General features: G+C 38.7%; 1 protein-coding gene across 1 annotated transcript; it reads left to right on the top strand.

The window, feature by feature from the left end:
* Nucleotides 1–14,728: 14,728 nt before the first annotated feature.
* Nucleotides 14,729–47,066, top strand: CPZ (carboxypeptidase Z; the record flags this gene model as incomplete). The annotated part of the gene is made up of 11 exons (XM_084285678.1): nt 14,729–14,816; nt 26,022–26,045; nt 27,306–27,680; nt 28,453–28,665; nt 30,748–30,944; nt 31,979–32,140; nt 37,188–37,346; nt 40,412–40,547; nt 41,612–41,751; nt 44,765–44,864; nt 46,720–47,066. 11 exons carry the CDS (start codon nt 14,729–14,731, stop codon nt 47,064–47,066), a joined length of 1,941 nt encoding a protein of 646 aa, XP_084141804.1.
* Nucleotides 47,067–72,089: the final 25,023 nt, after the last annotated feature.

Raw genomic sequence — 72,089 nt, forward strand, 5'->3', positions numbered from 1 at the left:
CGTGCTGTGCATGTCCCTTGGCAGCCCTGGATCTGTCCTATTTATTTTGAACATTAAAATTAAATCTCTTAATTGATTGATTAATTGTATTGGTGCCTCAAGTGAGTGATATGGGTCAGCACTTTGAATCTGAGATTGTTATTATTATTATTCTTTATTACTAGGCATCATGATTGTAACATAGCCTTTAGGAAGTGGTACATATATTTGATATGCCAGTATTCTATCAAGCATAACCAAAGTCCACATATCTGAATTACTACTATTTAGCACTTCAATGGTATGTGATGATAACAATAATTGCAGCAACAGTAACAAAGGCATATATGGAGTTTAGTTAAATAGTACTGTAGTTCCATCACTGAGCTAGTCCTATTCAAACAAGCTTTTATTGAGGGAAAAGAACAGCAACAACAACAACAAAAAGACCAGTTAGGCAGTAGAAGTAACAGACTCCACTGTGTTTAAGATACATTACTTCAGAAGCTATCTGGTTTCAAAACAGGCTAAAATATGTTAATTCTTTTTAAGGAATATACAATGTGTAAAATATTTCATGCATTGGCTATATTTGGTGGATTGTAATGATATTGTATTCTTTTATATTGATCAATTAATCTGATGATTTTAACAGATACCAAGAGATGTCTGAGAGATATTATAACAAACTTGCTGCCAAATGCCCAGAAACACAAAGCTGCTTTGTTATTATATGTATTTTTATTTATTTATAAATTTAAACAGGCTTTGGAAAAAAAAAAAAAAAAGTAGGAATTATTTTTGAACAATGTTCTTTTGATTACATAAAACATGTTTCAAAATATTCTATGGCATTCGATAAGCTACTATTTTCTAATCTAGTATATAAAGGGAAAATTAAAGTAATTCTAAGATATATTTAAGAAAAGAGAAGACGTTAAAGAACAATTATTTTTTATGTAACAATGAATTTGACCCTATTAAGCACTAAGAAGACTCCTTCTGGTCAAACTAAGTATATAAGCATGTGATTAGGTACAAATATAATTTCCTTTGAAGTTAATTGTTCTGTTCCCATGCTGAAAATTAAGTAGATGCTTAACTGTTTTGTAAAATCAGTGTTTCAGTAGTCAGCACATGGAAAGAGGGTTGTTCCCACTATCCTCAACATGGAAAAAGGAGAGCACCTTATTGCAATCCCATTGAAGTCAAGGAAAGGTGATGCTGTGTAACAATTACTATGTTCTCTTATCTTCTGCTTTTAATCTCCGAGGCCTTTCTGAAGCTATTTATTTTTTATTTATTATTTAGCCTTGTGAGTACCTTAGGCCTCTGTGCTTTGCATCTATAGTTCTGCCTGTGTTTAAACTGAATGTATTATAATGGTTTTGTCTTCTTAGTAAAGTATTTGTACTCTCTCCAATCTCGTGTAAATACAATATTTCAGAAAAAAAAAATGTATATGGAATCTTTCCAGTTCTACTATCTTCCTGTCTGCCTCCACATGCCTCCCCACTCTGTCTTGCTGCAAGAAAAGCCTGATGCTCTTGTCTTTCACGCTAGCTTCAGCATAAGGACCAAACATCTTTGCAGGGGGCAAGGGGAATGCTAATTTTTCACTGAGAGTCAACTTTGATAATCTACAGCTCTGTGTGGAAACAGGAGTTTGATGATACCCACAATTTTTTATCTGATCTTTAGTTTCCCAAAGAAAATGTTGCTCACTTTAAGAATGTTACATATAGTTAAATATATTAAACCATCACTTCCAACACACACAAATTAAACAAAAAAAAAAATCTTTTTTAATATCAACAAAATAGTAGATGAGAGAAAATATAATGATAATCTTCTAAAGCTATTACATCAATAAACCTCTAAAGCATAACCAAAGCCACATTTTAAAGGTATAAACCAGAACATAGTTAAACTGTAACATCTGCTGTTAAATTAATTAATGAAGCTGATTCATGCCAGTTGAGGGTGTTGCCATGCACGCACTTCATAATACAACTCAATCTTGCAAAGCATTGAACATTTCTGGAGGTGCTTAGGTCTAGACAAAAAAAAAAAAAAAAAAAAAAAAAATCTCAAGCCTGCTGCATGTTACAGAATGCCTTTTAGATTTAATTTCCATGAAAAATTAGGAAGCTGAAGTCTACAGTATGCTCCAAAAGAAGAGTAAAGACACCAGAAACTGAGGGAGGGTGAGGAGAGCTGTAATTCTTCTTTTTCTAATTTCCACTCTCAATCTTGATTTGCAGTGAAGTTTAAGTGCATTGTTTTGCTGTAACAGAAGGTATCTTCTGCTAATTATGCAGAGCTAGCTCTGTAGGTAATCTTTTCTTTCTCCCTTCTTCTCACCATCCCCTCCTCACCCCATACCAGAGAAGTGCTTGTTCTACTTTCCTTACTGAGTAGGAAGTGTTCACTAAGAGGTCATGGTTTCATTCACCCAGTTTACTGATGCAGGAAAAACTCATATTAACTTGGTTCTTCATTCATTATGCCCTGGGTTATTCTGGGGTAGAAGAAGGGAGAGGGAAAATACACTCTGCCATCATCTTTCGAAATGCTGCAAAAAAGATCAGTGTATTTACTGCTCTAACAGAGATGAAAACATGCATCTTATGCAGTGGGAGCATTTACCAGAGGGGTCAATGTTGTGGATTCTCTTACCAATATTTTAGCTAAAATAATCATTACATACACAATCCTGACGGTTGGATCAGAAGTTGTTCCAGAAAACCTGAAATGTGATATCCAAAACGGCATCTTGCCACTGACACACTTGCTAACATGAAGGTAGTGCTCCAGGAAAGTGGATCTGGATTTATCACCCAACAGCCTGGAGTGGGTTTTGCTAGAAAAGACAGGAGACTGGAAAATACCTGGCAGGTCTGCTGTTGAGTTGGAAATCATGATACTTGGTTCTGTAGCAGAGCCGTCATGCTTGCACTGACATCCTTGGTGTGAAGGAGTTGTGACCCAGCAATGGTTTGTTGTTAAAGAGTATGCAAGAGAAATATTGTTTCCTCACTGTAATAGTAGTAGGGCCCAAAATGTTTCTAGGCTGTGATTATTCAGCTTCTGATTGCAATCTATGTCAGCAAAAATAGTCCTCTTCCTTACTTCAAACTTTCATTTTGGCTGTAGACTGGAACTCAGAACTGTACCTTCCCTGAGTGACATCTTCATCCTAACGCAGTCAGAATAAAAACTCTACAGAACAATTTAATTAGTCTATGTAACTGAAGAGGCTTTCAACTTCAATTTGCTTTTCTTAACACACCTTCACCGAAGTATTTCCAAGCCTGAAGATTTGGAAATTTTCTGACAAGATTCAGGATAGAGTTTTGAATCTGCCATTATAGAAAAAGGAAACCTTTTTACCTCATTTCCTAAGTGAGTGCTCTAACATTTATCAAAAAGAGTGGCCTCTTCCAAAGAAAATAGGATTTATTTTTATTATTATTACAATTGCTTAGCACCTATAACTGCAGGTAAACTCTGAGACTGTCAACCAGGCTGAGTTCCTGAGGCAAAAAACACGATGCAGTATTTAGACTATGAATTCCCAAAAGGTTTAAGTATGACCTCTATCCCAGCCTGCTCAGTCTTTGCAAGATGGAAGTACTTGAATTCAAGTGTAAAATCAAAACTAGTACTCTTGGGTTGTGTGATCCTGAAAACTTATATGTCTCTCAGCTTAGATGGCAATGAAGACCCCAGGTCTTTAAATTTTCACTCCACAAATTCCTTATCCTCATTGCAGATCAGACGTGTTCTTCATCTGGATAAATTTACACCTAATATACATTTGAAAATAATCTACACTGCTCAATAATTAATGAATACATGTTTACCCTATTTTAACATTAGTAATGGTGGTACCTAACTTAAATTTCAGAGCTATTTGCAATGTTAGGCTTATTTAGGTCATTAAGCATGTGGAAATCAGAGCTCTTTAACACAACTTCTAATGGACCAGCGAGTGATTTAATTTTATTTATTTTTCTTGCAATTTTGGATTAGAATTCAAACTCTGAGAAATTTAGCTCTATTGAAAATTGTTGATGTTCAAACTCATCTAGATAAAGCACTTAAAAATACTGAAAAGAACAGTTCTACATGAGCTGGAAGGCTTGACTAGATCACATGGAAGGCATATTTTATGTTGTTTTTATTTTATTTTATTTTATTTTATTTTATTTTATTTTATTTTATTTTATTTTATTTTATTTTATTTTATTTTATTTTATTTTTCTCCAGAAGTAATTATGTGCAGTTGTGCATGCAAAATTGAACAAGTAACTGTGTGTCTGTCTCAAAAGCACATTGCATATTTCAGGATTGTGAATTGCAAATGGCTTTTTCTGTCTGGTTCAGGAGGACACCTGGTTTGTAGGAGGTGTTAATTACACAAGTAAATTAGAGATTCTGCTTTTTATTTTTGGAAAGCAGGTCCAATTAATATTTAATGGCTCAGTTGGAGACACAGCAGAGCTGACCTTAAGAAAGGTTGTAAATATATGAATACCTTTTGGTGCCAGAAACTTTGAAGAGCAAAATGTCACCTGGCACGATGTATGCAAACAGCTCCTGCTTGGAGCTGGAGCTGCTTTTCCCTGTGATTTACTGATGTCATGCAGGCCAAACAACTGGTCCCATTTATGTGTATCCTTGTTTCTTTTCTCTCTACAAGCCAGCTTGCCTTGCCAGGACATGTAGGTGCATGAAAGTGTGAAAGGTCTCTAAGGATGCATGATGGAAACTAGGTGCTTTCTGCTCTATTCTATGAGTGAGCAATGAATGAAACATGAGTCGCTCCCAGCCAGGTTTCTTGTACACTCTTCATGCAAATGAAACATATTGCAAAGCATGTATGTTAAATGTCGCAGGGCCCATATGGTAAAGGGTATTTCTGAGTGATAAGAACTATGGATCTTTCCAGTCCATTCACTCAATGCCATTTTTTTTAACCAGGTGCCTTCAGAAATACTATGAAGAATATCTGAAGTATCTTCTTCACCTCTAAGTCCAATCTACTATCACATATTGCAAGCTGCTGAGCAGCCCACTATGGACACTATGGTTTCTTTCAAATGATAAAATAAAGTTATTAAACAGGCTCAAAATGCAGATAGCATTGCTATAGGGTAATCAGCACTCCACGACTCTGATAGTTGCATGCACCTGTCTGGCTTTTTTTCCTAAGCTTTCTCATAGCTCCCTGGGTATCCTCTCTGATGAATACCTGGGCTTGTTGTTGAGAAGCCAGTCACTCCAGCCAACTAAATTTGACACTCATAAGCTCCCTTTTTAAAAAAAAAAAAAAAAAAAAAATATTTATTTTTATTTATTTTTTATTTTCTAAGAACCAGAAGAGCACTGTGACAGTGGTGCTAAAAAGTGATTCAAACTCAGAAGTTTCTTTCCTTCTTTCTTAAAAATCTTGTTTATTTCTTGAAAAATATTTATCACAAAGAACAAGGAATAAACTCTCTAACTGCACACTTTGCTCATAAGTGTTTTTTGTAAGTATTTATAAATTCCCTTCTGCTTAGTTACTTTCATCTCTGGGTTTAAAGAACAGATTTGTGTCTGAACAGACACAAGAACAGCAGCATTTTCTTTTTCTATCTCTGCTGGCCTGTGTTCCCTTTGCAAATGCTGAATGCTTGCTCAATCCCCACACTTCCTCCCCGTTTAACACATTTGAAAGTCTCTCTCTTCCCTCTGTTTTCTCGTGACACCTGAAATGCAGACCACTTCTTTTCTTGATGTGTTCTCATGGACATGGATGTTGTTCTCACTGTTCTCACTTCTTTTTATTATTATTATTATTATTTTTATTTTCCCTGTGGTTTTAGTTTTCTGTGATCTTTTTTTTTTTTAATTAGTTTTCCACTCACAGCCTTTTTTGTTTTAATTTTGTGCATCTGAGGAGGATTGCAACATGCAAATTGATTAAACTAGAAAGAAAGCTGTGGGGGAAAAAAAAGGCAATCAAAGAAATCATACCAAAAGTCTTACCAAATCTATTTTGTCCTTTGGGTTTACAGTCTACAAATTGCTGTAGTCAGTAGCACACAACTGCTGTCATATCTAGCTGCATTTTCATTTTCACATAAAGTTACCAGATATCCATTTATGTCTGAATCAAGAAGCAAAAGGTGTTCAGCATGAATTCCTCAGAGAAATAATTTTATTTTTGGAGCTTCAAGAAAATTTTGAACCTACTGTCCCAATAAACCTTGTGAAGGGAAGGTTGGATTGAAATGCAACCTACCCAATGTGAGGACACACCCTGGTTTCCTCTGGGCTTGTTCTGCAATGGTTAACTATCCGTTATTACACTGGCAGATTAATAGCCTCACTTCTAATGCTGATGCTCTCAGGTTCAGCCCTTAGTCAGTCACCTTTTGGCTTTCAATTGTACAAGATATGAACCTGCAAAAAACAGAGAAATGGATCCCAGAACCTTTTGCTTTGTAACTTCACATACTGTTGTTGCATTGTTTTGATGAATCTTCAGGGTAGCTGTTGCTTGGCAACTTGAAACTAAACAGGTCCGACTTAAATATAGTATGTAAATGGCTTTCTCTTAGCTAGCAAGGTTTCTTGACATCTTGACATCTTGCTCTTAGAGAAAAGCTGGAATTTGGACTTGCCTCCTGGTGAAAAGTAGTTTCTTTCAAGGAGACAGAAGTAGCTACTGAGAGCTGTGCTTAGCACAGTAATCTGTAGAAAAATCAAAAAACTTCCTTCAGGTATTTATCTGGATATCTGTACTCCAAAAGTGTCCTGTTTATTAGTGATTTAAAGGAGGGCCCAGACTAATCAAAGTTTTGATGAGTAAAATTAACTTTTTTGATGAATCAGTGGTTCTCTTTTGTTCTCTTATCACAGTAAAACACTACAGGATAACTTATTGAAATTACAAATTGAGGAACATCAGAAAAATACAGATTCTCAGCTGTCATAGAGAGCTCACTGTCAGAGTAATTCAGGGAGCTGATAGTATGGCTAGGACCACGGATGATGGCTTTTGAGCTGATATTGGTCATGTTCTGAATCCTTGTAGGCTGAAAAAACAGACAATGAACCTCTCCCATGGTGTTTAGTGTTCAGCCTGCAGAAGATAAGGCTCTGGGGAGACTTTATAGTGGACTTCCTGTACCTAAAGGGGGCCTACAGGAAAGCTGGGGAGGGACTCTGTCAGGGAGTGTAGAGATAGGATAAGGAGGAATGGTTTAAAACTAAAAAAAGGGTCATTTTAGATTAAATATAAAGAGTTTTTTTACACTGAGGGTGGTGAGGCCCTGGCACAGGCTGCGCAGACAGAATCACTGAATCACAGAATTGTAGGGGTTGGAAGGGACCTCGAGAGATCATCGAGTCCAACCCCCACTTGTGAGTGACTTGAGAGCTTGTGGATGCCCCATCCCTGGAGGTGTTCAAGGCCAAGTTGGATGGGGCTTTGGGCAACCTGGTCTAGTGGGAGGTGTCCATGCCTATGGCAGGGAGATTGCAACTGGATGGTCTTTAAAGTCCCTTCCAACCCAAACCATTCTATGATTCTATATGTAGATGACACAGCATTTCTCATATCTATATAAATCTTAGCAGTTGTGGATCGGGTCTTTAACCAGAGCAGCATCATGATATCAGTACCACTAGGTGAAATTACACTGACAGAGGTTTTAATCCAAAATATTAGCCTTTTTGAAAGGCTGCAAGGAGGATTTCACTAACTGATGGTGCCATTCCCAGACTATAGACTATGACTGGTATTGTTCCCACAGTGTATCCCACTGGCTGGTGCTGCCCACACTATAGATTTTATTCTACTCTTCACTGTCCTGTTCTTGTTCTCTTGATAACTATGGCTTGGCCTGTCCTAGACAACTTATTTTTCAGAAGTGTTTTACATACTGGAAATACTCGTAGATGACTCCTGAATATCCAATTAGTCACTTTTTTGGCCAAGAGAAACCTATGTTCATATTTCTTATGATGAGTCAGTGCTTAAGACTGACTATTTGTTACCCCTCTCCAAATTCCTTCCAATTTGTTAATGTTTTTAATGTCATTGGATGCACAATAATGTGACACAAGGTTGATGGAAAGCAGTGATGTGCTGGAGTCTAGTTGAATCCTGGAATGAGTCACATGAGGCAGACCTGAGCCAGTGAACCCCAGAGATACAGTAACAGACTACATCAGAAATAGATATCCATTTCCAGGAACCAATGAGTTTCTTACAAAAACCTTAGGGAACTAAGTTGCTGCATATAGGTCTGGCTAAAAAGCTTGTGGTTTAAGCCCAGTAGATGTTGATGAACAGCTGGGAGAACAGCTTTGAGGTCTGTTTGTTTTCTGTGAGCAGGCAGTCTATTTGGGATTTATCTGTGGGGCTGAGTGGCATGATACTGAATGTGTTGGCTGCATGAGATGCTGCATGATCCCAGGAATGGCCTCCAACCTGGTTGCTCCACCTATTTTGCTATTTCTATCCAGCACCTTTAGTCTGAAGTCACCCACAAAAGACTATATGAACATGGCAAGTGGAGGTTAGAGGCAATCTCCTGCAAAAAGTGGAACTTACAATAGCAACTTTGCCCAGTGGCTCTCTGTAGTTTCCACTAATGATTTGTTATTTCTTGAATGTGGAAAATCAAAACTGGACTAAAGTTCTGGATCTGTTAAAAAGACTCTGTAGTTAGGGGAATTTTTTCCTTGGGGGTGGGGTGGGTGGGGTGGGGGGGCTGGTTTTGTTTGTTTGCTTTTTGCTTATTTGTTTTTACTTTTTATTTGACTCAGGAGCTTATTTCAAAATGTGAAGTTGAAATCCTCAACATTTTCAGGCCAGACCTGAAGTGACTACTGGTCCCTGCTGCTTGAGTTTAACACCCATTTACCTGGAGAATGTCAGCCTTGGAGGATGATATTTCTTTGGAAAGTGCTGAGGATCTGTCTTCAAGGAAACAGGGTCTGTTAAGCCTTTCTCCTGTTGGGTATCTGCAAAGAGAAGTAAGTATTCAAAGTCACTTTTTCAAAATCCTTCCCAGCACCTCTGAAAATGTGCAAAGCAAACCCTAGAGGACTTTTTTTTTGAATGTTTTGGCATTAATGTTCTGTGAGACAGGGAAGAGAGACAAAGTGAAACGAGTCTCAAAATAGGACTGTCAAGTTCTTTTCTGGTAGAGCTGATATTAATTTTTAATACTCCATCTGCGATCAGAAGAAAAGAAAGACCTTTAGCTCTCAGCACAGATCTTTTTTGAGCACACTTCTTTTTTTCTTGTAGACATTACATATTCAGTTATGTGATTCATTGACTTATTTTTATTATTTTTCTTGCTTTATGAGAGTCAGTCACCTCTGAGCTTCATCTTGAACTAAGACCACAAAAAGCAACCCTATAACAGTAATCCTTCTTTGCTACTTTGCATGTGGGAGTAATAAAAGGGAGCCTTTGAGAGGATAACAAGATCCTCATGTTAGTTCTATCTTTTTAATGACTATGTTTAAATAATGTTGTGCCCTGATGGTAGGGTTTGGTGATTGGTGCATGCTATTTCGCACACGTTTTCCTGCATATAGCATCATGTTTATTACTTTAGTTCCTTTGTGGTCTTGTTCTACCATCTGGCACCAGGTTTCCTTCCAGTTTTTGTATCACTTGCACCTTTGATCATGGCTGAGTTTTAACTAGATATCATTTTTACCTGTCATCAAAAAAAAAGAAAAAAAAGAAAAAAAAAACTTCCTTAGTGGTTCCATTTCTTACTGATTAGCCCAAGCAAGCACAAAGATCACATGAATGGTGTACTAAAATACAGGCACATATCCAGATGAATCTTTCTAAAATGGCAAGGCCTTCTCCTGCTTTAATTACATTCCTCTGCTTTAAGATAGGGTCAGTTCTTTGGATCACCTGGAAGAAGTACAAGGAACAAATTTTGTGGGTTACTGACTTAGTCAAACTGTGACAAGTCAGACAGAAGATGAAAACAAGCTTTAGTTATCACTGGCTGTACTTGTATTGAATTTAAACAAGTTGCATTTTTCTCAAGAGCGGTATTTTATTTTTCCTTTTACAATTATTATACTTAACTAGGAAGTAAAGAAATATCTGTTGGTTTGATATTAATAGGGCAAAACCCACCCAGTCAATGCTTACTTTTTTCCAGCATGTAAAAAAATCTTGGGGAAAGCAATTGGCAAAATATGCTAAATATAACAGGGAAGGGAAGGGAAGGGAAGGGAAGGGAAGGGAAGGGAAGGGAAGGGAAGGGAAGGGAAGGGAAGGGAAGGGAAGGGAAGGGAAGGGAAGGGAAGGGAAGGGAAGGGAAGGGAAGGGAAGGGAAGGGAAGGGAAGGGAAGGGAAGGGAAGGGAAGGGAAGGGAAGGGAAAGTTCAATTTTAGAGCCATTAAAGGAAGTTTAGCTTTTGGATCATGTCTAGGCTGGTTCACTTTGGGGTGGTCTACTGGAGTTCTACTCCTTCCCTAGTGTGCTGGTACAACTGTGGATGTGGTTGATAATGATCAAAAATAACTGCTGCAGGCTACAGGGAATTTGCGGAATATTTGAGACATGGAGAAAGTTTCAGTCCATGAACCATTCTTGGTTAAACTCTTAGAGTGCAATGTAGGAAAAGAAGAAAATTCTTGTGTGGTCTTTTTCTCCTCTCTCTACTTTTAGTCTCTCCAACAAATTTCTGACTCTGGATGTTTGTGTGGTAGTTTCTAAAGTTGGTTTCATCTTGTGGGTCATAAGGGGAACAAATTGAAAGTTGAGATGAAAGGCATGGCTGAAAAAATTCTGTGAGAAAGTTAAAAGCTCCCCAAGTACAATGTAGATGGTCCCAGAAGACACAAAGAAAATCCCCAAATATATATTCTGCTTAATAAATGCAGAGCAGAATATCCTATATATCATTAGAGTAAAATAGTCACTTCTCCTAGCTAAAAGTTAACTCGCATCTGCGTAAAATATGTTTAAAGAACAAACATTACTCCTTCTTTTAACTTAGCTCTAGAAGCTGAAATAGAAGTCCTGGTGGACCTTTCTCAGATCTCTGCTAGAGCATTAAGCACAGTCAGGACATGGGGGAATAAGGTCTGAGCAGAAAACAGGTAGTCCCCAATAAGATCTGGTAAAAATATTTAAATTAACACTTAACGATATTGTAATGATTCAAATAAAAATGATTAAACCCAGATGATGCTGTTACATCTGCCTGTAACTCTGGGATTTCTTTGTTTATTATTATTATTATTATTATTATTATTATTAAAGATTGTTTTATCATCAGGATGAATATATCATAAGCCATAACCCAATGTCAGCTCCCTGGAAAGCCTACAAGGTTGATAAAACACAGAAGTGATATGACAGAGATGGGTAAGTACATTCACATATTCTCAACCATCTTTTCCCTACCTGTTTTTAATATTTTTAGGTTTCGACTGTATACCTACTCTATACATGTTAGTAGTGCCATTTGATATACTCAGTGTTGACACAAAACAAACATATGAGAAGGACGAGTGTTCTATACACAGCCCTAATTGATAGGGTTTAATTAGTGTATTTTCATTAATGAGGCTGAAAAATAACTAAACAAGGTAGAAATGCTGACTGGCTGGAAATACTGAATGGATAGGGGGAGCAGTAGCTGAACTACCATCCACCTCAGAAAGATGCAAGTCTAAAGGAGGACCCAGAGGATGTGACTGTACCCACTGGAATGGACAAAACTTCACAGATAGACATTATAAAGATTGGGATCAAATTCCTTGAAAAGGAACAGATTAGGAATAGTTATCTGTTCTTTTCCCCTTGAAAAGAACAGATAACATTGTAACAGTAAACAAAATAACATTTTTTGGTTTTCTGTTCTCTATTTACCGTATTCAAACATGGAAAAAAAAAATATAATGGTGACAAACTGATAAATTTACCTGTGTTGCTAGCTACGTCAATGTCATGCTTAGGCCCCATCTACCCTGCTTAATGCCATATATTTTTTTTTATCTTGGTACCAAACGGAATTACTGTTTTAATATAAAACGTCCATAAAAGCTGCAAAACAAAGAAATTCAAAACTTTTTTATGTCAGCAGCTGAGGGTTTTGTTTAGTTGGTGCAGTGGAGTTTGTTCATGATGTGATACACCAGGATGCAGGTGCCAGGTCCAGATTTTTGGGAGACATGGCTGTTGTTACCCAGATACATTCTGATGTCCACGGGTCTTTCTGTGCCAGGCTCATGACTGCTGCCGCTGTTCCCAATTGCAGGCTCAGCCAGCAGCAAAGCTGAGCACATCTCCCACAGCGGCTTGCATACATACATGCATGCTGCCAGACAAAGCCCTGCAGCAACAGTGTTCAGAAATTTAAGTGCAGAGAGCCCAGTCTTCTTCCCCCTCTGGTTCACTAGTGAAAACACAGGTGCTTGAATCCCCTGGCTTGCCACCAACATTCACAGATCCCTCACTTATCAGCACAAGCTCTCAGTCCATGCCACAGGTCACTCATCCAGCCACTGATTCAGATCTTGAGTCTTTCCAGATGTGGGTCTTCTCCTTCTTGCCTGCTAATCCAGACTGACATTTGCTAACAAACTATTCATACACATACGTGGACAGATGTTTATATTCACTTCGGAAATATAAACACATACAGGTCTCTCCAGTTGCTGAAGCCCAGACCTTGCAGACTATACCTTGGTCTCTCTGTTTGCAGGCACTTTGACCTTTCAGCACTCATGTCTAGGATAGGAAGGAAGACTGCACAAGAAAAAGAGTAGCTAAGGCAGGATTTAATATGATAGTAGACAAGACTGCAATGACATACAGGGCTCAGTCACCTAAGTGCACAGGCTGGCAGCCTGCTTTCATGAAGCTGCCCCATTTATTCCCTTCCTCTTTGTCTTGTTGCACTGATACACTCTGGTTCTTCCCCTGCACTGCTTTTGACCCTTCACCTAAGCATGCCATAATAATTTTTACATGGCCTCTGAAGTTCCTTCAGGCATCCCATAATACTAATGACAGCCCAGGTGCACAACAAGGGCTCACATGCATCCTGAGCACATCAAGCATGAACGTGGCAGATTGGTATTCTGAGCAGCTTGACTGCAGGGTGCTGGGGAGCTGGACAGGAGGTGGAACACATCCTGCCCTTGGAGACCCTTCAGACCCTTCAGGACTGTGCTTGTGACAGCCCAGGTGCACTGCTGTATGGTCAGGGTAGCCAAATTCTATTCTCCTCCTTAGAAGTTGGTTCTTTGAGCCCTGATGGGCTTTGGTGCTGTTTGCTCCCAGGGCAGGCTCTGCAGTCTCCAGATGCAGTAGGAAATACTGGAGATAAGAAAAGTCACCCTCCCCTGCAGAACTCATCAGCAGAGGACTTCCTTTACCTCTGAGCTCCCAAATCCTTCTTTCAGCATAACCCCCCAAACATGATGAGGCATCAATTACTTTTAGAGGCATACAGCATTCTCCTGCCCTGTCAGCCTGTTTTGTGTCTTCCCCTGCAGGGTGGTTCATTTGATTACATTATCATACAGCACTGTAACTCCCTACCGATCCCTCTGATAGCGATCACCGGGAGTTGGTGTACTCTAACTGCAAGGTGAGGATTTCTGCTCTTGTGTGTAAGCATGTATCCTTCCTCAGGGGAACATTCACTGCCTGGAAAGACAGGATACTTTAGTTTATTTTAGTCCACATTTTTGAAGAGAAAATCCTTGGAAATCCGGGGGGGGGGGGGGGGGGGGGGGGCAAAGTTTTTTTTCCATGTGTAGGTAAAAAAAAAAAAGGAGGGAATTCACATCCTACCTATGGCAAGCTTTGCCACTATACCTGTAAACATTCTTCTGTTTAAAAAATAAATAACAAAAAAAAAGAAATAATTTAAAATACATTTAATATAGAACAACTATCCAGTTAAAGTACATATTGTTTAGTTTTTACATTCCTCAGATTTTTGTGATTTTTTTCTTTCATTTTATTTTAATAGGAATAGACAGAAAAGATTTATAACCCTCCAAATTTACTCATGTAAACTGAATCTTATCTTAAGCAACTGGCAAGACCAGGAGGAGCCTGTGGAGGAGGATCCCACTTCCTGGGTTCCCACTCTTGCTGTGCTGGAGGACATGCAGCCTGGATTCCCTATGCTGTCATGCTGCATTTTAAACTCACAGTTTAAGCTGCTTATGAAACACTGTTCTTTGGGAAGAAAGTTGCTTTTGTTTGTCTCTTTTTCTCTCTCTCTGTGCCTCTTCCCTGTGTTTTCTTCAGGCAGTCACTCTTGGCTGCAGTGTCACAGGCTTTAATGCAGCTCCCCTCTCCCTTGGGAGAACCACTGCCCAAAGACCAGTGTGTGGGACCCTGAGCCAAAGCAGCACATCCCCGCAAGGACTCCCCTTTGCTCACACCGCTAATGAAATTACAAACCAGGCTGCAACAGGGAGGCTGTGGGGAGGCAGAGGGGAGGGAGAGCTCATTCCTCCTCCCTCTCTGCCTCAAAGCCTTTTGCTTTCCAAGCTCAAATGCTAGCTGAAATCTGACGCCTGGACTGCATATGCTGTGAGACGTGGGCATGCCCTCGTGGTGCACTGATTTCCTCCGCGGCTTGGAGAGCCAGAGCCGTGCTGAGGCTCCAAGTGGAGGAGCCACTCCATCAGGCAGTGAGTGCCACATCACTGTGCTGCCTGCATGAGGGGTTCCAGCATGGTCCTGAGGCTCCTGCTCTTCCTCACCGGGCTGCTTAGGGCCACCGAGCCAGCGCCCCGCTGCGAAACCGGCCAGGAGACCCTAGGTAAGGATAACCACCCCAAAAGCTCCCTTTCCCTTCTCTTTCCTTCTTCTGCTGATGAACAGAGAAAAAAGCTCAGGTTTCAAGACAAGAGAGGCAGGAGATGTCACCCTCACCTAGAGATGGGGGGATCAGCTCTTTGGGAATCTGCACCCCCCTCCCCAGTGATGAAATTGGGGTTGTGCCTTGGAAGCACGGATGGGAAAGAAAGCAGCAGTGTGGCTCTGAAACAGAAAAGCAAGCTTGAAAAGTAAGGGAATGTAAAGTTTTCCCATCATTGTCTTAAGGCCATGTGCAGATATGTCTTTCTGTCAACTTACAGAGTCTCCTGTCAGTAGGGTCCCTCTTTTTGTCTGGGGAATGCCGTGGGTTCTCCCCATCTCTGGCCTTGCCTTCTAGGAATGTGGCAGTCAGATTACAGGAAGGTGAACTTTCGACCTCATGTGTGTTTTTCTGCTTAAAAAAAAATTCCTTATATTCAGATTTAGGTCACTTTTTTTTTCAAGTCCAAAGTATGAGAAGATTTATTAGGATGTGACAGCTGGAGGGTGTGTTGTAGCTTGCTATAAGCAACATGGAATTTGTATGAATCGATTGGCTGGAAGGACAGATCTGCCCATTAGAGTAGAGGTGAGATAGGAACATGCTGCTAAATGAATTGAAAGCTCTTCAGCTTTCAATTCAGGAACCACTTGACTAATAAAGAAAAAAAAATTGAATAACTTTTAGAAATATGTGATGGCTTTTTTAACAAGTTGGCTTAATTCAGATTTCTTTTATGTGGGGACAGTGGGGAGGTGAGTGAGGAGTAATTCCTGTGTAGTGACAAGGTCAGTTCCAGGAAAACTATAAGGGAGAGGAAAACTGTTTTCAGCGGGTTCAAATTCAAAATGATTCAGAAAAAGACTCAGTTTACAGGAATACAGGAAAGTCAGTGCAAGTGACCTTTTTGTTACCCAAGGAAGTTCAGCTATGCTTCAGTTCTTAAATATAAGCCACAGACTGCCACTAACACTGAACTGCTACGCGATGCAACCCATGTGCCATGTATTGCATATAATTTGAGAGTGCTGTTCCCATGAACATCAAAGTGAGGTCTACCGCAGCCTGAAGGGATTTTATTTCTGGATAAAGCTGCACAAAGAGAAGCGCTGTTGACTATTTACAGCCAATTACAGGAAGAGGCTGTGTGGTTTGCAGCATGCCCTTTCTCAGAGCGCTCTGATTCTGCTCCAGCTCCAGCTGATCAAAGTTGTGCTCTGGGGTATTATTAATCCTGGTGACTGCAAAAGCAGGGAGCATCAAGGGGTAACTCCGTGGCAGGTTGTTTTCTGTGTGTCTGCAACTGTGCTGTCTGTAGGGGAGGGTGTTAGGAGAGGCAGGAGATGGAAACACAGCTTGCACGTGAAAGGGCTGGACTGCTGAATACAACTCTAGAGGATGGCTAATGGCAGGGAAAGTGAGCTGACAGCATCATTACAGGGTGTGCAATGTGAGGAAGGGGGACACTTCGTGATAAGGATTGTTGGACCAGGAATGAAGTAGCAACCTGGACACCCAGAGACCTGCCAGCTTTCCTCTTCCTTTTTCAAAGGGAAGGTAATGTCATGTATGGCCACATGAAAACAGATGGGGCTGCAGTGCTGAACCCATTTTCAATACTCAGCAGCAGTAGGTTATGTCTTCAGCTGCAGTGCTGTGAGTGTCTCCCTTCTTTAGGGATCCCTCATGTCAGGTGTGGATCTTGATGGACCTCAGTTGCCAGAGTCACAATGCCCTGCAGCATCAGTAAAGCCCTGAGCTGCTTGTGCAGGAGTGGGGGCAGAGGGAAGCAGTGCTACTGCCTGGCTCACAGCAAGCCTGAAGCTGCTTTTGCAGGCTTCTCAATGATATTTGCTCTGCTGTGTGCTGTGACTTTTTTTTTTTTTTCTTTTTTTCCTTTTTAAAATAAGAAATCAATCCCAAACTAGGCTAACAATACCAAGATCCACTCAAGATGCTTTGTGCCCTCCTGCTTAGTAAAATAACAAGATGACTGTTGTCATCCAGCCCTACAACAGGACACTCACTAATGTGTGTCACAGGCACCATAGAGTGTGTGGAGAGCCTTTTAAGTAACAGCTGGGGACCACGGCACTGAGAGAGGAGAGATCCCATCTCAGCTCTGCGTTGTGTCCCTGGGGAGGCAGCACTTCCAGACTCCAGTGAGTTTTACTGGCCTTTTAGCCTGTAGTTCGGGCAAGAAAAGCACAGCCTGGCATGTTGACCTAAAGGTAGCCAGCCTTTGGTAGGGGGAGCTAACTGCACAGGTTCCCGCTTTATCTGAGCGTCACGCACCTCTCTGAACAGTGACATATTCCGGCAGGGATGAGTTAAATGCAGCAGGGAGAGAAAACAAAACAAAACAAAACAAAACAAAACAAAGCAGAAGCGGGCTGAGGTCACATGCCTCGAAACCCAAAAAGCAGCTGACTTAGCTCGGCAGAGTGGTGGGAACACCCGCGAGCTGGCCCCGGGGTGCCACCGTGTGGGCTTTGGGCAGGCAGAGCGGCTCTGGAGGCAAACAGGATGCCTGAGCAGCTGCCTTGAAGTAAAATCCATCCCCTGCTCCGTAATTCTTTTTTTTTTTTTTTTGGGGGGGGGGGGGGGGATAGATGGGACAGCTCATTGGAAGTCACTTATGAGGCTGTCACCAGCGCTGCTGAGGTGGAAGAGCAGCTTGGCACCAGAGTACCACCTCCTCTCCCACCCCCTGGTGTTTCCCACTGCTCTGCTCTTGCCCCCCTCCCAAGGTCTCTGAGTTTAACCAATGGGGATGGGAGGAAGCTCCCTAAGCTTCAGCAGCGAGTAAGATCTTCTGCAAAGCCAAACTGACTGAAAAAGCAGCTTCACATGCAGGCACTATGCTTTTCTCCTCCCAGTGTTCCAATCTTCATAGTGTACCCTGCTTCGCTGCAAAGTGACAAAGAGAAACGCCATTGCCTTTCACGAGCTTCAGGCTGGCCCCAGCCTCATGGGACCTGCGCGTTTTAGTTCAGCTGCTGTGCCCCTCCCCCCCCCCATTTATTTATTTATTTAACTTTTTTTCTTTTTTTTTTTTTTCCTCCCTTACTGAAACAATGCCTGTGTCCTCACACAGGCAGAGCTTCTCCAGCTGCTCATGTGCTGCTCCTTGACCCCGGGGCTAGTGGTACCACCTGGGTCCCTTACCCCACTATGCCTGGCATGGGCAGAAATGGTTCAGAAGCGTAGCCATGACACCCGTGTGGGGAAGCCCAAGCTGTGAGAGCCTTGCCTACTTAGACATATTGAGAAAGATGTGTCCAAGTCTTGTCAAAACAAAAAAATGCAGTACTACATCATGCATGCTCACAAGACAAGAAATTCCAGCTCTTGTAAACCCAGATTTTATCATCAAGTCATGCGAGCTGCTTGGATTCCCACCAGTGGCTCTAGTATTTTTTACACTAATATTTCAGCAACACTGATCTTTGGCTACATTTAACACAGGAAATGGGATCAGAAACCACTGCTTACATGGGGAAAGTAAGCTTATATTGAAAAATAATATGTGGGCATACATTTTTACTGCTGAAATAGTTTATGAGTTATTTTAATCTGAAGATGAAGTTTTCTGCAGAATACTTTCTTAGATGTTTCTAAAGTATGGGTGTGTAAACACGCAGAAATCAAAACCTCAGGAAAAAAAATCTAGTGCTGTGAGACACAACTAGGCTGTTAGAAAGACTCCATAGCACTAATCATTAATCCTCTTTAGCATTTCTTGACATCATCTTTCCTGTCACACAGCTAGTTTGGGATTATCCAGGGCTAACAACTACCATGCTCCCTTTTGGGCTGCTCAGGCCATTTGAGAGCCATCCCCTCATCGAAACAGGGCCTAATATTGGATAAATGTTGCGGATGTCACTGTGCAAGGAGGTGCTAAGCATGCAGATGTGCCAGGAAGTCAACTATCTTTCTGTGAATATGGTGTTTGAGGCTGGTGGGCCGTGTACTTGTCTGTCTATAAGGCTTCTGCCCCTTCTCATGACTGCTAAATCTCATTTGGACAGTGACCATCACACTTGGACACAGCAGTCACATGTCAGTGGAGTTTAATGATTTAGGGTTGGTCTGTCCATTGCAATTTCAATCCCTGAAATTTCAATCCCTTTGTTTATCCTGTTGTAACTCCATTGATTTAGTTGGCACTATTTCAGTTTTACAGGGTTATCAGAGGACACAACAATTTGGGAGACAATACGAAGCTAAGCCATGGCTTTAAAATTCAAGCTTTATTAAGATTTTAGTTGCCTGTTGAAGTAACTAGCAATCTTTTGTAACATTAAAAATACCACATTCAACCAAAACTCATCTAGTTGCAGCAAAACCAAGCTGGATGTCAATTACAATCTCACACGCCTAACCTAATGAAAAGATAGGGCCGTGCTAGGGAGCTGTAGAGACTGCCTAAAGAAGGTGGAATGATATTTTGGCAAATGTTTTGGAAAGATTGTGGAATCAAAGATAAAAACCTCAATTTATTGGATGCAAGCCTCTGTCCTGTGGCATTCAACAGAGTTGAATTTACTTAAAGGTAACCTCTAAGGTAAGCTTTTGGTCAAAGCACTTAGAGAGTGGGAACTGAACTCTAGGCTATATACAATCACAAAGTAAAGCTATGAAAGTATCACAGCTCCCCATTAACAACCTCATAGGTGGTTTCACCTTTCTCCCATCACCCTGCCAAAACCCTGATCCTCTGGCAGATTATTGTAAATATTTCCTGAGTTCTTCGGCCTGCTCACTGTAATAGTTGTTTTAACACTTGCATTCCCCATATCTGAGCTGATTTCTCTTTCTTTTACTAGCCAGACACCAAGAGATGATTCCTATACATGGCCAGCTCATCTTGGTTTACAGTAAATACATATTCAATAGCAGTACCATCATGTGTGCAGCCCAGCAAGGCTTCAGCCAATTTGGTAGCTTCTGGGTGTTTTTGGTATTGTTTTTTTCTTCTTGTGTTTTTGTTTCTCAACTGGTAGGTTTTCCCTCACAACTGGGAAAGCATCTCAGCTGAGGGGAAGAAAAAACAAATAAACAACAGCAACAAAAAAAACACCCACCACATTTAGTGGGTTTTGTTTGGGGGGTTTTGATTCCCTGGAGCAGCACTTACCAGACAGACACAGCTGAGCTAGCACTGGAAATCCCATTACTAAAGACACCAAGACAGTCTGTTGGGACAGGCAGTAGTGCTCTTCCTCAGTTTGTTTAAGGTTCCTATATCTACAGCTCTATTTGAGTTTCATCTGGATAACCAGAAACAGCAGAGAATTGCAGGCCACTGTTGAGGCTGGCTTAGAGCTGTTGCCAAGTGGCAGGTCTCTGAGCAGCTTCACAGATTTGGGGTTGAGGTCTGAAGATTACATGAGATCCCATCACCTGTGGGAAACCTTCAGCCACAGCCCTGTGATAGAGACAAGCCTGGAAGAGCTGGCTGTAGCATCATCAATGTGGGAACACCTTCACCTCAATAAAAATAGGTGCTTAACTGAATGCCAAGATGCAGGTGGATTAGAAAGAAGGGTGATTAATAATGAGCATCGGCTTGTCTTTTCCTGCGGTGATTTTGCTCTGCAAAGTGAAGGCAGATTAGGCATTAATCTCTTCCAGGTGCTTTCAGGCCTCTTCGTGTGAGGGAACAGGGTTGAAAAGAGGCTTGTATTACCACCCACATGTTGGGATCTTGCAAACCACTTACTGTCCATTTGCAGAAGCATCACTCTCCTGGGGCAGTTACAGTAATTACCAGAGTAGAAGATTAATATCAGGAATATAGTCCTCTTCTCACAAAGGCTCTGATGTATCCAGAAAAATAAGTTAATCACATGGTCTGCTTTATTATTCTATCTCCTCCAATTTTGCTGGAAATCCTTTTTTGTGGCTGGGGATCTTGTCCACTTCTGCCCTTGCATATGTGCCTTAGCCAGGAGTGAGCTCTGGAGGCCATCTGTATTTTGCTGTTTGCAGGTGCTGTTGCAAACTTTTACAAAATGATGCAGCCCCTCGGTGTTCACACCTTGCAGCTGGTAGTAAGTTTGGCCTCTTTAGTGTTACAGCATAGAGGGACTCCATGAACCATGTAGAACCACAGAGACAGCAATACTAACATGATTAGAAATTGAAACATTTTGTTTGGAAAAGCAGGGGCTTTGACTATAAACAGGCTAAAATGAATACATATGTCTTCCACTTTAAAATAACGTTAGAAAGCCAGCAACGTGGTAGGGGGTTACTGGTCTGTACAAGATAAATCATCTAATCTTGTTCAATCTGTCAGTCATAACAATGCAATTGTGTAAGCCTTACTGAATGATTTAGATACTTTGAATTTAAGATTGACCCTTGGGCTTATTCCATATCCTTAAGCACATGAGTCTCCTATTGGCATTGCTCTTGAAAAGGCAAACAGCCAAGACATGGCACTGGAAGTAGCAGCTGAGCTCTATTGTCTGGGTTAGGGTTAATCACAGCAGCTTTCTGCTTTCCGTGCTGAATCATCAAGGGGAAAAAATGTAAGCTTGGCAGTAAAATACGTATGTGCTGCATTGTAGATTTTCAGGCTTGCTTTTGCAAATTAAAACCAGAAGCGTATATTATAGAGAAGGCTCAGAAAGCTTGAAATGGCTTTTCTCCTCTTCAGTAAGTGACTTTGTCCATAATCTTAAATAGAAGCTGTGCTACTGAAAGGGTTTTTGTACCTCTGGTGGAAAAGCTAAAGTAGAAAAGTAAACATAAAAAATTGAAAAGGCTGTTCTAGGTCAGGAAGAAAAAGGTCTCTCTGTAGCAACCTGCCCACAAATGGGACTATGAGAGGAGGTAGCACTGTCTTCCTCTGAGCCCAGAGAAGCCTATGCTCAAAAAATGGAAGAGCTTTAGGCTCTTTCAAGCACACAAGAAACAGCAGCTGAAGCCTGCCAAGTTAATCCAGAGGCCTGAGAAATTCTTTGTATATCATTGCTTGTTGTTCTTCTTATGAAAAAGAGAAAGGGGGAGGCTGAACTCTCCTAGCTGTCTTTGCTGAAGCAAGCTGTGACAAGTAGGGATGGGGATTTGTCATTTCTATGCCCAGGGACCTAGAGCCCATGGATGCAGGGCTCCAGGAGGAGAGTATGCAGCTGCAGCTCTGGGGCTGGCCTCTGAGAAATACTCGGGGAGGCTCTGGCCCAGTTACGTGCATCCACGCTTATTTATATAAGTACAGGCACTGTAGAATTATCTTTGGCCCTCACAGAGCCACACCCTCCCAAACATATGCAAGCATTGGCATTAGAAAACATAGGAAATGTCCAAACACCACATCAGCACACATACACATTTAAGGCTTGCTTTGTGCCAGACCTTTTCTTTCTTGCTTGTATGTATATTAACTCCTGATAACCTGGAAGCTCAAGCTGTTTCACTCATGGGTGTTTACATGACAGAGATGTGGCTGATGTTTAGATTATATGGCAGCCTGTGTGGGGTTGTGGTAGAGAGAAGGCTGGGCAGAGCTGGCTTCTGAGATGGCAGAAGTTGCATAGACATCTTTGGCAGAGGCAGACAGTGAGAAAATGGCATGGTATGCTGAAAATACGTGGGGCTTAATCTAAGTTTAGGACCTAGGAAGAAGGTGTCAGTTTTACTGCTAGTCAGTCAGTGAGGCTCAGTAGCTCCAAGTTTGTGAGAAACATCTCAGGCCAAAAAGTAGCTGAAAACACAGAATCTAAACATAGGTTTATCCTAAAAAGCTTTATCCTTTATTGAAAGGTTGCCCCTGCTTATCACATCCTGAGATGAACAACTTCAGTTGCCACAGGAAAAGTATCTGTTTATGTGGATTTGTTTTTCTCACCTGCAAAATAAATCTATCATCTTAAAGCAGTGTCTTTCCTAATGGGTAATAGCCATATTACTTTATAGATTGCCTCTCCTAATAAATATGATAAAAACTACAAAGTATAGAAACTAAGCAGCAGAAAATCTGGAACAAGAGCTGTCTGTCTCTCCTGTATTAACTTATTTTCCTGCTCACAAAGTGATCCAGACCTCTCGTGAACCCAGCTACAGGATATGACTTAGCAAAGTTTCACGTCTCCCATCAGCTATCCATTGCTTCCCAGCACTTTTCCTTCTGGCCAGCTGGGCAGAAAGAAGCATCTGCTAAAAGCAGTCAGACTGCTGCTGGAGAGCCAGAGCAGGGGGAAGCAGCAGCACCATGCCCAGACCCTGCCTGCTGCATTTTCCCTTTGGTTCACTCTGCTTGTTCCAGCTTGTTGCCAGAATACCTTTCTGCTCCAGCTGAATAAGCAGAATACTGGGACACCATTGAAAATAGGTTTGTGCAACGTGTCAAACTAACTGATGAGTATAGCACTCCTGCACAACAAGTGGTATGGAAAACTGTGGATGCCTCAGTTTCATTATTTGATCATTGTATGTCAGTGAGACAAACAAAAAGGATATTTGTAGTGGGTCACAGACATGGCAAAAGGGAAATGGCTCTTATCTGTGAGAAAACATGAGGGCATGTAGAAAGACCATTCATACTCCCCAAATGAACCCATGAAGAACTGCACTCACAGCACACAACCTTCCAGTCTAACATAAGGGTAGCAACAATACAGTCTTTTTCTTAGCTCTCCGGGTTAAACCACGACAACCCTTCAATGTAATGAAGGGTGTTAATTGCTAATGACTCTGGCTATAACCAGAGGTAGCATAACTCTTCTTACTGGGACCTGGCTGAACTCCAGCTGATCCCATCCACACCAAATTTTTTCCTTTGTGGAACATTTGGCTGACTCCAGACTTGTGTCCAAGGCCCTGTGAGTAGCTTTAGGTGTGATGGCATTAGGATATAAACTAACCAGATTCCAGGAGGAAGTGACATTCAATTTTATAAGCATTGAGAATAGCTGGAGCTCACACTAAGTGATCACTCCTTTCTCCTTCCCAACTAACACTGCACAAAATTATCTCCTTTGATTATCCCCAGGTGTAACACTACATACAAGATCTGGATGAGCTGAGGCTGTTTTACAAATGCCTTGACCTTAGTAGGTAACTCACTGAAGGATCATTCCAAAGTAAGGGAAACATACTCAAATTCTATGACAGAAGGCACTGTTAAAGAACCAGGTATTGTTTATTGCTATTAGCATAATGAAACAGTCTAGGAAATGACTTTTTTTGGCTATAACTTTTTTTTTTCCAGATTGCTGATTATCAGAACTTGCTGGTGTTGGAGATAGGTTGCTTCTGATAGGTCTGATCCTTCATTTCTTTTATGAGATAATGTGGATCAATGACAATTCATAATATAGAACTAGACTCATTTCCAATTAAATGTCTGCCTCCAAGATAAAATTCCAGGTTTTAATTTTATTCTCATTATAATGATTCTATTTTGGCTAAAGAATGATCAACTGATTAGCAACACATAATGCAGATTATTACATTTAAACAAATATGCTGGGAGGAGAAGTTTAAACTTTCTTTAGTAGGAAAAAAAGAAAATATTTTTTAAAAATAAAAAATGTCTTGTGAGGACAAATGTTCAATTCACTGAGCAAAGAGCTAGATGCCTGTACTCTCAGTGAGAGTTAGAAGAAAGAGCAACGTAGCCAGATTCCCCAATACATCACAAGGCCCTTCAATGTTTAAAAAGCTTAAACATAATGGCTTAGCTCCTATGAGGCACTGATGAAAACAACTTTAGTAACAGTATTTTCTTTTGTTGCCAGAATCAGAGAAGGGTAATATAGAATTGTTGGCTACATGAGCAAAAAAAGACTCTCCTGGGTCATCAAATCAAGTTCCTTAAAGTCAGAAGAGCTTGGTTTATGTGACCTAGTAAATAGAAGGCTAAAGGGATCTAACTGCTCTCCATAAACACGTGGAGACAGCATGCACCAGGGATTGCAGAGAGCTATTTAGGCTGAAGGACAATGCTGGCACAACAACACATGGATATGAACTGGCCATGAATACTTTTAGGCAGGAAATTAAAAGGCAATTTCTAGCAATTAGATGAGTGAGCTTTTGGAAAAACTTTCCTGTGAGAGTAGTTGGGAAGGCAAATAATTAGTTTCAAGATGTTATTAAATGGATTATAAAATGCAGTTGCTAGAGAGAGAATGAAGTAGTATGGGGAAGAAATATGTCCCCTCACATCCAACAGAGGCTTTATTTCTTTACGAGAAATTTACACACACAACATTATGTGGGACCAATGGGTTTTTTAGGCAAAAATATGTGAAGCATCTTGATATGTACAAGTGGACTCCTGTGGTCTTTTGGACTAAACCATGTTCTTGAATTTCCATGAGTGAAATTTGCTAGGCACATAACTTATAGTTTTTAAATATGTCTAGAAATGTCAGGGTTGCACAGCACAATGCTTATTTCAAACATAGGCCACATTTCTTATACAACTACACTTTATATATATATATTATCGAGTCCTTATTTTTTTAAATTGAGCCAAAGACCAGCTGGTCAGTGAGCTTGTGTGACCGTGCTCTGTGCCTGATCACTGCAGTATGTCCTGTCTTCTTATTAAACTACATTTCCAAGTCTTTGCCTGGATGAGGGTCCTCTTTTCTGCATGGTTGTGGTTGAATGGGGCTCCTCTTGCCAGCAGCATGCCTGGGACCGCAGGTCAGAGTGCCTCCTGTGCCTGGATGTGCAGCAATTGGAGGGACCAGAGTGGGGACCAGTTTTGTGTCAGTGTGTATAATTACTAGTAAACATCAAGCTGGATTAGCAGGAAAACAGGACAAGAGGTATGTGAATAACTGTTATCCTGGGGACACTGGAGGGTCTCAAAGTTGGCAACTGAGGGACCTGGAGGTCCAAGCTAGCTAGAGAGGAGACCATGGAGCCTGGGTCTTGGCAGTGAGGCCCTAGGTCTGAGCCAGCTACCAGTGAGACCAACGTGAGTGTCAATGCTTGAGCCAACCAGTTCACCAGTGGATCCAGGGGCCTGCTACTGGGTAGACTGAGCCTAGCTACTGAGGGATCATATATGTGTTTGTGTGTATGTCTGTGTGTATGTGAAGTTGCAGCAGCCCCAGTGAGACCGGGCAACTCCTAACATAAGGTACCATGGATGCTGCTGTCCCATAATGCTTTTTTTTTTTTTTTTTTTATTTGCAGGTCAATGCCAAACTGTACAGAAAGGTATGATGTGACTTTTCTTTTTCTCCTTGGAAAATCTCAAAACCTTAAGTATTTTTTTCATTATTTTCTGACAAGATTTCTGATGTTGATAATATAGTAGTTCTAGTTCCAAGAGAGATGATCTCTCTCACACTGGGGAGGATTTAGCTGTTATGACAGTGGTATCATTTGCTACAAGCCAGAGACATTAGCAAGAGAAGGAAGCTGAAACACAGACCCACTACTGTAATATCCAGTAATTTTATCAGACATCTATTACTTCCTTTTTACCTCTGAGTTGGCTGTAAATATTAAGAGCATTTTTGCTTCTTGACACCCCTTAACCTGATTTCTTAAAGTATATTAGATTTATGAGAATATAAATGTAAACACATTTATGGGGTTGCATGTCTGAGTCACTACCCAGAATGACTTTTGAATGCTTTGGGTAATGTCAATCAAACTTCACAGAGGGGCTGAAGTTTCAGAGATTTTCAACTCACAGATTTGATGTGGCTAAGCAAAGAAGAGAGATATCTTACTAATGCCTTCACCACTAAAGAAAAAGTCTATGTGATCTCACAAGTTATTAGTGAATCCATACTCAAAGGTAAGAACAGGGGAGAGACTGATATCATAAACACACTATTTTTTTTTTTTTTTTTTTCCAGAAATCTGAGTTTTCACCTTATTGGACACCAGAAAATTAACACCACCAAAAGGGATTTTTTTCTTATATGGATTTTCAAATATTTTATAAACTCATTATGTACTCTTAATTTAAATATGATAAGATTTGATTGAATATAAGACAACCTTTTATTTGGAAACCAGACTTTGTTAATTTTGCTGTTTTCCAATCTACTTGTTAAATTAAATCCCATGTGGGCCAGGTACTCCAGTGTTTTCTGGCCAAGGATTTGCCCTTTCAGTGGTGATTAGGTATTGAATTATCCAAATAAATCTTATCTTAAGAGCTGTGGTTATTGATCAGACAACCCTGATGTCCCAGCAAATTATCAGATGCCATTTTAATTCTGAATGACATCTACTTGCATCAAATTGTTCACAATCAATCTCCAGACTAAGCATATTTTCCATCATTTTTTGTACAAGTGGTGTTAAACGTCAAATTCATTTGAATGAATTGCAAACTGTCTCCAGTCTACCTGTGAATAATAATGACTTTAAAAGCTCGTTAAATATGTTGTTATTTTGTCATTTACCTATTTAGTGTTGTTGAAGCAAGTCATTTTTCATATGTTTACCTCCTTTTCATAGCAAAATGCGTGGACATCTCTTTAAGTTCTTGTACTGATGTTGCCTATACTCAAACGATGTATCCTAATTTCCTGGATCAGAAGTCTCGAGAAGTGATTGAGTACAGCTCTGAGTACATTCTCATAAGTGTTCTGCACAACTTGCTGCAGGGAGAATGCAATCCAGATCTGAGGCTCCTGGGGTGCTCGGTGCTGGCCCCGCAGTGCGAAAAGGACAAAGTTATAAAGCCCTGCAGGCATGTCTGTGAAAACCTGAAAAAAAATTGCCTCCCAGCTTTTGATGCAATAGACATGGCTTGGCCCTACTTCTTAGACTGTGATCGCTTTTTTGCTGGGGAAGAGGAAGGATGTTTTGACCCACTGGCAAAGCTGCGAGGTAAGGAAGCAGGGAAGCTCTGCTGACACATCTTACATCATCTCACTGAGGTTGACATGTCTACAGCACAAAACCTCTGAGACTGTCATCTTTATAAACACCTGTAAGTTGTGATTCATTTTGTGCCACTTATTTTAAACAATTAAATAAATTGTGCTCTAGAACCATCAATTTCTCTCTCATATACAAAGATTGACAGATCAGCACTAGATGTCTGGACTGCTGCTTTGCATTTAGATAAATCCTGCCCTCTGTGACAGCAGTTTTGACAGCTGTCTATATATTTGAAATACTTTGTTTAAAAACTGAACCTTTAATGCACTCATAAATTCATGACTACTTGACAAGCTCATTAAAATTATCTCATTGGTGATTGTACAGATTTTTGTTTAGATGAAGAAGATCCAAATAACTCAAGACATTTTGAATCACATCAGAAATGAATTTGATCCACCAGATTCAAAGGAAAAAATCTGTACATTTGTCACTAAAATGTGCTAAGCATGCCAAAGAACAAATTATAACCAGAGATTGTGCAAAATATGTGTCAGTGTACATATGCATTAGTATGTTTTTTGTCTTTTTTTTTTTTTTTTGAAAGCAAGCAAAATATGCCAAAGTAAACAGTGTAGGATGAACTACATAGATTTAAGATTTTGACTGCAGATGTATTTTCTAAAATTCTACTACTGAAAAAGACATTTTGTGGAAAAGTATAGGCATTTATAAAATCCTTTGTTTTTAAACACTTATTTACAATTTCTCTTTTCAGGAGAACTAGAAATTGAAGAAGATTTGCCTTCAGACTTGCCAGCAACATTTATTCAGTTTAAACACCATTCGTACGCCCAAATGGTGAGCACATTGAAGAAGACTGCTTCTAGATGCTCCCACATTGCAACAACTTACAGCATAGGTCGCAGTTTTGAAGGAAAGGACCTTTTTGTGATTGAGTTTTCAACCAAGCCTGGACATCATGAACTACGTGAGTTATATCAATGTTGATTGCATTGCTTGAGGGAAATCCAGGAGATTATCACTCTGAGTGAAAACAGGTTCTTTGAACAGGATATCACTTAAACTGTAAAAAAGGTTGACTCAAAAATATTTGTCATCCATTGTGTTCCCGAATTACAGTGATGGCTGATGAGTCTTTGCAGCAATTACTGCACAGTTGCAATGTCCTAACTTTATAAACTAACTTTATGACCAGGGTTGACATTCCTTGATCACCCACAGATATGTGATCATATATGTGGGTGCAGTGGTGTGACTATTATTTATTTGTGCCCAGCTTATGAAGAAGCTTGGAGATCTTTTGGCTGCTGACCTGCCCTCTCCATCATTTACCACTTCCCCAGTCACCTTTTGGTCATTCCATCAAACCCTATATACTTCCTGAAACTCATGTCTGTTTCTAGTCTAAATGTAACCCTTCACATCCTAAAAAAACAAACAAAAAAAAAAAAAAACAACCTTAGAACTTGCAAGAAAGCCTCAGGTACAATAGAATGTTGAAATAAAAATAAATAAATAAATAAATACATACATACATACATACATAAAGGAAAAGGCAATTCAGCACAGAAAACAATCCTCTGGACAGAGCTTCTGGTCAGTGTTATACCTGTCAGTATAGAGAGGAATAATCTCATTCTCTGATTTTGTAGATTCATCACTGAGACAGCAGAGATCAGATTTTAAAACATATATAATCTTTCAAAAATGTAGATCTTTTTCTTAGGGGGTATTAGATGTTATTTTCCAGTTAACAGATCCCAGCTCAAATACAGAATCCGATTAAATCTGGGTAGACTACTGCGGCCACTGCTATATGGCAATAGTCTCTGGTTCCTTCTCATCAAACTAGCTCCAGTATCAAAGTAGCCTCAGCAGTGTAGCAGAATGGAACTACATCTGACTTAATATATTTCAGGCTTATTACCTGAGGTAAAGCTTTTGTATCCTCTGTACACTATGCCACTGGGGAGGCAGAGAGGGCAACTGAGCCTGGTGTTAGCTCTCTTTACTCTCTCCCATGCTGACTTACATAGTGTAGATATATTCTGACCAAGATCCCAGATGTCTTTAACAGAGCAAAGATCTAAACTCCTACCTCCTGGCCCATTGTCCTTCCTCTCTTGTGTAAAGAATAGAAGTTTCAGGTGTCTTTTCTAGTTGATACTCCATTTGCCAGGATAACACAAAGCCTGTGAACCAGGCTTTTAAATTAAAACTGTGATATGGCATGATAAAAGATGGTAGTTTAACACATTACCTAACATTTCCTTCTAAATCTATTGCTTCATGCTGCTCAGGACAGCTGAGATTTTGCAAGACTAAGTTAGCTGGCATAATAGCTTTGTGCCAGCTCCCCTCCTGGGTCTAGTGCGGGAGGGTGGCCAGAATCAGAGATGAAGATGAAGGGCTAGACAAGAAAGGGTGTCTCCAAAGGGCATTTATTTTCCACTTTCCATTAGTCTCTAAGGAAGGATGGAAACTGAGAGAATAACTGCAGGGAATCATGAGGCTATGTTTCTAATAGTCTTATTCCAAGTCTATTTAGCCTAAAAGCCACTTTTTTATGCATGACCTAATTTCTGTTCCAAATACATGGATAATATATTACAGATCTGCAGGTCATTTCTAGGATGTGTGACAATACAAGGCATTGAAGCTGCCCAAGGTAAGTGAGAGTGCCAGGGGTGTATTTTGTTCCTTCCCAACCAGCTTGACATTTCTGTTTGCAGCATTTTCTCCTCACAATTAACGATGAGTCCAGCAAAAGCTTAGAGCAATGATTACCACTTAAAGTTTGGGATTCTGAAGATATGGATATTTTTTATTTTTTATTTTTTTTCGCACATCCAGAAAGCTGTTCAAATTGTTGCTGAACTGACTTGTAATGGAGTGAAATTCATCTGGAATTGGTATACTGTTTACAGCAGTGTATGCATTAAATTAGTGTAAATAAAACTTTCATCAGTAATCTGTCTGTGTTACTCTGCTTTTGGAAGCCATCCAGGCATAATCAAAATAAAGCATCTCAGTACTTTATATTCCACAGTCAAGCCAGAATTTAAGTACATTGGCAATATGCATGGAAATGAAGTCGTGGGGAAAGAGCTGCTGATATACCTTGCACAGTATCTATGTTCAGAATATCTTCTTGGGAATCCTCGCATTCAGACCTTGATTAATAACACCAGAATTCATCTCCTGCCTTCACTCAATCCAGACGGATATGAACTGGCTGCAGAAGAGGTAAAAGACTTTTTATAAAGAAAAAGTTCAGTGTTTCCTGTTTCTAAAATTCCCCTTTGGAAAAGACAGACTGGGAGTGAAGTGTCATGTATGGGAGGCAGCTAGGCTCCCAGGCTGCTTTGGCAGTAGGTTGGTCTCTGAAGACAATGTGAACAAACCTAGAAATCAACCAGAGCTATGTTTGTCATTCCTGCTCCCTGCATGCATTGACGTGGGAATGACTGCTACTTTTTCACACATTTAGCACTCTCTGTTATCAGCTCTAGAACATAATGCCCACTGACTCACTTTAATGACTTTTAAATTAATTTGCAAGGAAATGTAATTTAATACTGTGGAATAGATATTATTCCTCTTGTAGAAAAGCAGGTGTAATAAAATGGGAATATTTTCTGTACTATCTAGCTTTCATAAGGATGGCAGTTTTCAGAGATCAGCTGGTGTCTGAAGGAGACATACAAAAGAAGCACTTTTATTATATATCTGCCATTCTTTTCACCTCACTTCTATCATTAACATCATTAACATGAAAATAGGACCTTTTTCTGAGCTTCTTGTGCAGTGAGCTCTATTAGAATGATATTTGGGGTTTTACATTCTGCCTGATCTTTTCTTGGAGTGAGAGCTGTAATTTTTTATTATTATTATTTTTATTTTTATTTTTCTTCTCTTCTAACCCACTCTGCATGCTGCTCTGAGTTGAGTAAGAAACCGCTGTGTTCCTCTCATGAGTCAAATCACTGGTGAGTGAAATGATTCCTGTATGCTAGTAAGAATAATCATGGAAATAAAAATGAGTAATAAGTATGTTTTTTGTGTTTTTATTTATTTATTTATTTATTATTATTATTTTTTTTCTGTTGTTGTTGCTGTTTGTTTGTTTATTTTTTAATTGTATAGACATTTCTGACTTGTCTCTTATGTCTTTTAATACTTTCTGATTATAAAATGACATTTTAAACACTTCCTTTTTCCACAAAGTGACATTTTGAGATGAGAAGTTATACTGAACTTGTTTCTGTATTCCAAATTAGGGAGCTGGTTACAATGGATGGGTCATTGGCCGACAGACAGCTCAGAACTTGGACCTGAACAGAAATTTCCCTGATCTGACATCAGAGGCTTACAGAAGAGCTGGAATTCGTGGAGCACGCCTAGACCACATCCCCATTCCACAATCCTATTGGTGGGGTAAGGTATGAATTACAAATTTTATAAATCACGTTTATTACAGAACAGTTCAGAAATTAAGATCTTGAGATTTTTCTGTCTGAAGTTATTCTCTGGTAATAAAATTTTATATGTAGGACTAAACTGGACAGACTAGGAATTGACATGAAAAAAAAAGGTATACATCTGGCCAAAGAGGCAAGTGTCACAAATCACTGGGAAAATTTGTTGATAATTTGGATTCTGCTATTTTAAATTAAGAACAATAACAGGAGAGGTCAGAAGTGTGTAATGATTCAATGTTAATGATTTCAGCACTATGTTGAAAGGCCTTTTTTGGGGACTTGGACCTCATTCCATTAAGTTCTGCACAGGTTTGATGCAACAGTGATTTCTGCCTTGGAAACCATAAAAAGGCTTCATGTGAAGTCATGTGGCATGAGATTTCCACAAAAACAGTGGTTACAAATGACAATAAACAGCTAGGGCAATGGAAAAATCTAGATGGGTCGCAATGTTTTTGGAAGGAAGAGTCATTGCCACCTCCAATCTCAGGGAGCAGGATGGAGGCAGCACTGCAGGACCTCATTCTTACCATCACTAAGCTTTATGTTGCATGATGTCCAGGGTTCCTATAGGGAAAAACTATTTCAGTAGCTGTATTCAGTACTAGCAGATTTGAGAGACCATACTGCAACTTTCTAGTGTGCTACAGGTGATCTCATATAAGGGCTGTTCTAAACCCCATATTACATTGGTGGTAGGGGGATGGTTGAACCAGATGATCTTGGAGGTCTTTTCCAACCTTAAGGATTCTGTGATTCTACAGTTCTATGAACTTGCTGCCACTAACTTCAGTTCTTGTCAATATTTGTGTGGCTCAGCCATCAAGTACTACCTTTATGCCTATGCATAAAGATATAGATGATGAGTTAAACTGTGTCTGTAACATCTTACCAGACTAAGTCCCTTCTTTGAATGGCCCTTTGCAGATTCAGTAATGAGAGTGCCAGTCTCCTGGGAGCTCTTTCATGGGCTGTAGTCTCCCCTGAGGTATGTGCAGACAGGATACAGACGTGCCTAGCACACCTGAAAAATTAATTGAAAATGCATTTGCTTTTCCATAGAGGTGTCCAAGAAGTCTGCTTCTGCCCTTTACGTTTGGATGTAGTGGCTGGGCAGCAGACTTTGAGGTATGAAGGAAGGGATGGAGAGTTCCCTCCAGACATAGGCTTTCTCACTGCAACCAGAGTTGCAGGGTTGAAGGCCCAAGAACTACCAAGAAGAGATAACGGTTTCCTTTACCTCTCTTTGTACCCAGTGCAAGCTGTGAGCTTGTCACATTTTGTGCAGCCCAGAGTCCCCATAACTCTCTGGATTTTATAGCTCTGACCTCTCTCTTCTTTACTCTGAGTTTTTCACTCAGAGGTTGGTGAGGCACTGACACAGGCTGCCCAGAGAGGATGTGGATGCCTCATCTCTGGAGGTGTTCAGGACCATGTTAGATGACGAATGTAAGAAGCTCTCACTTAAGCAGCTTCAGTTTCAGGCAGACAAACCCATGTCTCTTATACAAGTTGGCTTTGTGCATACAAAAGCATTAGATTGTGCATTTCAACACCAGGCTCTCAGCTTTCATTTACTTAATAGTGTTTATTACCTGCCTTATTAAAGTAATTATCTGTGTATTGCAGGGCATTGTATAAAGATCAGAAAATGGAGAGTGAGGTCCCAGCCAATCCCATAAAGTCAGGAGAGGTCTGACCTCCCCATAATCCTTGTTGTACAGTGCTTTGTTCCCTGCTATTATGAATTATTGTAATAAGTGGTCTGAGAGTTAGGACTGAGAGACTTCAGGTTTCATTTGAGATGAGTTCAGTTAAATTGGTTTCAATTGGGATTTGGAGGTTTGTACCAGTGGAGGCTGGAATAGTGTTTAGAAAACTGAGTCTGGTTGTTTATAAAAGGGAGAAAAGAAATCTTTGAAAGTCATGGAGACAGTAACTAATTGCACTATAATTGGCATAAGTGAGATTCAGGTTTAAAAAGGGTAGTGACCATTCACTGTACTTGTGCCCAAATAATTTAGCTATTTTCTAATTGTGTTCCAAATTGTTCTTGTGAGATGAATACCTTAAGACTGATCTCCTCTGACTGAGAAGCAAGAACCCTGGTGAAAAAAAAAAAAAAAAAGAAAAAAAAAAAAAAGAGAGAGAGAGAAAAAGAAAAACAAACACAGAAACCACAGTAAAATAAAAGTTTATGAATTGTTAAAGGCCAGAGTGACACAGATAGTATCTGACATCATCTGATGGATCTGAACCAAGACAAAAAAGGATATGCACATTTCAAAGCTTTAATCATGGTACACAAAGTCACTGAAATGCTATTAGGATAAAAATAGTGGCATTGAGATTACTGTTTTTCCACAACATTTGCTTCAACAAGGCGTTTGCTTTGTGACACAGCAGTGTCTCGCAGCTTACGCAGGTACCTAGCAAGCAAGTTGGCTAATCAGGGGGAGGCACTGAATGTTGGAACTTTTTGAGTCAAACTTTTTATTTCACCCTTGCCCACTGAATTGCAGAAACAGCTTAAAAAATCTTACTGAGATCTGACAGCACTGAAAGCAGGTCTGTTTCTGGCTTCAAGCATGCCCTCTCTGGCCAGGCTGCTGCAGGTGGTACAGGGAGCCACTGAGATTTTGGGGCAGCAGCCTCTGGGAGATCCCTGGTGTTGTGGGGCTGGGAGAACATGGGCACAGAGACAGCTCTCAGCCACCCCACAAGCCCCCATGCAGAACCCACAGGGAAGGCAGTGAGTGCTGCTTGCAACCCCTCACAAGCCAGCTGGGATCTTCTGTTCTTCAGAAGAGATGAACTCAAAGGATGAGCACAGTGCTTTCAGGGTTCAGGTGGGAGTGGCATGTTTAGTCCTATATTCCCTCATGACAAAGATCATTATTGGACTAGCTCAAGGCACTGTGCAATACTTAGATCAGCAAGTAGCATTTTTGAGACACTGTCAAGTTCATTGTCATGAAGCCTGGTGGGCTGGGTCCTTCTCCCACATCTGATTGTTCCAGGAGGTGTGCAGGACTTCAAAAAGTGCAGAGGATTACCGTTTTCTGTTGGAGTGCCTTTTATCTGACTTTTCAAAATGTTTTTTCAGGTTATGCCCTTCATGGAAACTCTGTCTAATCTTCACAATTATACAAAATGCCTTAGTTTTAGGGTTCTGAAATGAAGAATGTAGTTGTTATGAGCCCAACCCAATTCTCTGTGTTCCTCAGTTAGTGGTTACAGCGCATCTCAAGTTTAGGTTGCCTCTTCACAGAATCACAGAATTTCTAGGTTGGAAGAGACCTCAAGATCATCGAGTCCAAGTCTTTATAGTACCGAGGTTGAAAGGGTTGTGACACAGATTCAGAGGCTTCCATGAGGTTGATAGATAAAATGGATCTGGTCTGATTTGCCTGAGGACAAGTGGTATAACCTGGCTTGTGTACATATGCTGACCATGAGCTACTCATTTCTTAATGATTCACCTTGAGCAGTGTACCTCAAGTTCCTATACAAGTTTCTACTTCCAATACAAGGTATAGCCTTGTCAAATAGCACAGCTAATGCACTGAAATCACATGCAGATGAGCATGGAGTTACAAGTGGCTGAATAAATTAAAAGGCTATAGAAAGGTGTGATTTCCTACTGTGGCTATAATTATACTGATATATGTAAAACCGCATTTAGATATGACTTGTCCCTGAGATCCTTTGCTTTTGGACTCATACAGGGAGCTGTAATATGTCTGCAGTGAACCATTGCTTCACAGTGGTGTTTCTGCTCTTCTCCTAAGTTTGTGTGTTACCCATTGAATTCCCAAAGCTGTGATCTGCCTGTGGAGCAGAAGAGGGACTGATACAAAGAAAACAGAAATTGCTGCTGTTGTAGCCCTAATCTTTATCTCTTTAGGTTTTGTTTGCTTACTTTTCCAGGCCTGTTGTTGTTTGGAGTATATGGCACAAACTTTAGAGGCACTTGCTTCACCGACTCTAGTTATTAGCCATGCCAGGATGCTGTCTGACAGATTTCCTAATGAAATCTTGAATAAAAGCAAAGGGTGATGTGCATTGCTAGCAGCCCTATAGAAACTCTGGAGTAAATCCACCATAACAAACCTTGCTCGTTTATTTATTTACTTATTCAAACTTGCCTGTCAGCACTTGTGCAAAGCAGAGTCTGGATTGGCAACGTGCTTTTTCCCTGCTATCTTCCCAAGTGGCAAAGAAAAGAGCTTCAACTCCTCCAAAGGCACTGGCCTGCGGGCTTGCAGGGGCTGGCCACCAGATGACACTGTTACCCCTAAGAATGATCTGACTCCGGAGCAGGTCCGGGAAACCCCACCTAGGAAGCAGGCAGGATGGGTAGGTGGGAGCCCCAGTGCCCCCGGGGTCCCGTTCCCACAAATTTTGTGACCTATTTGCAGCAGTTCTCTGCGAGTAAAGTGCAATTGTTGCTGTGCTTGATATCCATTAGTTTTCATTTATTTGCTGATAAACCTGGACCAAAGGATGTTAAATGAGACAATGTTTTTCCAAAAAGTGCTGAGCATTGCAAATCTCCACACCCTATTTTATCCATCCAATGTCAATCCTGCTGATTCAGAAACAAAATTAGAAAAGGGGTCTGGCTTGCAAATAATGGTACACCACCAGGAATTTTCAGGTCTAACATAAGTCTGTCATCATTTTGAACCGCTGAAAATGTTTCTGTAATAAAAAAGTTATTTTCCCATCAAAATTTCTATGTCTTTTCTCAGCTTTTCCACAGTGATTGCCTCTGGTTATTGGGGAGGTAGGAACAGAATGTCTCATCTGTTCTCTGGAGCAAACTGCTGCTCTTCCCCCATTAACTTTTGGGATGGAAGAGCTGAAGAGTCACATCTTTTCCCTTTCTGATATACTACCTTCTCCACTGGGCTTCATCCTGCTCAGGACCAACTTCCTTCAGAGCTGAATATTCAGTCACACTTTTTTTTTTTTTTTTTTTTTTTTTTTTTTTCCTGGATTTCAGGTAGCACCTGAGACTAAGGCAGTCATGAAGTGGTTGAGGTCTATCCCCTTTGTGCTCTCTGCCAGCCTCCATGGGGGTGAGCTGGTTGTTACCTATCCTTATGACTATTCAAGGCACCCCCTGGAAGAAAAAGAGTTCTCCCCTACACCTGATGAGAAGGTAAGATTGTTTTGTAGGGTAGGTATATGATATAGTTTTCATATGTGGAACTGTAGGAGTATTTTCTTCTAACAAGTAACAAACAGCTTAGATTTATTTAGAGTTTATACATATGTATATAGTTATGTATGTATTAAATATACAATAAAACATATGTTTATATATTTATATGTATGTATATATGCATATGTATAATATGATTTATACAGTTACTTCATTAGCTTTAAAATATATGTTACCAGCTTGATTGGTAAAGATTTACCCATTTTTTGTGAGGCCAAACATGATTTCACAAGGCAGAGTTTAGGAAAAGTCAGGATTTTACTATTTAAAGTATGAAGGTTCAGCTATTTTTACCACTGATTCCAGGAGAGAAGAAACAAACCTCATCAGAATTCACATTTTCTGATGAAATCTGTAGAAATAAAAAGGCTGGCTGCCATATGGTGGCAGCCTTGTAATATTTATTCCAGGTCAGATGAACAGCAACGGTTTTCCTCTCTCAGGTTCCCCAGTTGGGATTTAGTGTTAATCTTCTGTGAAATTTTTTGCCACCTTTCCTATTTCACTTTGATTTCCTCAATCTAGTATTCATTGCTGACATGCCCACTAGGAGAACAGCCAGCTTTTTAGATTTCTAGCGTATGTTAAAATTGTCCCTGACCTCTTAAGGGAAAGTGGTTACTTATATAGTGAAAAGCAGTTGAAAATCACCAGAAATTGATCTTTGATTTGAAGTATCCGTTTCTTTGAGCACGTCTCTGGGTTGAAGCTCTCCTAAAGTAACAGTCCTCACCAGCATTTATTCAATATTTAAATATTTGTCCCTATTAAACATTTTCTGTGTCAATTCATTTGTTCTGAGCTGTACAATATCTACTGACTAGTGAGTAGCTGAAAATCCTAGAAAGTAGCGCAAATTTTGAAATTTAAAACATACAGGGGAGGGCAGGGAGTTTCCCCAATTAAAACCAACTTTTCAAGGGAGTCAGCATAGGAACCTTAACAACACTACCAGTATCACTTTAACATTTGTCTAGAAAGTTACAAAATGTTTTCCTGTGAAAGGACCTGTATTTAAGTAACATTATCATCATCATCTGCTGCTGGGGAATTGGCATCCTGAAATATTGCAGTTTGTCTTAACTGCCATATATTAGCTGTAATCCTTGTTCTGTGTGCTGATCTGCAAAATTCACAATGCAAGGGGAAAAAAGGAAAGTTTGTACCCTTGGCTGCAGCCCAGGGTGAAATGCTGCAATGCAGATAATGGCCAGAAATTCAAAAGTCAAATTCTTCAAGGTACATTCAAACCAGATTGCCCAGCTTGCAAAGGCTCCTGGATGCTGCCACCTCCACTGTGGCGGTCTCTCTTGATGAATATGTGGTAGCATGGGGATCTTCTTAGCAGCAGCAGATTTCAAGCCTCTTTAAGCTTTATCACAGCCTGGTCTGGTAACTGCTGGGACCACAGAGTCTCAAAACTGTTCCATGTCCTTCCTCTCACATTCCTGCATCTGGTTCACCTCCTAATACAGAACTTTCAAATTTTTTTTTGGCATTTGTGGAGATGGAATTTTCTAGCAGGCTTTTGTTGCTTTGTGTTACACAAAAAATTACATTGAAGTTTTGTTCATGGGGGCAGAAAGATACACACAAATTCAACCTCACTACCCTTGGCAAATGGAAACACTTCCTTCCCTCTGTCCCCCAAAAAACAAATTGTGAGCGTCAGTGGAGTCAGAGGGCTAGGCAACATAACAATATGTACACATTTTATCAAATGAACATCACACTTTCAAAGTCACAAGGATTCCTCTGTTTTCTCCTTTGCGTTCATCTATGTAATGCCTAAACATTTGAGTTTTTTGAAGTCATAATGTGTCTGTTCATCAGGGGAAAGAGAAAATAGAAAAAAAAAAAAAAAAAAAAAAAGGAAAACTGTCTTTACACTTACATAACACTTTTTCCACCTTTTCTTAGTTAGCTACCTGATCCCATAATTGGTCCAACTTTGTGATTATTGAATCATTCCTCAATATTACACCAAAATTATATGTATAGTCATTTTGGTCTCCATACATCTTCAAGCATAAAATCTGAAGCCACTTGCAAAAATAGGATTTTAGCCACCCAACAGCTTGCACATGTTATCTTAAGGCACATGTTATCTTAAGAAATATGCAATGAAACCTATGATGCTGAGCTGATCTAGTAGCACCTAACAATTGCTGTCATTTTAATATTGAAATCTGGAGTGATAGGTTTTGTAGTTGAGATTTGAATAAAATAAAAAAGGAGATCATTTCTGTTCAAATTTGTAACAAACACATTTGTAATAAAATGGCACAAAACTGATCCAAAGATATGGTTTCCTCATATCACTGCTCTTGCTTCTGTCTTCACTTCATGTACCCATCAGTTTTCCTTTCTGGGTCGTGACTCATCTGCTCTTCATCATTATTAACACTCTTAGGAAATCAGTGGTGACATCCTCCATCACCACATCTTATCCTTCACTTTTTGGGGGATGGCTTCTGCCTCACAAAAAAGTGACTGTCATTGAGATCAAACTGTCAGGTTGTCCTGCGATAGAGATAAGTGCAAAGCAAATCAACGCCGTCTATTTTAAACACCAGCAGCTAAAGCAAAGATCTGGTGGGGCTGAGGCTGGTGTAGGTGTTTCTGAAAACCCAACAGCTAGGACATAATGGGAGAGCTAATTTTGGCTTTGAAACCCATGACTTTAAGTACAACAAAACAAGCCCTCTACTTCTGCTCCAGATACGCTGCAGCCAAGTATCACAAAATCAAGAAGTATTCAGTGTTATTTCTGGCTAAATACATTGGATTACAAAGAAGCACCTTGGAGAATAAGGCATGTGAAACCTTCCTGGTGGAATATCCTTGCACAGAGGTTCTCCCCCTTCATCAGCCTCAGGGACACAGGGTGGCTCATTGTCTGGGCTCACAACAGCAAGACTTACTGGCAGCAACATCAGTGACTGAAGGCTAACATATTTACTGTTTCAAAACCAAATGTATTTCAACCTCTTCTGTTACAGATGTTTAAAATGCTGGCAAAAGCCTATGCAGATGCACATCCAGTCATCTCAGACAGATCAGAACTTCGCTGTGGTGGAAATTTTGTAAAACGAGGAGGTATTATAAATGGTGCTGAGTGGTACAGCTTCACTGGAGGTAAAACCACTTTACCATCATATCAAGTGAGGTAAAACCTCTATATGACCTTTCTGAGACACAAGGGTTTGGCAGGATAATTTTATTCATATCAATTTATTTTAGGTCAAATACTTGGAAAAAGTAACCTGTTAGGGATTTAAGTAGCAAATGTATGTTGGTAGCAGTTATATTCAGACACCAAGGGACTTATTCAGCCCTGATAAGATCTTATAGAAGTTATGCTATCCAATGGTCAAATACATTATTGCATATACAAGATTCTTCTAGTTTTAAAATCAGAGAAGTTTAAATAAATACTTAATGCATTGCTATCATTCCTTAGCAGCATGAGTTTGATTCCGTCTTTCAGACTTGCATTCTGCTTCGTGCAAGTTGTGGTTTTTGTTTTTTTTTTCTTTTCAAGTTGTTCAAATATATTTATTTATTTATTTTTAAGTATAAAAACCAAGAAAGATTAACATCCCATTAATTTGTGCTTAAGTTGCTAATTTGATTTCCTTAATAATAGTATTTGGTTTTATTCAGGATTTCATGGATGAACTACTAATGTTCATAAAAATTTCAGAAGTGTTTCAATCATATTTTCCAGTTAGACTCAAGCAGCTCCCCAAATTATTCTGTTGAAACTGGGCATTTAGGAAGCTTTGGGGCATGAGAGACAATCAGGTTTAAATATCTTAGGCTTACATTCTTCTGAAAATTATATCCAATGTCTTTTGTGTAGAAACAGTTTTGAACGTACTAGTGGCAAAAGGTCATCTCTCTGCTTGTGACCTTTGGCAATCACCTCTGATACAGCTGATTATCCAATTACTGTGATTAGCCAATCGTTATCTTTCTATTGCTGTTTCTTGGTCAGGTGAATAATAACTTAAAATGATGCTTTTTCACCTGAAAGAAGTGTCACAGTCATTAGTTAATTCACAGTTGAAACAAGTAATATTCTGAATTTGTAGAATAATTTATATGCATTGGCCATTACATTGAACTAACTGCAACAGCAAAATTCCATTTAGGGTTTAAATGGGTTTTCCATGATCTCTTTCTTTTTAAACCTGTAGGTATGGCAGATTTTAATTACCTTCATACAAATTGCTTTGAAGTTACTGTGGAGGTAGGATGCGAAAAGTTTCCTTTAGAAGAAGAACTGTTTACAATCTGGCATGAAAACAGAGACGCCCTTCTGAACTATATGGAGATGGTATGGCTCTGCTTTTGCAGACCTTAGTGCTTACGGATTTTCTTCTTTGGAATAAAATCTTTTTGTTTTTGTTGATATTCCTTTCTTTGCTGTTTCACCTGTTAGTTATCACTGAGATAGCACTGAATCAGTCATCACATTTCACCTGCAGCTCTGGGGCCTCTGCTTGTCTGACAGGACACACAGATAATGTTTTTGTTGTCTTGCAGGAATGATTGAGCTTAGGACTTGTAAAGGACTTAGAAACTTGTAAATGATTTAGAAACAATTCAAAAGGAAATTGTTTGTAAATAGTTTGTGCAATATTACAAATCAACTGTCTGAAATTGAATGCTAAGAAAAAAAACGTATATTCAGAAAATTAAAAATCATCCTTTCTCTTGGAGAGTAAACCAAGAGATACTTTCCAGAAAGCCTCTGGGAATTTTTCCATTTTCATTTTCCATGTTCCTGGACTTAAACCCACTGTACAAGAGCAGGAGATGAAGATTTGGTTGCAATGGGGAGGTTATAGTTATCTTACTAGAAATGTTGTTTACTCACTTTCCACCTCAATTTCTTGATATTTAAAATGATTGGAGGTCTTATCTTCTAAAGAGACAACTGTATGCCTGTAAGCATTAAACCAACCTATTTTATAGTAATATTATTTTAATAATAAGTTTGAGCTCAGCAAAAGCAAATACCTCACTGACAATAAGTAAGTGAACACAGAAGTAGAAGTTGCTCATCTTTCTCTCAGCCATTAGTAGATTAGCTTTCTGCCATGCCTTATTTTGATAGAGTATGCAGTAATTTAAAATTGTTAGGAGTGTTTTTATGGCCTTTCTAAGCAACCTCTTGCTACTTGTGGTAAGTATCATCATTCAATAAAGTCTACAGTACAGACCACCAAACTCATTTCATTTTACAGCTGTCTGATGAAAATGAGTTTTAGAGAATCCAAATGGAGCTGGGTTAAATCCATATATATTGCACTTGAAGTCTTCAAGATGTAAAGATTTTTATAGTGTGAGATACTGGAGAAGTCTGTGCTGGAAAAGCTTTTTGAGTAAATGCAGGACAGTAAGCAAAACAACTTTGTAGATAAGGATGACTGAATTACTCCCGATAAGGATTAAGTCTGCCATAACCAATTCAAACTTTTCTTATTCTGATATATACCAGGCTGCTTGGTGTGTGTACAAATCTACTTGGCTTAACACGCAGAAGCAGTATTCATTTTCATAAACACTGATCTCTTCTCCCTATTGCTAGTGGTACCAAAACAATCTCCCAAACTTATGTGGCGCAGGTTTGAGACAAAAACAAAAATAGTGTATTTAAAGCAAAACAAATCAACAACATTAAAGAAATTTCAGTTTTGTCATTTTTATCCCCTCATGTTCTAATTGTGAAATTATTATTGAAGTTGGATGAGGTCATACTACTTTGAGTATGTCTACACTGTAAATTAAATTTGTCTCTGAGATGACTCTTCTGACCAGATATACCCACTATCCATATGATAAATCCTCAAGTGCAATGCTGAAAAGCAATTTGCAGTGCTTCATCATAATAGTTCTTAAGGGACAGTTCTGAAGTCCTTAGACTGAGTTGTTCCTAAATCCTCCAATGAATAGCTCCACTCAATACAGAATAGCTATTTAACAAGAGCAATGACAACACAGTCTCACCTTGAATAAAAACCTGACGTTATTGGACCATACTGAATAATTTTAAAGCTTTATATTAAGAATTACTGTAAAGTTAGATATTTTACTGCTTACTTTTAAACATCTGTATTTTCCACCATTTTTTTCCCATTGTTTTCATTCTTTGTTCTTCTTTTGCATTCTTCTGTGACAAAGGAAATGGAGAAGTCAAAATAAGAGGAAGAGAAAAAAAACCTTAGTAGTTCATGGGAAAAACTGAAATGGAATTACTTTTCATTTAAAAAGTTCATATAAAACTTCCAATATAAAATATTTTCATTTTGGAAAGCTGAAAAAAAATCTTTAAGTATTCTAGTGTTTTGTTTTGATTTGTTTTTCTGGTTTTGTTTTGTTGGGCTTCAAATAGAATGAGCTGTTTGTGCACCTCTTTGTTTGACAGAATTCACATTGCTCTTTAGTTTGTCACCAAACACATTTCTCATTGGCTCAAACAACTGAGTTTTGTGCATGTAGACAAGAGAAAAAGGATATTATACATGTACATATTGCCATCATGACATTCTGACATGTAGTGATGTGTAGGCAACATGGAGTTGATGAGTAGCTAAAGATTTCTCTGAACTATTCATATTCACTGATATTAAATAAGAATATGAACAGATTCATAACTATATTGTTATATATCGATTTGCGTTCATAAATGTTTATTGAAAGTGATTTAAAATATGGCATTAAGGATTGTATGTAAGTATAGTATTGTCTGAAAGCTAATAATTATGCATGATTTTGATTTATTTCACACAAGTTTTAATGCTGCACTTTGAGTAAATGGCCATGTACTCAAAAATGGCCATTTACTTCATCCTGATTTGACTCTGCTCATAGCACCAATGATACCTTTTCACTGTGTGCAACAGATTGTTTTTACAGACTTAACTTTTCATTTCTTTCTGGTTCTGGATCTATGGCAGGCAATTAGAAACAGTCTTTACGTATTGTTACTGTTCTGTTACTGTTAGTTAGGTGATATATTAGGTACAGAAGAATGAGATGCTACTGATTTGTGCAAAAGGACCCTCAATGCAATGCAAGACCACATACCTAGCCCAAGAAAGCACTCATTAAGTTAGCTATTTTCCTCAGTTACCTCCGAGATGTTACGGCTACTATGTAGTGCCCAAAACAGAGAATGTGATCTGAAGGGATGTTAGCACCCAAGAACCTCTGTAGGTTCCAAATCTCTTGCACCAAATCTCTTGAAAGATTTTTCCTCTCTACATGGTTTTCTTGTAGAATATTAGGAGGTAGTAATATAACAAATGGCTCCCATCTAACTTTGCTTTGCTTTGCCTTGCCAGGTTCATCGGGGAATAAAAGGAATTGTGTCTGATAAATTTGGAAATCCAATTAAAAATGCTCGCATTTCAGTCAGGGGCATCCAGCATGATGTCACCACAGGTAATATTTTTTGTTCCAGCTTTTTCCTGCTGCAGAGTGAAAGTGTTGAGAAGTGAACCCACAAAGTCTTGTCATATCTGATTGAAATTTCACCTTAATGGAGAATTCAGGGCTCATCTGTGGGTTTATTTCTAGAAAAGCAGGAGAGAAGACATCGAACTGGTTGTTAAACCTGTGATGTCTCTGGGATGACTCAGTCCTTGCAGTTAAAAAAAAAAAAACACCTGAAGCTGTCGGCCAGCCATCAAAGACCACATGTATTAGAAAAATTCAGAAATCCACCTTGACATACATATTTCATGCTTGGGGGAATAGATCAATAGCCCTTCTGGGGGAAAAGTCTACTCTGTCCATCTTGTACTCACAGAGCAGATAAAATTACTTAGCAGAAATATTGTGAACTTGAGGTGTAAAACACTGATTTTAACAACTGGAATGACTGCAGTGATTGAAGGGCAAGCAACCTCTTTTGTTCATGAAAACAAACAAACAAACATTAAAAAAAAAAACAAAAAAAAAAAAACAACTATAAATATATGCAATTTGTGAACAATATTTATATCAAAACCAAAAACCAACCAACCAAAAGGCCAGATAGAATGTTGAATTATGGTCACTGTCACCAGCTGAAAAACATGTATTGAGCCATGTGCAGCTGCAAAGTTCTGAGCTCTCACTAGAACCAATGCTCCCATTTTATTACTGACTTTAGTGAGAATATGGTAGGCCATAGGAGCACAAAACAGAAGACGTGAATGGTAACATTTTACTCTAATGGTAGTTGTTGAATCAATTTGGAAAGCCAGAATAACTTATAATGTAGTGGATGCTTTCCAGCTTTTTTTTTTTTTTTTTTTAAACTTAACATTAGAGGGGATACAATACTGGAGATGATGCAGATTTTTGAGGATGGTGGGAGACTCTGGCATGAATTAGGGTCTCTTTCAAACTTCTTCCGAGACAATGGCTTTCCATTGGACATTGTCCATGGCAATCGACATTTAAAGAATTAAGAATTGAATAAAACATGTGTTTACATTGAAGGAAAAAGGAGAATTTGTTCTTGTGTTAGGTGGGGTTAAGAATGTCATATGATTAAAATGTCTTTTAACTTCAGTGTCAAAAAAGACTGAGAAGTTCCAAGATGGAAAAAACAAACAAACAAACAAACAAACAAACAAAAAACATTAATACAACATTAACTAAGTTAAGAAAATTAACATTCAAAATAAAGGAAATATAAAATGGAGAATAAATATTGTGTTTTAAAACTCCTTGCTTTTTGCCTGCAGGCTCTAACCTTCAGCTGGAGGAAATTTACACCCATTTTACACTAATGGAAATTTATACCAGCTGCAGCTTTGACTCCACAGTCTTATGTGCTATAATGTCTGCAAAGTAATAGAATGTAATATAATAAAAAAAGGGATTTCTTAGCTCTTTAGACATGCTATATATATATATATATATATATATATATATATATATATATATTGCAGCTTGGATTCTGCTTTCACCTTCTTAAGTTTCACGTAGTTTTTCATTCATTTGATTTCTTTGGAGTTATTCCTTGTGCCCCTGGGAAAGCAGTAAGAAGGAAAGCTTCACTTCCTTTTTATACAGGCAGAGTAGTTGCAGAAAGTTTGTACGCGAGTTTTACTCCTTTAGCTCCTATGGTCAGATTTTCACAGGCTGAGTCTTTTTCAAAGTTTGAGTTGACCTGATTCTAAGACTCTTTTAAAAACCTATCCCCTAAATGTTTGTGTTGTCCTTGGATGCATGTATACATGAGTATGCATCTATACAGAAAGAAAGACCAACTAAACTATCTTCTTGTGAATTTGCCTTTCCAAAGCTGCCGATGGTGACTACTGGCGACTCTTGCCTCCAGGAACATACATAATCAGTGCCCAAGCTGCGGGATACAGCAGGGTGATGAAGAGGGTCACCCTTCCCACCAAGATGAAACGGGCTGGGAGAGTTGACTTTGTCTTGCGACCTGTTGAGGTTTGGCCTAACAAGCTTCTCCGCCGGCCCATGGAGGACATGCACGACCAATACGACCCACTGGAACTGTTCGATCCTCATGCCCAGCCTGGGACTCAGGGAGGGTCACCACAGCCCAGGGAGAAGCCGTGGTGGTGGTCCTATTTCAGCTCTCTAGACCTGCACAAACCTCTCTGGCTGCTTAAACAGCATTGAATGGTGCCATTGTGCTCTGCTCACCTTGTTCTGCTGTCCTTCCACCTGGCTCCAGGCACCCTGATTGCTCTTGGCAATATCTAAATGTTTCATGTGAAAATACAATGTTAATTCAAGCCCTCTTACTTTTGTTTTCTCTTCACATACAACTGAGTCTATTCAAGTGTTTTTATATATTAAAAACAATGGTGCACACTCATCCAAAGGCTGGGTTGTATGTAGCCTTTTTCATAGGAATGTGCTGTACTTCTGCCCATGTAGTTAATCATTGCATTCATTATTTATTAGGTTCTAAGTACCTGCAGGAATATATTCCTGATCCTTTAATGTATTTTTGTACATGCCTTAACACATTAATGACTGTATACTAAAATCAACTTTCAGAAGCATTCAGAAAACTCTTCTCTTTTTATGTTATTTTAGCACATTAAATTCAGTTCATTAACTCTTCTGATAGAGCTCACAATGATTTCTGAAGTCCATCATGTGATATTAATGTTGATTGGGGGCAGTAAAAGAAATCATTAAGAGTATGGAAATAAATCTTTGTCCAAATAAGTAACATGTTCAGTAGCATGGGGTACTCACAGACAGGTAAGAAACAATGAAAAATCATTAAATAATACCATATTTTCCCAATTGCTCTTTTAGAAATTATGCTTTGAAGTCATAAGTAACAAAAGTGATAAATACTTTTTATTCCTCTCTTGAACTCTTTTGCATCACTAGGCAAAATCAAGAAAAATGTTTGGAAAGTAGATTCTGTTCCAAGCAGTGTGGATATCCAATCTTTATGAAATATAAATATTAATATAATTTGAAGGTTTTAAAGTTCTTAAACAAAGCAAAATACTGAAATACATATTTACTGCTGGAAATGTGCACAACTTATGACATAGAAAAATACATGAGATAATATGAGAGGAATTTAGGTTCAAATGTGACACAGTTTGATAAAGATGTTAACATCTTGTTATCCAGATGTTAACGTGGAGTGTCTTTAGTTCAGATGATTGTTAATGGAATTAGTAAATATCAAAGAATTCATTATGTTCTTCTTTAGATAGTTCATTAGGTGAATAGTGGTCTTGAAAGATGGCAGTCTCTCAGAAATCCTTAATACCTTTGGATACCCTTAATTTTGATGAAGCGTAGTTTCATCTACAGGGTGCTTGTTTGGAGCTGATAAACTTCCTGCAGGAACTGCTGCATTAGCTGTCTAGATTGCCCTCTGATTTCTAAAAGTTTTTTTCCTTATCTTAGGTAAAAAACAAAACAAAACAAAACAAAAACAAAAACAAAACAAAAAAAAAAACACATAAACATATTGCATGAATCCTATAGTCCATGTGCACATGTCCAACCTATAATTGCCTAGGAAGACCCAGGAGATGAATGACTTTAATTCTGCAACCAGATGTTGCACATGCCTGAATACCTTATTCCCTGTTGTAACTTGATTGAAGTTAGGAGTCTGTTGTTCATGTGCTTGAATGTTTGCAGGACTGAAGACTATATAAAAAATTAAATAAAACAAATTCATAGCATTAACAAAAAGTAATTATATCAGACCAAATACACTGCATGCACACTGATGTGTTCCTTTCCCAGGCTTGCTAACTTAAAGAAACACCAAATCCTACATTTGCCACAGAGAAGCAAGCAGGAGAAATACCTTCAGACTGTATTTCCTGTAACAGGTATTCCTACTGTTTACTATGGTAATGCTTTCAAAGCCAGTATCCTGTGAAAACAGTGGTAAAGCTAGCAAAATCAGAACAATATGCTAAATTGCTGGCTATTAGCTGTTCTTTTTATGCATATAATCTCTTGCACACTTAGAAAGATGCTTTCTATAAGTATATCCCAGATTCTCACAAGACTATTTGGAATTTTTTCAAGTAACCAGAGTAAAACCAACCCAATTGAAACGCAAAATAGAATGACTGTGCAGAAAATCCATTCCTTTCCCCGAGTCCCATGATGAAATAGTAGATGGCAGTCAAGACTGTGGAAAGATGATTTCCTGGGAAGATTGTAAAGATATGTTAAGTTTGAGAGAGTGTGAGAAGCAGCTATTCTAGACTACTATTCCTCATGTGAAATTGGCACAACAGAAAAAGAGGTGCCTTTTGACCTCCCTGCATCTCTCTACATCATCCATAAACGGAGGTGTCCAGCAGACAGAAGGTTAAGAGCAGACTTCTGCTGGTTTGTACACAGAAACCCATATAGATGGGAAGTATAAAAGTGCGTTGAAACCACTATGAGGCTCCTGGGGAAAGGTATGCCTCAGTCTTCTGGAACTACTTAATTTTTCTGTAAGATAAAATATTCCATTTTCAGCTCCTTAGAAGTGGGAAAGACTGCCAGAATTCTCTGGGTGGCTCTCAAAAATCCATTTGAGTTTAGATTAGATTTAAGATGTATTTATTGGTGTTTTGAGGCTACAAAAAGAAAAAAGAAAGCATTGGTCAAAACGAGCTGAAAACAATACAGCCAAAATTAGTATCACCTTTCAAATTTTATTTGAGATTAGATACAGATATCGATTCAGTTCTACATCTATCTGGGAGAGAAAGAACTGGATTGCATTTCTACCCTGGGCTGGATTACAAAAATCTTCTTTAATTCTCATTTCAATAAGGAAATGTGTGGTTAATATCAGATAGGGCACATAAAGAAAAAAAATTAAAAACTAAAATATGCTTTAAAAGACTGTAGTAATGAAATCCAAGCATCATAGAAGCTATAAGCAGAAGATCTGTAACAAATGCATGTAAATGAACACAATAATCAGCTTTTTTGTGCACTTCTCAGGAAGATGATTATGTGGAGCAGTTCATGCAATATAAAGTTAGGGGCATGTTAAATACTTTCTGACTAGGAAATGCTTCATTGCATTTCACTGAAATGCTTCAGTGAAACATGGGCTCCAACAGCTGAAGTACAAGTATTATAGGAAAGAAGTAAAAAACAATTAAAGTACCCCAACAGTCTCCACCATGCTTAAACCATGCCTTACAGACTTGGCTTGGCCTTTTTCCAGAGGGAGACATGTTCAGCAGTTAAGCTGTGTTATCAGGAATTACAGTGTATATTCATGAGACTTCCTATCCTTTTAAGTCAGAGTCTACATAATTTTTTCAATTACCTTCCATCCACATATTGAACAGTATTGACATATGTTTTCGTAACATCCTTCTTAATAATTAATTTCCCAGTCTCCATGTTTGAGGGGATCTTTCTACCATGGAGCCAAACTATTTCTGCACAAAGCAAGAGCATTAATAAATGCTCCAACCTGTCAGCTACCCAGACCTTGTCAGTCTGCCAACAATCAATCTTCCCAACAAGTCAAAGTATGTAAATCTAAATAATACCATTACAAGCATAAGCAACAAAGAGGAAGGTATGTTTATATCATATGTACAATTTATCTTTCATTCTTATTGCAGAAAAAATAAAAGAACACATACAGAAAATATCAGGAGATAAATTACAAGTTGCATATATGAATTACACCGAAGAAGCTTTGGGTCTCTTTGTTCCATTCAGAAAAAAATTTAGATCAATATAATAACAATAAACAAAGGGAGGAAAGCTTGCAGCTGTCGACATTTTCATCTCCTGTAACAAAATGATGTTCCACTGTTGGGCCACCCACACATAGGAAGGAGCATCTTTATTTTCCACAAGGCAGAAGAGAACAGTGTTTTAAGCTAACCGTCTAAAAACACAAGTTATGTAAAAATCGCTAACTAAAAAAGCTTTTCCTGCCATCATTTTTTATAGTGCTTATACTGTTCTTGTCCTCTCCATGCCTCAGCTTAACAGCTCAATGAAAGCACTCCAAAGCAATATTGCAGTCTGTTTGGAAGTCCTGCAAACCAGCTGTCAAGCAGGGTTTGCCAGGCCAGTGCCATTTCTTTGTGTCTATCATTCTTGTCTTAGACTGCAATTCAAAAACAAGCCAGAGATGTCTTTAAAGGTTATGAAAGTGGCCATCAAAGAGCGAAGAGGAAACAAAACTGTACGTGTCTGTGGTGATGGCTGCAGGCAGGCTGGAAGGTGTCTGTAGTGGGTGGGCTGCCCCCCTGCGGGGAGGCACTGCAGTCTGCCTTCAGGAGCCAAGGAACAACAGGGCATGGAGATGTTCGCGTGGCCTGGATGGAAATGTGAGCCGAAGCTGATACACCTCCTAACAAAGCTCCTGACAGAGGTACTCTCATGCTTTCTTCCTTTGCTGCATAATATTTGTATTCTGAAGCTACCAAAGTTTAAAAGGAGTAGATGGGGAGTCTGTAATACCTTTTCCCTGCTCTGTCTTTGCAGCATGTTGGATGAGAGATTGTCTGACATTTGTCTTCTCTGATGTCAGTCTCCAGTAGTGCTGCCAGAGGGCTTCAAGTTGGCTTTCTTGATGGGGCAGCTGGACCTCAGCAAGGAGGCGGGCTGCCTCCAGCCACCCATTGAGCCCTGAGTGAGGGGGGGAACACCAGAAGGGTTTCTCTGTAGGGGATTTTTGGTGGCCTGTAGGTCTGTTTGAGTGAGTGTTTGATGAATGGGGGATTTTCCCCCAATTTGGCAGCTACTCAGAGCTCCCACAGCTACCAGTGTCACACAGATACAGCAGCACCAGTGTTGGTGCCATGGCACTAAAAGGGAAGAGCACACACCATCAATCAGTAAGTACATCGTACAACTGGGAATGATTTGGATTGCTTTTATGGGCAGAGCTTGGAAGTATAACATCATTTTCACATCTCATTCAGAGACATTAGCAGCTCATAAGGCCAGCTGGAAAAAATGTGGTTGTATCAGTGAATAGGAAAATTAATAATTTTATAAATATATGAAATGCAGGAATTTTTGACAGGTGTTTGTTGCTGCAGTGTCTTGTGGAACCAAATTATGGAAAGAGAAGTAGCATATTTATATATTATTATTTTTTTTTACATCCATAATTAAATTTTGTTATCAGGAATTATTTAAGTGATGGGAGAGGAGTCTTCAAAGTTAAATATTTCTCTAAGGAATTATATCACCTTCTAACAACATAGGCAAATTTCACTAACCTAAAATAATAGTGGTAGTGGATGCTGACATTGTTTTTACTGTCCATATTTGAAAATGGAATTTAAGTATTTTTGGTGCACTCAGTAATGTAATGCACACTCATGCCTTTCAGTTTTCTTTGTCTGTCACAAGATACATACTGTTTATTTTCATACAATTAGTACTGGCATTGCTCTACACTGGATCTGATTAAGCATTTTAGGATGTTTTCTGCTTAAAAACAAAACAAAACAAAACAAAACAAAACAAAAAAAACCTACTAATTTAATGAAATTTGCTAGAAGGAGGGAGCGGAAAGTTCCATTCTTATGAAGTCAGGATATTTCATTTTACATGATTCACACAGAAACACAATTCTGAAATACTGGTTTCCTGCAGGACTGCAACTTCATTTTGCAACTTGTAGCCAGTTACATTCTGAAGAGTATTTTCATAATTTCTACTCTTTCTCTTTCATGAACTGTAATTTATTGTGTGAAACATAGGTTTGTTTTTCTCTTTCACCTCATTAATAATTATTATTATGCATAATCTGATAAAAGTCCTAATTTGCAGTATTTGATTCATTTTACCATTTGGGGGAAAGGTTTTTCCTGCAAAAGCTGTTCATTTCTCATTAAAAATTCACCATGGAGCCTCAGACCTGTCAATGTAATATATGCTCTGCAATATATGCCTAGGTACTACCTTTTATCCTACAGCTACATTTATAAAAAATTAGAGTAGTGTTACAATGATTAAACCTTAAGCAGGTGAAGGAATAAATTTACAAGTAACTTTAAGAACATAATTGTCATTTTTGGCACAGAGCTTTTAAGTAAAAGCTCTGAATCTCTGCCGAAGGTTTTATCCAAACTTCTAAGGTTTTATTTTTCCTAAGTTATAGCTGTCAATATGCCATAGCTATTTTAGCTTTTCTGCTTGGCTTACCCAGCACTGCAGCAGGGGAAGCATCATGACTGTTTCACACAACCTGTGAACATCCCACATTAGTTTTGCCTGTTGCTTCCCTCTGCTGCTGAGTGCAAGCACTTGCCACAGGGTGCAGAGGCTCCACACTGCATTGTCCATGCAAGGCAGTTGCTGTTCCATGCTCAGGGGTCTCTTTTCCACTGTGTGCTTTGAATGAGGATATTTCAGCTCTAGGAGTGTTCTGCTCCTGCTCCTCATCTGTGACTCTCATTTTCCCTAACTTTAATGTTAATTAATTTCAATTTTAATGATTGCTTGCAATAAAATACTTCCAAAGGCTCTGAAGGGACTGTAATCTTGTAACCTCTAGCACATCCAGCACATACTTTGTACACTAAAGTGGAAACTCTGTCTCTTGGTTTTCCATCAGTTTAGTGTACAGATCAATGAATTTTGCACCAAGTGATGTGCCCTGTGTATTATGAACAGGTATTTAATGTGGGATTTGGATTCCCCTAAGCTGCAGGGTCTTAGAAAATAAGGTGTTGCAATGATGAGGATGAAGTTTGCTTGTGAATCTACTTAGGTAGTTCTGAGGTGTTTCCTACTGTCTCCTGCTGGCAGTCCTTTGGGAAAACTGGCTGCTGACAAAGCTAAGGGAATGTTTAAGGCTATGCATGAAGGTGATAGAATAAGGATTGGATCTTATGCCTTTTTGGCCTTTTCTGTGCTGGGTCTACTGTAAAAAAACTCTAACTATCCAGTTTACATTACCATATAGAGTCAGTAAAATGGAAACCAACAATGGCTCTTCCAGCATGTATTTCTCTTAGCTTTTGTTTCATTTGTTAACCAGGAAAATAGCTGAAATAGCCCTGTGCTTATTCTTCACTCAGGTACGTGCAGTGGTAGCTGTAGCCTGCTGTCCTCAGGTACAAAATAATATTTGTTTAGGTCAAATAGTAGCCATCCATTTTAAACTTATAGTTCCTATTAAACTTACATGTGTAACTGCTAATGCAGATGCTACCAGTAATACATGATTCATGATGAGTAGACTGGTGAAACGTATGTAAGTCATATTAATAAAAAATGACTTCAGAATTCACTGCTTTATTCATCTTTAACAAGAATAAAGATAACATTTGTCATCAGAAAATAAAATTTCATAGATAAAAATCACAGACAAGTATGCAGCAGTATATTGTAGAAAGCAATGCACTGCTAACTAAAAAAACAAACAAACAAACAAAACAAACAAACAAACAAAAAAAAAAAAAAACAAGACAGCATAGCTCTTACACCGACATTAACTAGCATTTTATGTCTGTAATAGTATTTCAGCTAAATATATACTTGAACCATATAACTCAGTATTCAAATGAATATTATTAAGTCATACCTTGGATGTTTCAGTCAACTTTAATGTCAGTCACAAATGTAATTTTAAAATAATCCATAAATCTACTTTCCCTGGGGAAAGAAGACAAAATACACTTGTGTGCTGATATGGCTGCATCCACAGGCAAGCTCTTGCTGGCTCAGCTGGAAAATAGTAATGTCTACTGAGACAGTCAGGTCAGTGGAGAGGGATGAAGGAAACTCTGGTCTGAATCATACAAGTGGTCATCTCCATGAGGTGCTCCCTGTGGATGGCAGCTGATTCTCCCCAGCCAGGTGGGAAAGGCGATGACCATGGAAAAAAAAAAATCCTTTAAAGGATTCAGGCAGGGCCTGAATGTGGCTGCATTTGGTTTAAAATTTCATTGTATACTGCTTCTCCCAAGAAAAGATTTTACCAGCCCTTTGGGGAGAGCAGAAGAGAGCAAGGTAGTTTTGTCTGTGCAGTGTTCAACTGAACTGATAGAACAGCCTTGCCAGGCTTAGCTTTGGATGGCATCATGCTTTGCTGCCAGGGCTGGGACAACACTGAGACAGGTTCATGTGTGTCTCCGTCTGTGTCCCTCTGCCCATGACATGAGTTCTTCTTAGGCTTTAAGAAATCTCATGAGCTTCTATTAACCCACAACAGGCTTTGCTCTTTAAATGAAAAGCTGGACTGGAAAAAGGATTTTATATTTACTAAACACAAATATCAAAAACCAGAACTCCAAAAATTAGAATGCTCATTTTGAACATCTCTTAATTTACACACACAGCATACATACACATGAACACATGCACACAGACATAGAGGTATATTTATATAAAATGAATACATGAACATTGACATAAATTACATTATTATACTACTCAATATACAAGTAAAATACTACATAACATACTATTCATGTTTTTATTGCCATCAAAAATATATTTGACCCTCTGAAATAAAAATATTGCCTTTGTTTCATTGGTTGTGATTTTTGAAGGCATGATAAATATGCCTTGTTTGAAGCCAAAACAAGGCTTCAAAAGCAGGTGAATCATGAAACCTAAGGTGTTTTTCCTCATGAATTTATTTATTTTAAACTGAATGAAACCCTGAAGTGGCCAAAATATGGATATGTGGGTTTCCTGCCAAAAATTACTTCTGTAAAAGTGATTTAGTTACCTCTGCTGATTCTATTAATGTAAAATATCAAATGTTGGCAGTTCACAAGGTACAATCCTTCAGTAAACAGACTGCCAATGAAATCAAATGTGAAACCTTAGTAGTTTAAAGCAGTGTTAAGACTTAGTGGTTAGAGCTCATAGGAGCAAACAAAGCAGAGACATGGCAACCTAAAATGACACTATTATGTGGTTAATGTAATGCTCTAGGCAATGCTGCTGCCCTCCAGTAAGGAACTAGGAAATTGGAAGATTGCTTTGACAAAATCTCTATTCTTTTGCTAATGTTAGGGAAGGAAGAGAGAAAGGAGAAACTTACATAAAAATTTGAACACAGACCAGTTTTTCTGGTCACTGCAGTTGGTTGAAATCACTAAGAATACATTTGTCCTATTTGTGTAGAAGGCATGTAAAAAGCCATTTCTGACTAGGATGCCACTTCATTCCAGTCATAGGAATTAGACAAGCCCAAATGTTGAATTCTTGGAACCTTTGCTACTTGCATCTCTGTACCAAAAGTCTTCAGGTTGCTTCTCTTCTAATGTTAATAATGCTCACTTAAATGTCTACTTGTCAGCTTGCTCAAAAGCATCAGTCTTTGCGTGCTCAGGGATAAGACTCCGATTTCAGTCTCTGCTGGGATTCACAAATTGGATTTTCCTCTTACTATCTCCCCCGAAACGTTTGGTCCATTCAGCGCTCAGGTGGCTCATCTGTGTCAACTTTCATTTAAATCCCAACTAGAGAAGGCAGAACTATATCTTCAATAGCCCAATGTTAATAATATAGCTACTACACATTCAGCTATTCTCTCCATGAAAATTGCTTTGGTCCCATTTTTTCCCTCTAACTGGACCATTTTTCTGATCACTAAGCCACGCTGGGTAAACTACTTGATTTTACTTATAATTTTCTATGAATATGTTTTCAACAAAAAGACAAAAAGACAGAAGAACCGTGTATCATGGCTCTCTGTTTTCAAGGGGTTGCTCAATTTTAGTACATTGTGTTGAATACACTTATCAGACTGGACATGTGAGGACTTGGAGTACTTGTAGAGAGATTCACCTCACAAGAATTTAATGTAAATGTGTGTGACCAAGATAATAGCTGTAGGCTGAGTATATAGTTAATGCATGGAATTAAACATTTTTAACTGTCTAACCTAGAGGTCTGCTTCATGTCTTCTTTGAAATAGGATGGATTGGCCCAAAAGTATATGCATTTCTCTCCATAGGCTATGAGCTGAATAACTAGGATGTATATATATCTCTTTGTACCAACACTAACTGGGTCCTAAGTAGGGAATAAAGCATTTTCCAACATGGACTCTTTCCAGTACAATCCTTGGCATACACAGAAGTAGGTATAGAGTTTACTGGAGAACTTTACTGACTAAATTAAGAAATCTGTAGTCTTCAAATACCTAGGTGTTAGGTGACTTTTGAAGATCTTGTACTTCAATGGATATTGTCAAACTGTACTGAGGACCATTTCAAGTCTTTTTTATATCACTTTATCATGTAGAAAGATATGCTTATACGTAAAAAAAACTCTAATAAAACCCAGCCATAAGTACAAAGCATATATGCACTGGTAAGAGAACACAGCTTGGTCTAGTTTATGTTCAATCAATATAAGAAGAAACAGACCTCAGTCTTTGTGTCTTACCGTACCTGCTTTTTAATGAACATGCATCCTACTGCTTATTTTTTTCTAAGGAAGAAGTAAAGACTTAAGAGACACACCTTGGGGTAGAGTAAAGGATAAGGACTCTTCTGCTTTCCTCCTACTGCTGCTGATATCCATCCTGCTTCTGTTCTGCTGCAAAAGGGAGAAAATTGTGGCATAACGCAACATAAGGAAAAAGAGAGCTTTAGAGCACTCAATGCAGCTTTGGTTAGAGAACTTCAGTGCCCACATATACTTGGCTTAAAAATAACTTAGGAACTCACCATCACTCACCTCACATAGTAGTATGCAGTATAACCATGCCATTAAATACATCCTCTGCCCTCAGTGATGACTGGAAAGCTGTTTGTATTGAGAGGTAATTGCAGAGATTTGAAGCTGGCATAACACAAGACAGTTTCCTTCTATTTTCCCTGTTAAAAACACAGAAGGGTGGTGCCGGCCTGCTCCTGGCAGTTTGTTTTATAAAAATAAGTGTTGTGGTTAAATGGACAGGAAATACAATGAGGAGCTGAGGACCAAATGGGAAATATCTCCATGTTGAGAAATGCTTTTGCAATCTTGACTTTCTTTTTGTAAAGAACAGCAGTCAACCTTGCAGTGCACAGACTGAGAAAAGAAGCACAACCCTTTGGGGCACGTGGTAGTAGTCCTTATGAGGACTACTTTTGGTATTTGGTATGATGCCTTAATAATTGACTAAAGTAGCTAAAATGCCTTATCATGCTGGAAAGAGGTTTGCTTTCCTGTTCCAATAGCAAAAATAATGCTGAACATTTTTTTTTTCCTTTTTTCATTTAGATTTAAATTCTTCCATCCTCAGTTACCTTACGTAATTCATTCCTCTGTGTATGATTCCAGTCAGCTAACCTCTAGAATAAATAATGATAAATAAAAATAAAAATTGTACACCCTTCCCTGGAATTTTTCAAGTGTCTGACTAGCTAAAACAACATTGATCTTGGAGTGGTGGACCAAGGAAATGGCTCAAGTCTTATTTCTTTAGATAATGTTGTGAAGACTGGGATGCCTATACTGGCCGATGATGCAGGATACTGCACCAGCCAAATGTGAATGCTTTTCTTTTAATTAATAATGCCAGCAGGAATAAGCTACCAGAACTTCTGCTCATAAACTTTCTGATTATATGACACCTTTCAGAAGCAACTGTACTCCACCATGACTATGTGGGCACCACTAACATGCTTGTCTTTGAAAGAGATATAACTGTAGATTTGGAGTTTTGGTCATATTTGGAGATTTCTTTTGAAATTGATATCTTCTTTTTGACTGCAGAGTGACTCCCAGAGATGCATGAGCAAAGCAAATATTCCAATAAAATCAGAATGCAATAACTGCACAGAAGAGCAGCAGTGAGTACCGATTACTCCATGACCACAGGAACCCAGGCTACCTGTTATCTCTTCATTTGTGACACAGTAGAGAATTCCCACAAAGATTCCCACATGCCCAAGAAGGGCTAAACACACTGTAAAGTCGCCTTCTTAGTGGGAGCCTTAGCAGAGTTTCTTTCTTTTGAGATATTTCTCTCTCAAATTTTGATTGAAATTGACCAAAAGTCAGGAGTTGTAGATATAATCAAACAGAAACGCCAAGAGTATATCAAGGTATTTTCCTGCAGAAGCCAGTGTAATACTCTTACAAATCCTACTCCTTACTACTCCTACACCTACTCCTTACTACTGGGACGAGCTGCCATTCCCTCCTAGGTGCAAGGGTGCTCAATTGCTGGGAATCTAGGATCTATCAAGAAGTGATGAATCCATGTGCTCTAAATTGCCCTGCCAGTGATACAAAAATAAAAAGCCAGAATGAGCTCCCTTCAGTTTACAAGCAGTGATAAATGCAGTAGAAGCCACTTAATTAGTCTATGATAAATTGCATGCCCAATTAATTGTGATGATTGCCTAGGGGGCAAAAACCAACTCAAGGCAGTCTGATGACTCCAAACAACACACTAATGGCACACTTTACTGAGCATTGGAGAGTCTCTTCCCATGTCCTTCCTGCAGTTGTTGGTAGCTGAGTCACAACTGTTAACAACCAGGGATGTATTTGCTTGCACCAGCTTTGCCCCAGTTTGACCTTTTGTTCATTTTATGCTGGTTAAATGAATCAATATTCTCTTAATACAGTGTTTCCTTTCATCCTCCCAGTAGCAGTGCGTGGTTATACAATGGTCTTAAAATGCAATTAATGAAATATTAAATGAGTGCAATAGGCTTCTTTAGCCCTCAGAGTTGCAGGTGGGAATTGGGAGGAAAGACATTAAAGGTAAAGGAGTTACCTGAATGTTAAATAAGTGTAGATCTAAGAGCTATGCTTCATAAATTTATGTACAGAGCCTGTGAAGCATGGCCATTTCCAGCAAAGTTGTACCAGTTGGAGTGAAAAGGTGGTTTTAAAATGGTTTTGCTAAACCAGTGACAAAGACCATACCGAATTTGCTGTTTCTGTTTTAAAACAGTAAATGACTTCACAGGGTGAAGTCAGGTCCCAAATGCACGTTTGTGCTATGTTTACTTTACACATGATTGAGTTTAGTACTCATCTTAGCTACTTTTACATAATGATGTTATGATAACCACATAATTAATGTTTTTTAGTGTTTAGCAGATGAATGAGATACAAAAAGAGAAAGAAAAATGTCAGATGTACAGATAGAATTTATTTTGACATGCCAACTAAGGGCTATGATAATTAACATATAATTTAACCCACATAATATTTAGTGTTAGCTTACGATGATAATAAAGATGGTTCACAGACCTTTCCTGGGATGTTAATGAGTGAGTGAAAGTAATTCTTTTGTATATTTGTTTCCTATTTCCTCACAGTTGTTTTGCATTTGTAGTTTTTTTTCCTCCCAGATATTAATTTTCAAAACTTCACATAATTTCAGCAGGAAGTAGATATAAAGTGGCACATGATTAAGATAGGCAAAAATATTTCACTTTATCTAGGAAGCTGTTGAAGGTTCTCATGGAAATCTCATGAAAGGTCTGTTTTGAAAATCTTTCAATTATTTTTCAGACCTTCTACTCCTACAAATATCTAAGGGACATATACTTTTTCCTCTTATTTGGAAAGCTAACCTCTCTGCAAACACAACTAGAGGTTGAGCAGAAACACATGGAGAAAATACGTGATGTTCTTCTGGCTTCGTGAAAAATTATGAAGTGAAGGTGAAGAATGTGAGCTCAGTGGGGGGAAGAAGAGGTCAATGAGAAATTTGTCCCTGTTTCAAATATTTGCCCATCATAGACTAGATTGGGTAATGCTCTTCCCAGGTCAGGATCATAGAAATGTGTCTGCAGTGATTTGACATTAGCCTCTCTCTTGAGATGGATTTCTGTCAGGAATTCTTGTAGTTCTTAGAGATGCTTTAAGTTGCAAATGTTCAGATAAAGAACTCCATACATTCACAAAAATCAAGTCCTACTGACTTCTGTAGCAATGAAAAAGCTGGTGTATGCTATTCAGAAAGTGCTTTATAGGAATAATTTTGAAGTGGAGTAACATGTTATTAATGCAGACAGGTCTGATGGTGAAGCAAACCGCATTTGGCAGCAAGAACATTTACTAAAAATGTCATTAAAGAATTTAGGCTGTACACTACCGAGTATTTTGTAACTCCCTCCACTGACTTCTTGGCCTCTCTTTTTTTTTCATGTCTGTTGAGTAACACGAGGTAGTTCACAAACATTGGAACTTAGGAAGTCTGGCTCCTCCTTGCTGTTTGTCTAAAGGTTTGTTGGCTTTGATACCTAAGAAGAAGGAAGTTCTACCCCAGTCCATGCCCCATTTTTTGCATTTAGATGTTTCCTAAGGATTTTCTTTCAGGGAGGATTTACAGTGTGAAACAAGAGGTAGGGATTTTGCTGTAACTCTTTCCTAACAGAGCTAATTTTAATTTTATTTTTTTTTTCTAATAATGAATACCTATTTTCATATTTTAGAAAATTTGAGATCTCTTCCAGTGTACTCCTGTCAAATTTACATCAGTACAATTAGGTAAATTTTGCTAATTTTCTCCACTAATTTGTAAAAAGAAACGGACAATAGGCTTTAATATTCATGTAGAATGATACAACAGCATTCATTCTCTTAGAAAACCTTTAAAAAAAATAAACCACGTGGGATACATTTCATCAAACACTGTACGCCACCATGTCATTAATGTCATTCTCAGAAAAAATGCAGCTTTTAGCACAATATTTCTGAAATGCAGCAGTGAAATGAAATAGCTAACCCTGGAAAGAAAACCAGCATAAAAAGCTGATTTACTGGGACAAGAAATTACCAACCAGGCAATCTTCAGGAGAGACTGGGAATACCAGTAGTAGCCCTGTATATAGCCCTCAGTTTTATTTAAAAATAGGTGAAGTGATCCTACTGTTCTTTTGAAATTTATAGATGTCATAAACCCTTAAATATACCAAGGTTTCTTTCTGCCATACTGCTGAAGACTTTCTATAAATAAATAAGCCCAGGTAGATTAAATCAGAAAGTGACAAAGTAATTCAAATGAAATAAATATTCACCTTCAGCACCTGAAATCTAAACAGAAGAGAGTAAATTGTATGTATATATATATGCATATATGTGTTTATGTCTGTATATATCCACTGGCTATTGGAGGCCTCTGCAAGGCCTGAACTCCCCACTCACTAAATTTAGGGCAAGAATCTGTAAATATCCCAAACCAGACATCTTAATTTAGGTCTGTGAACTGACCTTCATGTTCTCTGCTTCCAGTAGATACATCACCTCAGCTTCCAACACCTAATTTTGAATCATGGACTTTCCCAACTCCTTAGTGAGTGCTGAAGGTGCAAGTTGTTTCTTCTGGTAGCTGTATGGCTTCCCCTCCTCAGGGATTACAGTCAGACCCTTCCCTAAAGGTAGGTCACTTTATTCAAAATCTTACTGGAATTTGGTGCTGACATCATCATAATCGTCCCAGAAGCTGGAGCCACCACACTGGAGGCTATTCTGTCCTCAGGGAGGCTTCATGTGGGCATGGAGAAGGGGACAGGCCTGTGTCTGCCAGTCTTCCCTTGGAGGCAGTTCAGTGTGTTCTGTTTGACCAAAGTACTTATGGAGTTGCAATGCCAGAGGGAAAAAGAGGAAACAGGGGATTGCACAAGTCTGTCTACCTTTACTGGGGAACCACAGTTACCAGTAACAAATTTTCTGGGGTACTCACAATTTGTGCAGATTAAAGTTCTCCGTCTTCCAATTGGGACAGCCAGACCTGTACATACTTTGGGGAGTTTTCAGGAGCAGAACTGCTGGGGTATTATGCGTGTTAACAGAATTTAAATGTTTCCAGTGGCAGCCAACAAGAGGGCGGTGGTTTCAAGGAGTGGAATTTGAGTAAACTCACTCCAAGCCTACATTCAATTCAGGAGTTTAAAACCCTCTGTGGATATTGGCCTATAAACAAAGTTGCTGGACTGTATTTTTGCATAAGATCCTGAGCAACTTTGTAAGCATTCAGCAGCTTCCAAAACCCTCACGTTCAACAACAGTGCTCTTTGTACTAAAAGTTTAGTATATAAAGCCATATCATGGACTAGGATTTGAATACACTCAGAAAAGTTCCACATAATGGCATCTTAATGCCTAGAGAAATGCAAAATTAATATACTGAAGTTCTCCAGCAGCAGTAAGAATAAGAACAAAAATACATTTTTATTATGATTTTTTGTTTGTTTGTTTTAAATCATAAATTCTGTTTTTTAGACAGGCAAGGGAAAATCTTCTCAAGCTGTAAGCTCAGCGTCCCTGGAGTGAATAGGGTTCAATGTAGCATGGATAATTTGTTTGCTTTGCAATTATTTTCCGTCAGTGGAGACAAATTGATTTGTACAATAAAATTGATGGTCACTGCAAGGCAGCTGGCTTTCTAAACTGTAAAAGAGTTTGACTAGGTTAAGTGAGTACCCAGTTTTTGGAGTACCAGGGTGTCCTACTGTACTGGCAAAACTTGCAGCAATTTTAGGGCTTGCCAGTTATTGCTATGTTAGATTCAGTGTTACGGAATGCCAGAATTGGTATTCTTAATACCACTGTGAGCAGGAGCATTGCTACTTTATTAATGGTCTGCTTTAAAAGTGATTTCCAACAAAACAGAGATCAAAATCCTGGAAAATAAATTGATAGGGGAGCAGATGAATAGGTAGCAAGGAAACAGAAATAATTTCTTCTAAACTGGCTTTTTAATTATTGAAGGAAATTAGATATTTTAAAAGCCAGAATCAAGAACGCTGAGCAGCGTGAGCATTTCTACCAGAGAAAAGCATGCAGCAAAAGCTTTATCTTGAAGTGAAATGCATTTCCAGAAAATGTGGGTAGAGGAAGTAGAGAAGAAATAACCATTTTGCACTTAGTTTGTCGGAAAAAAAAAAAAAAAAAAAAAAAAAAAAAAAAGCCTGATAATACTAAGCAGAGATTGGCATCCATTTTTTAGTTTTCCGTTAAAATAAAAAAAAAAATAATAATTAAAAAAAATTGGTTCCTCAAAAGCCCTAGCAAATCTTTAGTGCATTTGTGGTCAAACTCTCAGTATGGTTATGAATGCTGTAGTACCTGGTAAGCACCTACTTTGTGATTCCCAGCTTGAAATGAGGCTTTGGTTCCCTATTTCGCAACACTGGGCTAATCAAGACATGCTGTCATATTCAATCTATAAGCAGAATATGACCCAGAAGATGTCGGACCTAAAAGTTCAGTAAATTGCTCCAGTTAAACTCCACTTGGATGATCCAAGTGTTAAATCTCATTGCAGACATCAGGATTAGATTAGCAATACTGTCAGTTTTGCAAAAGTCCAAGATCAGCACTAAGTAAGGGAGAAGTTTGCTAAGACAGGCTAGTTTCTCTTTGCCCAAAAATAAAGGACTGCGGAAAAAATGATACTGTATGGTTCAAGCACATTTGACTGGTCTTAATACGCAAGGTAAACAAAGCACTCTGTGCACCGATCAAAGTGCAGTTCAGGGGGCCAGTGGCATGATCTTTAGGTGTGAGAAATAAAATTTTGAGGAAGAAGGTCACATGTTTGAAGGTCCAGACAATCAGTCTTTGGCTTGACCTCTTTGCTTAACTGGGAGCAGCCCTCCCCTGCTACTCATGTGAGCCGGGTTCAGAGGTTACCAATTACTTAGGGAGGCTGAGAAATTCGTATGGAGCTGCTCTCAGCTGCCATTTCACATTAGTATCAGGCCAGTTGCAGGTAGACCGTTGTGGCTAATGCTGCACTTATGGTCAGTGATGGTCCTCAGCTTGCAATTTCTGCAGCAGCAGCATAGCATCTGCCTGCCCAGAGCTGCTCAGCATCCCCACACATCCACAGATTGCATAGCTGCACCCCTGCTATGTGAGTGTTACTTTAATTGCTTAGCTGTTGGATGGGTAGCAGGGTAGCATTTTTCTTTCTCATCATTTTTTCTCTTTGTCTCTCTGTCTCTCTCCTTTTTTTTTTTTTTTTTTTTCCTCACTGAATGTGTCAGGGTCATCAATAGAAATGAAAGAAATGCTTTAATGAGTTGCAGATATTGAGATGATTTGAGCTGTTTCTGGTAATTCTGTCTTACAAATGTTAAAATAATATATGTGCCTGCACACACAATTAACTAACACTAACAAATTAAGCAAGGATGACTTAGAACCTTATGATGATAGAAGTATACAAAAATGCCTTCAATAAACATCTTGAAAGTCACATTAAATATCTGAAACTTAATCTAAAGCTTTTAATTGAAGAGCTTATTAAATTTTCCAATTTTTGAAGCCAGAGCTACTCTTAGAATTTATCTATGGGGGATAGATTGTGTCAAATGAGCTCCCTAAGGGAGCTCTTGTGCTTTCCTCTGAAGTTGCTTTCTGGTAGTGACAAACAGGATATTGAACTACCCAGGCCTCTGGTTTGATGCAGTATGGAAATTCCTATTCTTTCTGTTTCACAAATAGGATTTGGGGGTTTGGAGTTTTTGCTTTGTGAAAGTCACAAAATCAAGAACGATCACACTTCCCTAACACAAGACATATTTTCATTCTAAAAATGAGCCGGTTTCCTTTCAAAAATAAGCCTGGTTTAGATTACATATCCTTTTACTTTCCCTGGAAAATAAGTACATTTCTGTTTGGAAATATTCACATAAGTGAAGAAATTTTCTAGGAAATGAAATGAACCAATCTGAGTTTACAGTGAAAGGCAAAAGCCTGGCATTAGATTTTGAATATACTATTTCACATACCCTGCCCTCACATATATATAGTCATTTATTTATTTATTTATTTATTTATTTATTAATTTAAAAAGCTCCCAGTGTGTTTTGCAGAGGGAACTGGAATGCAACTGGGATTATTTTATCCTTGATTTACACCTCATTTTATTCTTCTCTTCCTCTTAACAGTTTCCTCTAGGGTAAAAGGTGGTAACTGTTAAACAGTTTTTCACAAAATAAATATATGATTCACACAACTTCTCAAGTGTCATTTGATGCTACAAGCTTACTGTAAGTCATATTCTCCATACAGCAAACAGGCAAGTATAAACACTAGTGCTTTCAATATATGAATTATAGAGTTGGAATGTCTTGGTCAGACAGCATGTCATGTTGCATGGCAGAGATTTTGACATATTTGGGGAAATATTTGCAATATACTCATTATTTTTTCAAAAGATGGTCTTTTCCCTTTCTTTGAGATTGACATCTTTTCCCCAACTAAACAGCTTTCCCTTTGAGTAGGCTTTTTTCTTCCCAGAATTTGTATTTTGTCATCCATCTACATTGCCTTTTTTTCTGCCACCATGTCTGGAAGTTCAGTTATTCCTCATTTGCCAGAACATAATATTTACTTTGCTGCAAAAATTACACATGCACAATTTAATATGTTTGGTATTATTGATATACTAGTGCATATATGTGGTATAAGAGAGCTAATATTTACAATATAGTCTCATCCTGAGAATTACAGGACAGTTACTAAGACTTATGTGAAAAGTACTAGTGACAGCTGATAGTCAGAAAACATTATTTCTCCAGATGCATGTAGACAAGTCTAAAGAAAATCTTAGAGTTTTGAACCTGTTGCCACTAAATGTAGCTGGAGTTTTCCCACAGGCATTAATATTATCAGACCAGATCAGAGATTTGCAGTAACTGTTGTTATGCAAATAAAAAACGTGAAACTTGCAAAGATATGTTTCACCATTAAATTAACAATGGACATTGATTTTCTTTAAAAATACTACATACGAATTTAAATCTTGACTCTGTCTCATAGCACTGTATAAGTTCTTATTTAAATAGATAAATTGCAAATCTTCCAGTTTGTTTGACATGAGGTTTTTTATTTTTATTTTTCAGTGCACCAAATGATTTTAATGGGGTGGTAATTATTTTCCACCTTTACTTTTAAATAAATATTATTTTTCTTCCTGAAAAATTCCATTGGTATTTTCACTATTAAGAAAACCTTAACTGGCCAATCTTTGTGAGCATTTAGTCCTGCCAGTGTGGGTTTAATAAGAGAAGTGAGATTATACATTGATATAAATGGAATTGGAGCCACTTATTGGAGCCACTTAACTTGTCTGTGGCTAGAATAATTCAATTTTCATAGGGAAAAAAAAAAAAAAAGCTTGAACAATTCTCAAAAAGGCAAGGATATGATGTTCACTGTATTTATAGGGTCTGTAGGCTTATAATGGTCTAAATTGTAATGTCTGTGGCTATTATACAGTATAATGTAATAGATGTTTTCAATAGGGTTTACAAATGAAAAAGAAAGGAAGCGCAAGAAAAGTTTTTTTGTTGTTGTTTTTGTTTTTGTGTTTTTTTTCAAGTGGTCTAGATCCTATGATAAACTGCTGCTCAGTGCACCAATGCTGGGAAGCTCCTGGTGGGCAGTTGGATGACATCCCAGAAGTTGGCCAGAAACCTAACCCAGATGGGAAGGCATGCCCAATCCTGGTCCTTTCCTTGCAGACCTGGCACCACCATGGAAGCCTCAACCCATGCTTCAAAATCTTTGGAAATTTGAAGTTGATCATCATGGTCCTGCCAAAGCACATATATGAATAAACCTTCTCATGAAAAATTCCCACCGAGTTCAAGGCGACATATTAAGCATGTTTGTCCTTCTGCAGAAGTGTTTTCCAATTTCAGTCCTCACTATCAAATGCAACTCAAGGCATCACATTAATTTCAGGTAGAATGTGGAGAATGCTGGAGAAGTGAATAGCCAGGAAAATATTCCTGGAAAACAGGGCCTGCAGAAGAGATTTTTCAGCTCATTGCTTGCTTGGATTGAGTCTAGACAAGACAGATTGCTGCAAGGAAGGAGAATGAGTGGTATTTAGCTGAAGATGAGGATAAAAACTGAATGATTGCATGGAGGAGAAGGAAGATTATGGAAAGAAAAGAGAAAGTACATGAAACTTGAGATATGTTTTGGATGAGTATTAGAAGCATAAACAACAAGATATAACAAGTAGAGATCCAATTTAGATGCTTTGCAATAGATGGAAGATGTTGTTTTTATCTGTTTTATATTATCCTCTGTTAAACAGAACATTTATTAGATTACATGCCCTATTATGCATAAGCACAATATTGAAAGTAATACTATCGTAAAATATTATTCTGTATTTAATGTTAAAACATTCTTTTGCTCCTTTATTTATAGTTACTTTATATAATGGAAAAACTGTGATCTGGGCTTCTTTGTGAGTTGTATTTTGTATTCAGAGTGGGGAGGGAGGTGCTTAATGCTAACATTATTAACTTAATATGACCTTCTTATGCTGTGTGAAAGTCAGTGTAAGAACATAATAGTATGCTTTATAAGAGTATGCTTTAAAGAAATCTCTGTCAAAAGATGCATTTCACTGCAGTGTTTCACAGAGAAATGTTTCTAGCAGAAGGGTCTAGTAATAATTAAGGGAAGATTGGAAATTTAGTGTGATTCTATGATTCTGTGTGATATGGTTGACAGGGCTTCATTAATTTAGCTACTTATGAAAGGAAGAAGAAGAAAAAAAAAAAAGTAGAAGGATTTCTTTAATGTATTACCAGATATAATTGCAAATATTGGAGCCAGTTTGGAGGTCTCAGAGTTTCTGTGATAATGCCCTGGATGACTGAAGAAAAGCTGCTGTAGAGCACAGGAAGAACTGAAGACTAGTTTTTTACTACCTGTCTGCTTATCTCCAAGTTTTCTTTTCTTTTTAACAGTGCAAATTTCATGATTAAGCAAAGTCAAAATAAAAATATTAAGCAAATATAAAATTTTTATATTTTATATTTTAAATATAAAATATAAAATTTAAATGTCCGCTGCATACATATGATACATGGCACTGCATGTCAGTAATATTCTTCCCTATTTTTTCAGGACATACACTGTTTTCAACTGCTTGAAAAGGCAGTTATTTCAGTGTGCCAGCAGGTGCTAAGTGAAGCAGACAGGAGATAGACCTTGGAAACATGGAAGTGTTTGATCAAAATATAGTAGAGAAATTATGTATAAATTACACAGTAAACTCCTTATTTCTTATTTTCTTCTTAAATAAATAAATAAAAAGATAAATAAATAAATCTCTTATCCAGGTAGGACATTGTGTTGCTGTCACTTGATCAAAAAAAAAAGATGTCAATAATACTGTAATAAAAAAGGTGAAACCGTTGAAAAAAACGTGTTTGTTAAAACCTCTCACTGAAAAACATTTCCCTGGTTAGTTAGTGACCACTTCAGAAGAATAAGCCCATCAATAGATAGCAAGGGCTCCACTTGTGACAGGTCTATGACCAGTGAGTCAGGTTTGATCTGTCATGATGTCTGTCTGCAGTCCAGACGATACCAATGCCTAAGATATATCAATCAGGCTCTGACACAGAGAGATTGACATCTCAGTGGACCAGAGGGAAAATGTGGAGGAATAAAACGGACCTTGAAGGTTCCAAAAGCCTGTTAAATGGTTGGGGAGAAAAAGGGGAGTAGAAAGCAAGTATGATGTCCCTCAAGCTCTCAGGATAAGCTTTCTGATGCTTTATGGGTATGCTTCAAGGGGATGCAAGTGAATTTGGCATAGAACATCAAACCTCCCAAATTCTGGATTTAAAGAGCATGATGCTACTTCAAAACAATAGTGAAAAGTCTTTTCTTGAACCTCTCAAATGGTATTAATTGTTCCTAAGAGTCTCAAAGTATTGTTTTATCTCATTTGGTAAAATTTGTTAGTCTTCTCTTCATGAAAATTTGCAGAGAAATTTAAATGAACATGGTAAGAAGGTACAGTTTACAGGGTGTTTTTTACACTGTCCCTGTCCTTTGAAGATAAAATCATTAACATCACCATCATGTCTGCTGATCTTTGTTAAGCTAATGCAAAGAAGAAATAATCACTGTTACTGTAGTGTCAGACTCCTAAATGATGCGTGATCTTGGATGAGTAACCTCTGGATGGTGTTGGGAGAGCCAGGAAAGCTTTTAGTTTATTTATCAAAGTGAGGAAGTTGGATGGTGTCAAAATTTAGATCAAATGAAGTCTTTGAAATGATAGTTCTACTACATTTGTTGCACACCACTGAGAAGTACTGGTAGCAGTGAGGCAACATGAGATGGTATTTCAGTACGGAGTGACTTCTTTTAAAATACCACGCTGAGCCACGGGAAGAGAGGCAGCAGAAAAAGTAAAGGAAGGTTGAAAAGACTGAAGCTCTGATTTCCCTTTATAGCATGTGTACATGTGGTGAGAAATGGTGCCACGCACACATTGGGCTTTTCAGTCACACACAAAGAAAATGCGACAGCCACTAAAATCCTTTGATTCCAAAGGCTGACACAGCAACAGTTTCACAGAAACTTCCATCTGCTGGGCACCATCACATAGACCTGATTTCTGTTATTCCCCAGGAACATTATGATGACAGAAAACCTTTTAGAGGGGATAAACAGATGCAAAATATACCCAACTTTTCTGCTATGAAATTGGAAGTCAGGATATCTGGGTTCAGTTTCCAACTCTATTGCAATAGTGAATGAATTACAACAAAGCAAATGTCTCAGACAGTCATCCACCCAAGTGGCTAGCAGTACCTCACCTGTTGCTTTTTTTTTCTCAGTTGTCCTTTAACTAAGATATTTTTGTCAACTGTCAGACCCTTAAGGAATACACAGCAGGGTTTTATGTAATTGCATGACCGTAGTACATAAACTGAGTTTGAAAAGATCAATATATATAATTTTTTTTTCTGTGCTTTGAACATATATAAAGATAAAAACCTAACCTGACATGATCAAAGGTAACACTGTTTGTCCACTACATGTTTCACCACATGAAAAAAATGTTAAGACTCACTCAAGTGAATAGGACCCCTGCTTATGATATAAATTGTAACCTGGTATTTTTTAAAATACCTATAGAGATACATTTTTTTCTTGACTAGCCTTATATTTCATTGTATTATTCACTAGCAAATTTATTTTGTAAAATGTATGTTTTGAAAGAGGTAGGGGTTGATTTCAGCTGAAATCTTGCTTCCTTTTGCCATGTGCAATCTATTTCCAGTGTTTCAAGCAGTTTTATTGTCATTTTTGTTGTTTTTTTTTCACTAGTAGTAACTGGTTAAGTAGAAACAGACCTATGATGACAGTAATATGTTACAGTGGGTACTACAGAAGGCAGGAAAGGGTCACAGGGAAGTGGGAAGTGGGCAGATATAGCCAAACTGCTCTTTTCTGGAGTATTCCCAGGTTCAGAACAGTGTAATGAGATCCATCCCACAGTATTTTAGCTCTTTGCTAGTCAGGAAGAAACCAGTCACATATAGTCTTATGTCTCCTACATACACAAAAGACATAACTGTCTTCAGCAGCCTCAGCAAGGACCTGTGGACATCATCATCAGTATACAGGGTTTAAGAAATTTTCTCGTTCTGGTGCTTTCTTCAGAGTAACTGCTTACCTTTGTGCCAGTATTTCACTTTCCCTCCATTTGTTCTACTTCATACACTTTTTCCTGCTCCCTTCCCTTCTGTGAGTATTATCATCTTTTTCCTGCTTATCTTCTCCCAGCTGTGATCTGGGTCGGACACAAGGAAATCAGGATGTTTGGATTACTTTGCAAAGGCAAATGTGAAGCTGTATAGTGGAAAATCTAACCTTGTGGAATTTTAATAGCAACAATCGTTCCAACTATACCACTTGGAGAGGCTACCATCTGCTTCTTGTGCCTCCCCGCACATTCAGAGGATGTTGTGGCCATCCTCTGAAACATCACCCTACTCCCAGTGCCAGCTGAGCTCCTTGTGTTAGCACTGCTTCTTCTTTTGGTGTAAAGAAGCCTGGTCTTCAAAATTGGCCATTAAACCCTTTCTTTTTTTTAGCATGTAGCAGCCATCGCTTTCTCTGCCCTGTGTGGTTCTCCAGCACATTCCTCCTGCAGTTCAGTCTGGCTTTTGGCTTCCTGTAGCACTCCTCAACAGTCACCCCCCCCCGCCTTGCTCTCCTCCTGATGGCAGTGCTTCTGCCCTATAGCAGCGATTTTTGAGGATTATCCTCTACTCCTGCTGGCTAGGCCAGACAAAAGGGCAATTGCTAAGAATAGCTGTCTCCTTCCTAGCTGATGCATTGAGCTTGCTTTCTCTTTTATGTGTACTGGCATGACTTACAAAGTGTTATTTTAGTTGCAGTCATAACTAAAGCTAATAAAATGCTATTATGGTTAATTATATTCACCGGTGAGGCACT

This window comes from Netta rufina (assembly GCF_964035555.1).
Source record: "Netta rufina genome assembly, chromosome: 4".
In the NCBI taxonomy this organism is placed as follows: domain Eukaryota; kingdom Metazoa; phylum Chordata; class Aves; order Anseriformes; family Anatidae; genus Netta; species Netta rufina.